Here is a 63510-nt window from a genome sequence, read left to right as displayed (position 1 = left end):
AAAATGCTGACGGCAGGCAATGAATAAAAAAAGTAACAACATGCTGCAAGTCGAGCATCAAAACAAAGTGCAACTTTAATTCATTCTTGTTAGCCAAAGAAAATGGTGGATGTAGTTTAACTTGACTATTCAGACAATCGATAGACTTACACATGATAATATAATAACAGTTAATTTTGTCTCTCTGATACCAAAAATATCAATTATAAAACAATTCAAGCATAAAATATATAAGCAATTATACGAAACAGATTGGAAAAACTCTCAGACTGACTTTGGAAAAAGGACACCTCCTTATGTTGTGACGTATTATTCATCGAAATAAACAATAAAATCAAGTATATATAGTTATATTTATATAGTTTTATAAATACTAGTAGTTTCTTCCAAAAGGTGTTATCTAACAGCGTAGGACAGTTGGTTGGAGAGTTCTCTACGGATCTGTAAGTCATGAGTTCGAATCCCGCTGGGGATTTTAACATTTTTTACCTTTCCAAGAATTTTTAAAACTTATTTTTTGGTTAAATATTGTAAAATTTGCAAATTCTAAATCTGTGAAAGCATTTATTTATCATGTACTTTAATCCACATTAATTTCGACGGGTGTCCAATACCGCCTTTGAAAACATCCATATATTTTAACTTTAAGATTTGAGGGTTTTCCTGTGTCTTTATTCAGAGCTTTATTTTTCTTAGGAGATTTATATAGTTTAAAATTAGCTAAGATATTTTAAGCTTCTTCGTTTATATTTTAGCTACCTTCTACTGTCGAGGACAATCTGGGCACCAACTGTTACTTTCACCGTCATATCAATATACGTATATATAGGAGTTATCCACCTTACGTTGTGGATCCTGCAGTTTTTAAACTATGACTAGTACAAAAGACATCCCCGGATCCAGAAATTTTTCCCGGAGGTGGGAGGGATATTTATTTTTGGCGGGGGAGGGTGGTCCGAAGATTACTTTTGATTTTACTATATAAAATTAAGAAATTTGAATCCCCCCCCCCCGACACCCCCCTGACCTGCGAATGTTGTACACATATGGTGCATTCACAAATATAATAAAGCAGCTAAATCAGAAACATCTTAATGATTTTGAGAAAGACCACGGTCCGTCAACCCGAATTTATCTGTAGCTAATTAGTTCAAAATTATTACGGCTTTTGTTCAAAATTTTTTTTGCTGTTTGAAAAAGAAAAACGTTAGGATTTGTGTTAGCAAACTATACGATTTTAGTTCTCTTTCCATTATCACAATGCATGAGGATGTTTAGTCATTTATGGGTACGTTTGCAATATTTGAAATTTGAACCTACTAATTGCTGTCATGTTAATTAATTAAAAACTTACATTTGGCGATTTTACAACTCAATAATTCATATAATTTATTTACGCTAACTTCAGGCACGTAGCATCGTTTTTGAAAGTGTGGGGGGTGGGGGGGGGGGGGGGGGCAGACTCATCCAAAAAAAATTGACAAGCAAAAAACAACTACAATATTTTCCCAAAATCTTCAAAAACCTACTCCGTGGGAGGGGGGGGGGGCGTGCTGGTGTAGTATATAATTTCAATTTCACTCCTAATTTCTTATTTTCATATCAATTTTTTACATACTCCCCAAAACAGTGGGGGGCCAACTCCATGATAATTCAATTTTTATATGTAAATTTTAAAAAATTAGTTGCTGCGGGAGAAAGTGGGGGGCCAGCCCCCCCCCCCCCCCCCCCCCCCCCCCCCCCCCCCACCCCCCCCCCCCCCGATGCTACGTGCCTGAACTTTCTGCACACAAATAGCTTCCATCAGTTAAAGTATGTTAGAAGGATCTTTAAAATGTTTAGATCCTGTGCACTTGTGATGTCATCCTCGCTTTCCAAATTAAGGCACGATTTTGGATAAGAATGAACTAATTTAGCCAAGCTAGCGAACATTAATAAAAATACCGAATGTTACAGACAATTTTCGGATTATCAGAATGATTTATGCTTTTTTTTCTGAACATGTATTTTCCCGACAAGCTTAAATCTTTTAATCGGAAAAAAATTAAGTGAACAGTCTTTTGTTTTGTTTTATGTATTTTTACATTTTTAAAGAAATATACGACGGTGTTTTGCTTTAATTCTGCAATGAAAACAATCCATTATCCATCCAAAATGTGAGGTACATATTGATTTATTTTTTTCTTTCTCTAATGCCAATTTAAGGTTAGGCTTTTGAATAATACTTCAGGTATTTTATATACATCGTTTTTACAGACAATGTTTCATAATGAACATTTTGAATAAAACAGTTGTAGGCTGTTGTTAAAAACAAAACGTGTAAGCCATCTTAATAACCATGAAGGAATGTTGATCACGGTTTGTTGCAATATGATGCTCTCTGTGTGATGCGGTCAGTGAGATTACATGTAGAGTTGGTTCCGAAACAACAAACAGTAAAGGGAGACAATCATCCATCGTTCGTGCCCGAATGTAGCAATCGCAACCACGCCGTTCGAACACGTCTCAAGTCGGAAAGGTCATAGAATTTGGCGATTAAAGAAAATAATGATGTGTTGTAGTCGGTCGAATGACACAAGACCTGTTTATATCTCTTGGTTACAGGAACCTGTAAACTATTTGTGTGGTTCATAATGCCGCCAGATGTCGCCTTTTTTTACAGATAACTCTTTTCTACTTCCGCTGTTATAGCAGATGTTGCAGCATGGTGCACGTGCAGCATAATGGCTTAAATAAGGATCGATACAGATTAGCTAATATCATAAAATCATCACTTATTGTTGTTCTTTGTGTAATGAGGGTATTTCATTGCAGAAGTAATGAATGAGTCAGTAACGAATTTAAAGGAGAGGGATGATAACGTTTTTTTGAAAACTTGATTACCATATTATTTTATTTGTGAAAAAAATTAAATTAGAAAAATTTACAAAAATACCAGAAGTACCTATTTTTTGGAAACAAATTCACACAGTCTTTTTTTAAAACAGGAAATTTCCTAAATTGAATGAATTACACCATTCTATCGGGAAAAGGGTGTAAAAGATAAAAAGATACGTTTCTCTAAACAGGTATACGTCCCTGTTTAAAGATTTAAATTAAATTTAACCGCATGCAGAAGAAATGAGTTTGGGGAAAGGTATTGGTTTGAACTTATTTTACTGTAATATGATTACAATGGGATCGGATACAAGTTCTAAAACTTACTTAGCCCTCTCCCTATACAATAACTTACATACAAAATTTTACATGCACATTAAATATCATCCTAAACAGAAAAATTAGCCCGCGAGATCATATCAATGACTTGTATGTAAATCATGGTTTTGAGATGATTTCGATGTAAGAAAATTTCACTTGCAATAAATGAGTTAATGGATCATGATTCTTGTATGATCCATTAACGCTAACAACAGGTATTAAAATCATGATTTTAGTATGAACTGTTAAAACTTATAACGGCTCATTCAATAATCATGGTTTTACAATAATTTGGTACAGGAAAATCTCACATACAAATAAGCTAATGGTTCATGATCCTCGGATGATCTGTTAAACTAAACAAATTGCAAGAAAACCATGGTCCTGGTATGATCTGTTGTAAATAACAACTTGTATCAAAATAATGATCCTGGTATGACCTGTTAAAGGACAATTATACAATCATTTCTTACAGAAAAAAAACTGAACACTTAATTTATAACTTGAAATACATTGTCAATTACCAAATATGAAAAAAATATACATGTATATGTCACATGAGCTATATCGTTGAGCCAATATAATCTAAATTAGAACAAAGGATCAAAGTCTTCCATAATTTAGATGATAATTATACTGTTGTTTAAAACTCTTCAAGCAATTATTACATGAATTATACAAGTTTAAATATTATAACATGCATTTCAAAACCTATAGCTGCATGCAGGTCTGTAGCTCCTGGTCCGAACTAATAATACATCAATGCATTAGTTGCTTGCTTCACTTTAAAATAAATCACTTGATAGTGTAAATGTCAATTTATAGTCTTTATAAAATATTATTTACCTCAAGTGAATAAGAATTTATTTCCCCAAAAATACGTCCATAAATTCACTTTATAAATATGCCAAGATAGAGCTAGATGCCCAACAATAACACATTTTCCTGACAATGTACATCACATTAAGGCTCCAAGATGAACATTCAAAATTTGCAACTCAGCTTCCCGTTATACAGTAATCTTAGTCGTTAGTTTATATGGCAGAGGCCAGTGACCCAGATTGGTAACTCAGCTGGAAATGACTTTTACTGAAAAAGTTAACAAATTGTGTGTAACTCAGGTTGAGTTTAAAGACAAAGTTACGAAACCTTACCAAAATCACAAACTTTTAGCAGTTTAAGTTTTAACGAATCATTTCAAACTCATGCTCTGATGCCTTCTAAGATAATAGCACATACCAGAAACACAAGAAAATCATAGCAGACTCAAAACCAAGAGACAAACCACATCAGGATCATACTTCCTTATTTGTCACCTATGATTTGGGTATGATTCATTTAATGGATCATATCTAGATCATAGAGCAAAACCATGAATTTGTAAGTTTGATTTTTAAGTGATTTTGATCTGATTTCTTATGAAAAGTTTTTGTTTGGGATATATGCATGTGTACAAAGTTATATGATAAATTTTCCAGATAGTACATTTTGATGCACATGTAAATACGTAATCAAAATCTTTTGGATTTTTTAGTAAAAGTGTGAACTAAGGAAAACAAGTGTTCATTGACAGTCTTACTAAGTTTGCCATTCTGGAGGAATTCTGTCTACTTCTGATTTAGAACAGCCGGTGATCGGCTGATGAATATTTCAGTGTAAGCTGAGAGGTGTCAGATAAAGATCGTCATCCATTAATTGATATATCATACCTGTATTATACCTGTTTCGGCGTGAGGGCGCCGTCAACTTATTGACGGATCATACCTGTATTCATATACCTGTAGTCCACGTGTCACTGTGCCGTGTTACGACAGGTGAGATCTGAACAGGCTGAATCTACCTGCCGCTTCTTCATCTTTATCCTTTCTACAGCCGGGAACCTTTTTATCAAATTAATAAGTTTTACTTCTATTATTATTCAAAAGGTATTATTAAAAGTATACAGACTTTAGTATTTAAAAGAACAGTTTACACATACATGTATCGATAAGGACGTTATGCAATACAAGACACCACGCCTGCCTATATGTGCAGCAGCTGGAGAGAACAAATATATGCACAGGTTATTTGCAAATATGTTTTTAAACATCATACTGTATGTGAATGGTATCAATATTTAATCTATAACTTGTTCCATTGTTGCAATTTTAATGTCATCACATCCATTTGTCTGAAAGTTTTGACCAGATATTTCCTGAATTTGACAGTTACTGATGTGTCTACGATGATTTCTTATTTTCACAATTTGTTTTTATTTGTATAGGAATGGTTTTGTGACCTGGCATTAGTTTTTTGCTTATGTTTTACTTAGTATAATTCTCATTAGGTTATCAGTAGGTTATTAATGTTTCTTATGTGATGTGAAATGAAAATTTGTATCTTAATTACAGCAAGTAAGTAATTGTTAATCATAGTGACATTGTACATAAATGACAAAATACATGAAAATTAAATGATAAAAAAGAATTTTGTGAAAATTTTACCGACATTAAATGAAATAAAATCTCTAACAACATATGAGTCTAAATTCTTTAAAAAGAAAAAAAAACACTTTAATACAAAACAGCATATTAAAAAATGCCAACCGATAACTGTACATTGTATTATGTGTTCAAAATGGAATATTGATTTTCCTTATATAATTTTGAAAAAGCAGACATTGCAACATGATCATGATAGCAAAACATTTAAACACTCTCACTATCCCACCCTAACCCTCCAAAAAGATAACCAGTTTACCAAATAACTACATATATCTCAAAATGATTCGAATAATTTTATAAGCCAATAGTGTTCCACCTTCCACCCCTGCCTCCCAAGCAGGCGTTGGATCCGCCTTTCCATTTCGTGCCAGTCAACACGCAATGGCCATATAGAATACTACAAGAGTTTGGTATAGGTGTAAACCACCCCTGTAAATTATACACTAGTATCCCGTTAAACAGGTATTGTTTACTTTTACAGGACATTACAAAACATGACACAATTGATTTCGGTGTAACAGATTGGCGGTAACCCCATACAATGATCCGCTATTAGTTCTGCAACATGTGCAAACATTTTCACTTCACTTTGGACGCGCTATAAAAATGACCGGTCTCTCGTCTTCCCCTGATTTGTGACGTTCGGGTGCTGTGGATTTTACCTCTTTGTTAAATTATTATTTTAACGGTATGTCTGGTTACATTTTTTTAAAATCTAAAATATCTTAACAGCTAAATTCGCCAGTCTTTGAAGAATTATTTCACAATGTTTACTATTTTATTTCATTCTGAGTATCTTGTATCTTCTCTATATGTCTCTTTTTGGTGTTCTATAGTCTCGGCATCACATGACATCAAGACGAGATTTTAACCCATTCTTAAGTACTTGTGCCGCGGGAAAGTCTTTGAATCTTCCCATGGATCAAGTATTTAATATCGGGATTATTCGATCTTCAGACAAATGGCTCACCCAACAGCAAGCCTTAGGGATGATGTACACATTGTACGGGCAATTAAGTATTCTTTGGATACTAGTATCTTGTTTCCTATGCAAGGTAGATGGACTGATATTAGTGAAATTAGTGAATAACCCACCGGGTTTACCTTATAGTTTTAGCGATCAAATTATTATGCCATAAAATACTTTTCAGCAAAAATATATTTCAATAGTTTAGCTTTGACGTTTGAACTTTTCCCTACATCTATATATACATTTTCTGTATACAGAACTCTTTTTTAGGAGATAAATAAAATCTAAATATGCCAATGATCACACAGTACTCTTAAATGTCACAAATTGTAGACTTTAAAGACAATTTATTTCACTGAATCCTATTATTTTTATGAAACACAGTTAATGTAAAAATCTTTTGGGCCTTCTTCTTTAACTATACATTGTAAGTTGTTTTTGTTTTGACAAAATTGAGTGTCAGTTGGTTAGGATTTTTGCCTTACAATACTTGAGTGATTTTGAGCTTTAATAGTGATTCTGATCTTGTACGCTTCAAAAGAAGGACCGATATATTATCCCCGCTATACTTGCTGGTAATTACTGCATAGCCTTCTGATGAATCTGATCGATATTTTTTTTTCAATGATTAATTCATCTTAACGCGACATGTGTCGATTTTGTAAACTGAACCTTGCAAAGAACATACCGACAGGTAACATGTTACCTGACACCTTAGTCTGTCAACCGAAACAATGTACTGTGTGGTGTCAGAGAGAGAGAGAGAGAGAGAGAGAGAGAGAGAGAGAGAGAGAGAGAGAGAGAGAGAGAGAGAGAGAGAGAGAGAGAGAGAGAGAGAGAGAGAGAGAGAGAGAGAGAGAGAGGACAGACAGACAGACAGACAGGCAGAGGCACAGAGAGAGACAGACAGACAGAGACAGGCAGAGAGAGAGAGAGAGACAGACAGACAGACTGACAGTATGTAATTATTGTCCCATTATCTAAATATTTACGGAATTAGAATAAAGGACACTTTGTGGTTTCATTTATCATAGCCAAAGTCAAGAGACATCATGGAAATGGAACATTAATATTAGGAAACAGAAAATCTTGTAGCCAATATTTTTGGCTATAATATGTAATATCAAACGCAAATTCAAAGTTCTAAACACCCCCTACTGTATTTGGTCACCTCATTAATACTTAAAGAATTTAATGATTCCTCATTCCTTATATAGCAAGACATCCAGATAAGATGCAATTTTAAAGTGATATATAAAAAGTGAACCTGTTTGTGAAATCGGTAAGTCTTATATAGACCAGTATATTGTTATTAAAGAGATGATAATGATGATTTTCTTTTTTGATATTTGATTTGATGGTTTCAATGAATTTCGCGTGTTTACCAAGGATATTTTTCCTTTTATCGGATACAGCTGATACAAGTGAAAACCTCGTAAAGCAATAGATGTAAGCCACGTTCAGTTCTTGGCGCTATTTTAAGAGAAAGAGACCTTTTTTTAGATTGTTTTATCAAGAGAACGCCGCCGTTAATCATGTGAATGCGCCAGCTTCTAAACACATTGTCATTTCTGTAAAGTAATATAATTGTGATATTGTTCAGTTCACCTGTTAAATGGACAAATTGATATATACTATGTATAACAACCAACGACATTACCTGACGATGAATAAAAGGGTGTATAATCAAAAAAACAATTGTGGCGGTGGAGTCTGGGTTTTTTTAATGATTGTTCATAGATGGTTGTGCCCCCGGCGTAGAGATCAGAAAATGTTATTGCGACATCATTTTGTGCCATTCTTAAAGAGCTTCGATTTAACGTGCGTAGATCTTAGAGATCTTTTAATCAATAAGTAGAATTAAAGTTGTCTTACACACCTAGAAATATTAATGTGAATAAAAGTTAATTATATTTAAATATAATGATTATCTTTCATTTTTTTGTTTCGTACAATGTTTGCCAAGAAATTGTGCGTCAAAACTTTTCAAGTAAAAAATGTTCCTTTAACCTTGACCTTGAGCCTTGACCTGAAGACTAACATATTTATAGTTGACGGTGTTTTATATCATATTACTGAAGGCCTGGGGGTTGATGTTAGTTTAGTGATGATACGAGTCATTCTCAAAAAAGGTGGTATTATGTTGTTACAGGACACTTTTGCCAAGTTTCACTTTTGTGCTATCTTTGGACATATATTAGCATACATATTAGTACATATATACAATTAATTTTAACAAAATTTTGTATACATGGTAGTGTAATATGGAGATGGGGTGTATTATTTCTATTACAGAGTACATTTAATAACATACCAAAAACAGCTCTAAAACTTAAAACTGACAAAGACACTTTAACTGTTATTATTTAACAGAAATTCGAAATCAGATTATTCGTATCGAAGTACATGCAGTGACATGCAGATTGAAGTTACACGGACAAGGTTACAAAAAACGACGAAACCAGGCCTGCTTTCACACTTTTTTCTCAAACAAAATCATTTGCAAATCTACGTATACGATGTGTGATACGCAGCCCTGCAGGATCAGGATCAGTATCAGCCCTGAAGCTACTAGGGTAAAATAAATTAAGATGCATGCAAACCCATGCATTTACATGTATTTCAAGTGTGTATATATGTAAAAATATAAACGGGGAAACATCAGCAGTTAAAAGCTGGTACAAACAGACACCCTGTCGTCAGAGTGTCAGATTCACAGCAATAATCTCGAGAAAGAACAGGAAGAGTGAAATCAGAAATGCTGGTTGATCAACTCCATTTTCGCCTCGAATGATTCAGCTGATCTCCATTTATAACCATGCGTGCCACCTGTTCATTACAAATGCGCACAATGTTAAAAAAGTTACGGAGACTCCAAAGCGTCGGAAAAGTCTCTACATCACCTCTCTGCCTTCACTGAAAAAGTCTTCTGGGTTTCTATACAATGTTTATAAATTTGTAGGGAGTGGTTCTATTTAGCATACTCGGTTGAAAACTTTGTGTTTTTCCTATTCAGGTTTTTTTTTTTTTTTTGTTGCAAAATTGCTGATTAATATCCCCGTCTGGAAGTTTAACAAGGTGCTCTTTTAATTTTTGATGTATACTTTCTTCTTTTGCTTGCCATATCTTCTGAAAGAGTAGATGTAGTGTATCTTTAGAGACGTTTAAAGCTGTTTTGAGTGCCTCTGATGGTATGCTATCTGACCTCAGCTGGTTTATGGCTAAAGTTTTTAGATCTCAATCTTGCTTGATAGAAAATAATCGATTAATCGTGAAGTCCGAAGGATCGAGTGGCATTTTACTTTCCCACAGCTCTTTAAAATGGCCCTTAATTCCATATACATGTACGACGTTGTTGTACCTTGTCTAATAACTGATTCCCCGACTTGTATTAGACTAATTTCTCTTGTTAACTACGTATTCCATGCAATCAGTTTAATTGTTTATATCATACTAGTCTTTTATGTTCTCTTGTCTAAAAATATTCTCCCAAATAACTATACTAAGCTAAATTCTTTGATATCAGATTGTGATGTCCAAAAAGTAAGCTTCTTTCATACATTGATTATATATATGTCAAATTTTGAAGCATATGAGAATATTTGTGAGTTTTTAGATTATTTTAGAAGAGCTTGTATAAAAAAAAGTTTCATCTAAAAGGATAAAATAACTGACATCGTACAGGTAAGCGATATGACCCATGGGTCTCTTTTCCAATGACCTCGAATTTCTCCTTCCAATAAGCTTTATTTTGATTATAATCCTTTTAAAATATTCTTTGCCACTATTGTATACTACTGATTATAAATTTTAAGTAAATTAATCAAGATATAGAGACTTAATTACTTTTTAACCGTTTTGGTTAGGGTCTTTTTGTGGGAGGGATTGGGAATAGAGGTTGGACTTACTATTTAGTTACAGTTTACCATGAATACAGTAACTGCAATAGGTCAAACATAGTCTGGTAGGTCAAACATTGTTTCCATTAACCAGAGCTAAAATGAAATCAAATCTGAAATCATTCTGGCCGAATCGGAATTCGAATAAGAATATACTTAGTACGACTTGTTCATATTTAACACCGGAAGTTATGACGTAGTGGGGGTGAATTTGTGGAAAATATCACGCCTATAAAAATTTCTTCAAAATGGTACGTGCAATACTTATTGTTTGTTAGATTAGATTGCGAAACATTCTACAAGTTTGGGTTTTGATTAAGGTTTGTGCGCTCTGATAGATGGCCATCATGTTCACTGTGTTGTGAATAGTAAAATCTGAAAATTGTGTAGCGGCTAGGTTTTGACATCTGTATCGTTTACTATTTGAACTGTTAAATTATGAAATTACTCCACAAAATGGAAAACTACAAGTTTTTCTCATGTTGACACATTCATTTGCTGTATCCTATGGTATGATATCTGATAACACATTTCAAGTTAAAGAGTATACAAACAATTCATTGTTACAGAGGATGGTCCTTGCGGCACATTATGTATATTGTAATGTTTCATTGTATTATTTTCAGATGCAGTTTATGTTACTGTTTAGTCGTCAGGGAAAACTGCGGCTACAAAAATGGTACATCGCACACCCAGATAAACTGAAGAAGAAAATCACTAGGGAATTGGTTGCTTTGGTGCTATCTCGCAAGCCTAAAATGTGTAGTTTCTTGGAGTGGAAAGATCTGAAAGTTGTGTATAAAAGGTATTCCATTTGTGTCTGTGAAATGAAAAATTAAGTTAAATTGTACATTATCTTTGATCATATTCGACAATAGTACTGTAGATATTATGTGTTTAAAGCCTAAATATATTTGTCATTGTGTTTTCACAGATATGCTAGTCTATATTTTTGCTGTGCAATAGAGGCTGAAGACAATGAACTTCTTACACTAGAAGTCATTCACAGATATGTAGAACTTCTGGATAAGTATTTTGGAAGTGTGAGTATGAGCGATTTATTACTGAATTCAGCAATATGTTTGGCTTTTCAAATGACATGTTCACTTTGTTTTGATGAAACATTGTAGGTATGCGAACTAGACATTATCTTCAACTTTGAGAAAGCCTATTTTATGCTGGATGAGCTTCTGCTGGGGGGAGAAGTTCAAGAGACCAGTAAAAAGAACGTCCTCAAAGCAATCGCTGCCCAGGATCTTCTACAGGAGGTGGGTCATGTGAGAGTGAGGCTCAAAGTCAGAACTCGCTCACAATTAAAAATCAGTGTATCTCCTCATCTTACTCATAACTCAGTCCCTGGAATCTTTAGTAAGAGGGAGTGGTCTGCATTCTTGCTATGTACAGATAATGACTAGTATTATAGAGCTTTAATTAATGGAATATTGTATACTCATTGCACAATATAAATTACGGTAGGCTAGTAGATCTTATAAAGAATGACAGAATAATGTTACACATTGTAACACATCGTACCTTAACCTAATACATGTAGTGCAATCTTTCAATACTTTGTGAGTTTGTATTCAGTCTATGAAATACAAAACTATAACCTTCAGTAACCTTCAGTATCCATCACCTACACATTCATTTTAAAATGACCGTCAAACAACTACAAATGGAGATTCAACAAGTAGATTAACCAAAACATTTTACTGGAAAAAATTATTGCATATCATAGTCTGATTAGATAGCATTACGAAAGCCTGTGTTAGCTTTTCCTAAATCAAAACTTAATGTATTTAATTCTATTAAGCATTTTGGTTGTGTTACACCGTTGTAAAGACATGAATCCTGCACTGCCTCACGAAAAGAACGCTGGAGTTTGTGGCTGTTTACTAGGTCACTGTGTCCTTGACAGTTTCCTGTTTTATCTATGACTGTGTTATTCTTGATTTTGCTAAAATTAGTAGGTTTTTTTTTTTGCTAATTCATGGACAATAATTGTCAATTTTAAGATGACTGGCAAGGCAGATTTCTTTGTTAATTAACACTGATGAAACCGATTGTGTTCAAGCAGGTGGTAGGCAACCAACTTATAAATACTAGTTCAGGTAGAACAGCAGTATATATACAGTGAACTGATCTTCACAGCAGTATACTTACTGGTAAAACAAAACTCTAAAGTAACCTTTACAGTCTCTTTTTTACACCTCCAAGCTTTTGATTATGTCAATATGAGACAGATGAAATTAAATATTTAAGTATACAAGTATTACCTCCTTTCTAAGAAATAAGATTGTTCTGTTTTTGTGTGGTGGTATTATAACCCAAGTTTTTGTTTAGCCCAATGTATGATTTAGATTATCCTGGTATTTGACTTACACAATGTATTATTTTTGCATGATATTTATCCTACGACTCAACAAAAGCATGACAGATTAGTCATTTCTTATACTTGTATACCTTGCACATAGATTTAGTTTGTATGATACTCAGAAAGGTTCATCATAATGAAGCTAGTAACTAACAGTTTCTTCTTAATTGTGTAGAAAAACAATTATTACAGAAGGTAAAATCCTAAAATGATGGTTCAGTTGAAACCTTGGTTCAAAAATGATATCGATCTTTGTTTTCATTTCAAAGGTTTATTTGGAAAATAATTTACTGGTGCCCATTTGAGCTATAAATGCTGAGATATGTATGTGAAATACTGTAAACGGATTATATTTAGCTTGTATGGTATTTTGCGGAATTTGATTTTTTAAGCAGTTTAGTGTAGATTTTATTTAGCGCATTCTTGATTTACCTATAAATTTACATATATGCATGACATTTAGCAATGTACCGACTTGATTTAGCTGAACTGGCCTTATGCTAAAACCGCTAAATAGAATACAGAGCTAAATGTAATATGTTTACAGTAATTGCCCATATATCCCTGGTTTTGGTAGATGCTAGACACTCACCCCCGTTCAATAGCACCAGCAATGCTTTACGTGTACTGATAGTTGTTCGTAGATCATTTTCAAATATTGTATTTATTGTTAAATTACTTCGTTCAGTTGTTTAAGTGCCGGTATATTCTAAGGAACTCTATAACAGGAGCTATATTTTAGATGTTAGTAGTTTTTACCACATGTTTAAGCAAAATTTTGGTGAATAAAATGATGCACAAAATAGGTTTACATAAACAAAACTTACTCAGAGGAATTCACGGAACATTGAGAATGGTAACAGAATGTGGATAAATCTTCAAATCCTAGTTTTATTTCTTTACATTTTTGAAATACAGCAAATGTTTTGGAAAAAAACCCTGTAAGGTCTGTGTGATATTTGGTAAAATTTCTAACTTTCTCAGGGGATTGGTTTCATTGAAAAATTATTAAATACGGTACTTAATTCACAAAAACTTAAAACAAGCAGCTTTTACGTTGTTGATGAACTTCTTTTATTGATACATTTACATTATATGATGGAAGTTTGGATTAAATTTAAATGGTGATTATTGAAACAGAATGTGATTTTGATTTTATAGAAATGGGGGTTTTCTACATGAGACTGCAGGAAAAAGAAATTTAAACCTATGATAAATCAAAAGATCCTTAGACTAATTGTCATAAGAGTAGAACAGTACCATTTTTTCCTTGTTAACATTACACTCTGCATTGATTTTAAATATCGAACCCATTTTTCTAAGGTTGATGAATTTATTGAGGAGGGTAAGTGGCCATGATATCATTTTATCTTTACATACATGAAACTGATAGTCAGGAATCAATGCAGTTTATAACAATCATTTTGACAGAGCACATGACAAAATACATTTTCAGACCTTCAAAAAATATTTCTCCTCAGCTGAAAATGGGTAGAGATTGATTTATTGTCATGTGACCTGTCTATTGTTAGATCATCAATATGTAGAACAATTGTAACTTGGAAACCTACCGGTATGCCATATTGTATGGTTAATGCCTCTACTATTGTAAAACCTATACCATATTGTATGGTTAATGCCACAAATATTGTAATACCAGTAACTGGAAGTATACACCTCACTGTATGGCTGGGATGTAATAATTATAGCCTTAACCAGTTTAAGTTGTAATCAGGTATTTTGATTATTTTATAATTTATAACAGGACGTCTTTAACAAGTTCAGTTTTAGGTACCTAGCTGTTTTTGTCAGTTTTGGGTGTAAAAGAAAGAAATTCTTTTACAAAATTGTCAAGTTCCAGAATGACTTGTCAAATGATGCTATGCAATGTGTTTGCAAAATCATGTGGTTTCTCAAATGCATTTACTAAACATTGGTTATAAGATTTGATTAGACTGTAGAATGATGGACAATTTTTCAACAGACAAAACACCTTGTACAGTTTAGATGTCATTAATGATAGAAGTTTCTTAAACTAATGAAGATGATAGAGTCTTTGTTAGTGAAGAGTTCATACACCTTAGAAGCTCAACATGCCAATGATTGACCTTTGTTTTATTATTTCTGAAGGATGAGGCTTTTGAAACGGCCCTCAAAGAGCACGGTCTTTACTAACGGCGGGACGTAACGGTAGAATTTTACTCTTCGTCTCTTTTTCCTGCAGTCTTTTGCATGATAGTGGCGTCCTTTTGCCCTGTCTAGTGCCAGTACTGTGTGTCACTCTAGGTGTATGCCATTGGCAGGTGGTGTACTGTTGTATAATTATTATATAAACGGCCTTAAGTAGGCCAGTGACCCTAGTAACAGGTGCTCCCTAAAGTATGCCAGATTTCTTGAAGAATTTACAGGGGCCGTGATTTGATCTGTGTTGTTTGCATATTGTCTCCATCTTTTCTCACTAACCATTCTCTGGTGCATGTCCGTGCTTGAGGTACTGCTCAATTATCTCTGTATAACGCTTGGCAATTTGTTTATTCATTTACCCGTATGTGAAGCATTCACTTTATTTCTGAAAGAGTGTTTAAGAACAGACAATTATGTAGAGATGAGGTATATATTAGTAGTTTCATAGTACATGTATCTACATGGATATCTTACAGGAATGAGTACCTATACGAGTGTATGCTACTTCTCTTTATGTTTTGTTAGATGTTTTGTTAGATGTTTTGTTAGATGTATTGAGTCTGTATGTTTCTGTTTGTTTTTTGTTGTTGTTTGCTTTGGTTTTTCCTTCTCTCTTTTTTGATAATCAAAGTCATCATTTTTGTAATAGAAAAAAGAAATATGTTTTGAATAATGTAAGGCCACATAAAATAAATATTTATAGATTCTCATCCTGATTTGCAAAAATATGAGATGGGTTGGTAGATTTTATTTTTAATTTTTTAAATATCCATTTCGCAGTTTATGTGCTTGAAACAACTGCTCAATTTTTTTTAAATAGTAAATGCTTACATGAGTACACAAACCAATTTGTAATCTTTTAATTTTGTTTTATTTCACCTGTTAATGCATGAAGACATTTGCATTCTTATGATAACGAACATGATTGGGATCAAACCACTATAATCAACATGTCAAGCAGCCATTAAAGGTTTGGAATTTTTGGTATATAGAGCCCAATTTTTTTTCACTGAAAAAAAATTTTCCATGCAATTTTTAAAAAAATAAAATAAAATACATATGGGTGGGCCACTTTCAGAGGCATGTGGGGGATGAGAATCTTAAAAATTATTTTATATTGAATAAAATGTACTTTATTTAGCTGTACTTATAAAACAAAATCAAATACATTTTGAAGTCTTCCTCCAAAGGCACCGACCAAATAGCAGTAGGGCTTAATTATGTATAATAATTTTATAGGATGTTAATACATGTATGATTAAAGCAGTAAGGGAGTCAAATTGACAATCAAGTATTTTAAATGTTAGATTACAAGAAATAATAAATAATTCATGGAAATAAACGTGAGTTGGAAATGGGGGATGGCATTAATTTATTATACAGTTTGAATGTTTTGGATGTTTTGAATACTATTTTCCCATAAATCATCAGATTTGAGGTCAAACTTATTTAAACAAATTGTTGACAAAACAAAACTTTACTTATTCCTCTTCCTAGCTGTTTGTTATGATGATCGATGATAACAAAAAATTCTAATGCCTGATACTAATTTTTTGCACGTGTGCATTATGTAAAACTAACATGGAACACATTCAAAGGAGAAAAACCGTCATATATGTCATGCACAGATAATGTGTTATATATTGCCTACCAATTGCTTGTTCATGTATCACATATGGTCAGTTTAATATTCCGTCTCAAGTTCTACAATTATGTTTCAAACTTAAGAATAGAAGTGCACCCATTGCTGGTTTGACAATTAAACATTTCATTAAAATATGCATTTGTAATATACATTGTTAACTATTATATTAAAGTTTTTTTAGTCATAAAAAGTCCTTTTCAATTCTTTCAGTAATCAACTACTCAGTGCTGTAATGAAGTTGATTACATTATTACACATGATGCCCGTTTATCCTATATATACAGTGGCTTTAATAATGCTTCAACAGCCACATTGCTACATTTTTCCATACCTATAATAGATATTATTAAAAAAAATGGGACTGCATGGTTTCACTCAGTGTAACAAAAGTATGTTACGTACCCCAAATTATCAGAAACCTATGGTCAATCTCACATTTGCTTCCTGACTGGGGGTCGACTTTACGAACATTTATCGTTGTCCATTAATGCCATTATCATTCTCAATCCACAATTGACTCTCTAGTTTCTAGTTGGTGTATCAATTAAGATCATGCCTTTTAAACGCTGTTGTCTAGAGACATATGCATGAACATTAACAAGGTTAGTAAAATTTCCTTCAGGAATATGTGAAGGAGCCAATCAGATCAGACTGTGAATAATTCATGAGCACAAGAAATATTCAGTGAGTTGACCAACAGTCAGCAAGCAGTCTATAAAGTGTAAATTAAATTGTTTTCTATGTAAGATTGACCGTGGATTTCTGACAATGGTTACCCCATAGAATAGATGTATTGAAATGATATCAATGACTCATTCTATGATACATGTAATGATATTAAGCAGTTATAGTTTGATGAATCTGATAATTGTTTATATAATGCTTAAATGTTTACTTACATTATACTACATATGTATCTAGGTTTTCTATAAAACAACATGCAGATGGTTACTTCGTTACAAACTTGATTAAAATTTTGATTATACTACATATGTACCGGTATAGGTATTCTTTAAAACAACATGCAGATGGTTACTTCGTTATTTGACCTTCCTTTCATCATATTGAATTCAACATACATCACACATCAACTCTTTTGCCCTCAGTGCAACATGTTACATGTATAATATATGATGTCCTCCTTTATTGCCCTCAGTGGTGTATATGTGCATGTATTAATACATCAACATGTTATAATATACAATGGCCTCCTTTTATACCCTCAATGCTGTATAAATAGATCCACATGTAATATTATGTCCTCATCTTATGCCCTCAATGTTTCTTTAATATATCAACATAATACAGTATTTGATATCCTCCTTTATTGCCCTCAATGCGGTATTAATATATCAACATATTATAAAATATGATGTCCTCTTTTATTGCCCTCAATGCTGTATTGGTATATCAACAAGTTATAATATACGATGTCCTCCTTTATTGCCCTCAATGCTGTATTGGTATATCAACATAATATTATATTAGTATATGATGTCCTCCTTTTATGCCCTCAATGCTGTATAACATATCAACATGTTCCATATGTTGTCCTCCTTTTGTCCTTTAAATACAGCATATAACTGACCATTATTTCACACATCCTCTCATTTGCTCTCACTGCAGTACAAGTACATTTATTAATGTATCAACATGTTATATATGATATGTCCTCCTTTTGTCCTCAGGAAGAGACTCCTCAGGGATTCTTTGAGGACCATGGTCTCGGTTGATTTGGCGGCTGCATGCGCATGGCACATGGTAGTCAGGAGGAGCGAGGAGAAAAAATTAACGGTTTTGGACACTGTACTAACATTGCCTGCTTTGGTTTGACCTTGTACTACATATTCAACCTTGACCCACTCCCTGACCTGTGAATTTGTGTAGCTGTGTTTTAATTAGTAATGAATTGTTATCAAAAATATCAATAAGGAGAATGCTTACTAGTGCCATGTAAAAAAATAATTCTGTGAAGCAAAACAATTGTAATGCCTTTTGCTATTAAGCATTTTACCAGGTATTTGACTGTAAATAAAATGCATAGTGCTTGGGAGGTCTCATTATTGTGCCAGGCTATTTGTGTGTTGTCTTATTTTCAAGGTATTCTCATTTAGTGCTGGCTCTTGTTGAAGGATATTTCTATACCATGACAATGATCTTTTTGGGAGTCAATTTTTATTTGTTAAATCATTATTGTCAGAGTTGGGAATTTTTTTTTCCTTATGGAATTTATGTTGTGTTTCTTTAGTATCATTTGATGTCAATGCCCTAGAAGTATATGATGAGTTAGATAATTTAAGACTAGAAGGTTTTTTTTTCACATTTCAAGTTTTCACTTGTTTAGACAATTGAATGAATTGATACATATTGACAATGTATGTATATCATATATTTTGAGGTCATGTCTTATCAAACATGTTAGATGCATGGTACATAGATATATATCACATATGTTAGAATTCTCTCACTTGGAGTACCAATGTAAATACTCGTTGGTCTGTCTGTGCATGGAGGCTGTAAAGTTATAAACATAAGTACTGTAAACCAACTTTAGTACTTCACGGAGCACCAGTCACAAATTGTCTCCTGACAACAGTTGTTTGATTGAGGCTTTTTTCAATTGAACAGCAAATAATTATATTCTGTAAACATGCATTGGTTCTGGGCAGCTTATAACAATCAAGAGACACAGGCACCTGAAATTAATAAAGAAAATTTATCATTATGAAAAATGTATGCTGTCTATGTTATATACTGTAGAAGCAGAAATATTCGTTGAGGATTTAATTTCGTTATTTTTGTTCAATGAATTTAAATCCATGACAAATTTCGAACCCAAATACTCATAAATACGGAGTTGATATGTGATATAATAATATTTTAGAGATTATGATATGACATAAAATCCCAACAAAATTTTATTTGGTTTAAAAATCAATGAAATTTTAACCCAATGAATATACATGTATGTTCTTCTATAGTATTAATGGCAAAAATATAAAACGCCAGGTGCCTCTGCCAAGTTCTATAAATGATTCAAGGTCAAAAATAAACAAGTTACTATAGCCTCCTTATACAGCTGGACTGTATGTTTGCATGTGTACTCCAATCTGCATGAAGTAGAGAAATAAATTGGAATGAAGCCTATATAAAGGTATTAATACTCTGTATTCATTTTACTGAAATCCATGTCATTTGAATCCAATATGTATTCTGCTACTTTACATGCTATTAAGAACAAAAAAGTATTGTGAAAATATCCATTAAAGGATGAAATTTGTTGTCAAATGGTGTTTTGAATTTTATGAAGTTGTCTAATTTTATTGAGGATTCAACAGCAAACTGACCAAATATTGGGTATCCATAAGTTATTTTCCAGAATATTTTGCACACACTGTTCTTAAATCATTATTAAAATAAATCTTCCATTTACCAATCCATTCATCTATACCGAAGATGTAAGTTCATGTTAAGTCGCACTCATTCATGCAATCATACCAAAGATATCAATAACAATTCAACAAAAAGTTGATTACTTTGATTCAATCTGTCTAACGTAATCCTCTGCACCTTGTGAAAAATGTATGAGGGATTGAGTTACTGTGGTTTTATTGATATTCAAGGGCATCAATTTTCGTGGATGAAGGGAAAATCACAGTTTCAAGGATAAGTAAATTCGTGGCCAATGACCCTATCAATACAAAATGCTAATTAAAATTGCACTTCAACGAACATTCAATTTTGTTGGGTCAACTAAACAACGAAATCCACGAAAATTGGTATTCAACGAATATTGATGAAACCACAGTATATGTTTCAACTTTACTCTAGTGCAGTTAAATGATGATCTGCCCATCCTGTGAAATATTATATACCTGGTAATTTAAAATCAATTTAAGTTTTTTTTTAAAACTACTGTTTTTGAACCAAGGTGAAGTAGTTCTAGTATGTGTAATTTCCCCTTAAAGTAAAAAATACTCCACAACTAAAATCAAGATGTATACTACCTATGCCATCTGAGATTGAATGACTTCAGACGCCAAAACATGTTCTGATGGGGACATCTCTATATGCAAGGGGAAAGTATGTCAATTTTAGATTTTTAGTAATGCATTATTCATGAGCCAGTTATCATTAAAAAAACTATGAAGGACAAGCTGGTTTTGTGAAACTATAGAAGTATTTTACTATGTTTAGTTGCATTTATGTTTCTTTATTATATTACATAAGAAATATGTGATGTGTTTGCATCTAATATAAATTCAGAATGGAATTGCAAAAACAGGACTAAGTAATGAAATCATTCTAATAAGCCCAATTATTGATCCAAGGAAATTAAAAAACATCTGTGTTGCATCAATTAATTTTAATGTGGATGCATATTTTGTTTTACAATGAACTTTGTTTATGTTTCAGGAATCTGAGGAACCAAAGAGCCTGTTAGAGGAGATGGGATTTGTGTCAGGTCCATGAGCACACACTCTGTCCAGTAGCAGGCATGGTTAACAGGGAAGGCAGAGGCCTTCCTCAAGATGAAAGAATGACTGTGATTGGATCATATCAATTAATAATTATACATAAATTTTTACATACATTACAATTTGTTAAGACTCTAACTTTGTACACATTTGTCATTAATTCTGCTGATTAACATTTGTAAGATGAGTCATGGGTAATATTTATGAATTGTTTAACAAGTCTCAATCTCACTTATATTTAAAAGACTGACCAATTTTTGTATTTCGTTGTTAATGAATGCATTAATTCTTTTATATCTGCCATTTTGTTATTCAATAAATATTACTTTATTCAGAAAAGATTGCATGGTTATAAATTTCTACATCTTTTATCAAAACAAACACACACAGATGTGCATTGGACTGGACTGGGAATTGAACCCGTGACCCTGCAACTCTAGTCAGGAGATCTACACCAAGCTATCAAGGCCGATATCTACGGTCCGTATAGCCCCAACTACCACATTACTCTCTCTTTAAAAAGTCTTCGACCCTGAAGACACAAGTTCACCTTGTCAGGACTTGCATTATATTACATAATATTTATATTGCCTGAACAAGGAAGGCCACGGCACCATCTGTTGTAGGAAAGGAGAAATGAGCATATAAATGTACATACATTGAAAACATATGACTGGACGGGGAATCAAACCTGGGACCACTGCAACTCTAGTCGGGAGCTCTACCACTGAGCAACTCAGGCTGATATCCACAGTCCATATAGCCCCAACTACAACAGTATATTCAATATCTTGTAATCCAGTCACTGAATGTAGGTAGATTGGATAAAAGTCTGTTTGGGGTACACTACTGTAGATTCCTAATTAAATGAGAAGTTTTAAAATATTTGCATAAAATCATGAGAGGTGTAGACAGTTGTTTAACAAACATTTCCAGATAAGCAACCACATTAGAACTCTCTCTCTCAAGTACAGCTGGTTCCAAGCATAAGTTCCTCACCAGGTGGATAGTAAACTTACAGTTTACAATGCTATAATTCCTTATTTTGGTCAGGTATCCTGATGATTGGAAAGACAGAGGCATGTTCCATTAGAGCAGGTGCTCACGAACACTCGCCAAAATTCCCTGTACCTGCCCACAAGCACTCGCTTTGCTGAACATGCCTTGGGTGTACGACATCAGTCAATCCTGCAGATTTGAACCAGCTGTCCTCTTCTGGTATCAAAATAATTATTAATTTCTATATACATGTGTATTATTCTTTATTTTTCAACATGCAATGTATGAGCCACACAGGTAAATTTTAGCAGCTCAAGTATTGTCTGTGTATAGAATCATTTCCTGTGCATAGGAATTAGCAGCATTCACGACCGCGTGTAGACTTCAAGCCCTGGAGGCATTCAAGCCTGTAAAAATTAAGCCCCGCCCTCACTGAGATTTACCAACTGGTAAAAATGTCCGGCCTTTAACTGGCCAGCCAACAGTTGTTGCAGTAAAAAGATAAACAACAGAGGAATATACATTTTAACTTTTATTATTATGCATACAAAAATACAAGGGCGTTTTGAAAAAATAATCTCAAAAATATTTTATTGAGGTACAATTAATGAACCTGTTTTCACTGGGATGATAGACTCTTGTTCCTTTATAACAGGGTGATTTTTGGCATTGCTACACAGTGATTTATCGAAATTGTGTGGATTTCAATCCCAATTTAATTTCCTTTTGAAAATCATAAAACCTAAGCTCTGCAAATCCAGAAAATTTGTCCAGGGGGTGAAGTCTGACGGTTATTTGAGTTTTCCAGGGGGGTCTGAGGCATATTTTTGGTAATTTTATTAGTAAGTAATTAAAAAAAATTTGAATTTTGAAGGGGGGGGGGGGTTAGCTTCCCCTATCTACGGATGAACCCTAGTCTCATGTAAGAAATGGCACTATGTAATAAAAGAGTTTATAAAGAACGACACAGATGAAGAGGAGAAATAATACTGTAGGAAACAGCATTACAGTAACTGCTGGACAACAAGATGGTTATACATAGTACACTCAAGGACGAAACCAGCAGCCTGGAAAATGGGTACAGTAAAACACGGTTATAGTGAACACGCTTATAATGAATTGACGCTTACAGCGAAGTGAATTTCATTCCCCAAGTCTCTATTTCATGTTGTAAACTTGACGGATATAAGGAACTACGCTTATAATGAAGTTAAATTGGCCGTCCCTGGGACTTCGTTATAAGCGTGTTTTACTGTACCTAGAGAACTGTGACGCGTCAAATACACCATGTTTGATAAATGAAGGATACTTGTAACTACTAATTTCTAAAGAACTATAGTTCTGCAGTTAAGAAAATAATGTCTGCACTTAAGAATTATGGATAGGGAACACTTATTTGTGCTTCTCACTAAGATCTGGCAGTGCTTAAACAGTTAAAATACCATACTTAACAATTAAATATGAACAAAAAAATGCCAAACTTACTTTCTAACATAAATCACAATTGTCAGATCAGCATTGTGGAATATACCAGAACTATCTTGAACATTTATTGATGCCTTAAATTATAATACAATGGTTATAAGGAAGCAAGCTGGACACACACACTTCTTGGCCCCTTTGAGTTCAAGATTAATAAGGCATGACTGTACTTTGCTGTGCAGATAAACTATATGAGTGTTCTCTGGGAATACAATTCAGAAGACTAGTTATATATTGATAAAAAGGGTTCCAAAACTATTTTCTAGCATAACTGCTAACTTATGGAAAAGAATTAAAATAGTTCAGAAGAGATGTAAAAATCAAAAATCGAAAAAAAAGATTCAGTCAGTCAACATACAAGGTCTGAGGAGGTCTTAAAACTTGGTGAAACATTTGTGACTCTTTCCTATTATTTGAATAAACTTCACAATTATACATGTCTGTGCCAAATATAAGTGTCAGTATGACAAAACTGTCCTTTAAGTAGTACATTGTACATACTTGTATGACATCATAATGATAATGAAATGAGGTCCCAATACTGTATTGCTCACCTGAGCATCACTATCAATCACAAACTCCAACCCAAATATACCAACTCGCCCTACAATATTAAATAATGGAATAATAAAAAATTTAGTGTCTTCAATCTTTAAAAAAAAAGAACATATAAAAAAAATGTCCCAATAAATGCAGTAGCGTAAATTAAAATTTAAAAAAATCGCTCCATCAACAGCACAAAGTTAAATACATTTATACAGTGATAAAAGTCTTACTAGTGACTATTTCTTAAAACAAGGGGAAAAATATCATTAATACTGAAGCACAAAGTAAAATCAAATCGATTCCATATTCTTCATCATCAGTCCAGTGTAAAATATGACAAAAGTCACATTAACTAATATCAACAACAGGCAAAAAACCGTCCATATGCACTAACTCAAAGTAAAATTTTTAAAAAAATCCTTTATCATTTGAACAATGTACAATACAACAATATGTTTAAACAGTACAATGTTATAAAAGACAAAAATCCATCCTTACAACAGTAGCACAGAGTATGTGCAGCTAGATTTAAATTTCCATCTGGTCTACATTTGTCCATTTGTAGGGCACCTGCAGCTCACAATAAATAAATAGAAGGGTAATCCCGACTACAGAGACTGCATTATGACAAAGTATATAACAAGAATATGACAATTTCTTATAAAGAAGTTCAGAAGGACCTGAATTTTAATACATGATAACTGATATTCTTTGTGTCCATGTTAAAATTTTTTTAGATACGAGAGATTATGCTTCCTATGGCTTACAGCTGAGATTTCTTTACATCTGACCTCCATACTAGTAAGTTTTGCTGACCAATTTTTACACATACACCCTGTAACAATTTTATTTCATCCACTGAAAACATGTTAGTGTTACACAAAGACAGTTTTACAGGATTGAAGTTTCATTACAAATATTCCCGACTAAGAGGTACACAAATGTTCCTTATAACTCTCTTACAAAAAAAAAATAATTGATTTCATACAGTTTGAATAGTTCATGGCACTAGCTCTTAAAACTCCAAAAACTGTAAGGATATACATGGTGAAAACCTGAATTTGATTGTCTTCAAATAAACATTGGCTCAAAATACAGTAGGTTTAAAAAAATCATTTAATTATTTTCAAAAACATGTAAATGATCAATAAACAATATGTTACAGTAAGTTACCCTGATTTTTATAGACTTTCAGAAACTCATTATTACTCCCTCCCAAACACAAACACACAATCGTCCTTTATAATCCAAACAACACTCAAAAAGCCATATTAGGCTAACAAAGCTACGTAAAAAGCACTCAAAGAAAAGAACAGCTCTCAATGAAAAAAAAAAGCATAACAATTCCAGTTCTGTGCCAGAAAACCTTTCAGAAAACTGATGTCTATTATCAGTATTAATCTTCATGCTTCCTCTGGAACTTGAACCTGCAGGCTTTCTTCTTTCCTTGGGGGCTTGTCCTGGAACCGCTTGACCAGAGGGTACAGGAAAAGAAACATGCCCGCGCCGACCATTAGGACGGTGTTGATGATGTTCAGGGAGGTATAGGTTTGGGTTACATCCCGAATCTTACCTGTTACAGATATAAAAACAAAAGGGCTGAAGGCTTATCTATAGTAGAAGAAATTTATAATATGATCATTACATTTATATGAGATTTTATAATGAAGTTAAAATGTACATGTATTTACTTCTTTTTTATCATTAGCTCATAACTGTTTCAGAAGGGATGAAAACACAAAGACTGCTTTCTTACCTCTATTAATAAAAAGAACTAAGATAACGTTTGATGACACAGAAATAATATCAATTTACCTTCTAAAGGTTGTCCAATGGCAGCCCCTAGCCCTTGAATCAGTAGAACCACCCCCAAGGCTTTAGGCATCAGTTTCAGTCCCACCATGTCAATCAGCACAATACTGTTGATAGCCACAAAGCAGCCTCCAAAGAACCCATACAGAGTAGCATGGATTGCCATCCACCAGTACACCTGGCCCGCTATCTCAAACAGAATGATGTTGGCCCCGCACAGAATACAGCTGATGGCCAGGATCTTGTAGCGCTGGATGAGCTTCAGATCTCCAAGGAAACCAACCAGTATCCTTCCCACTAGGTCCCCCATGCCCGTGTACGACACCAGCACAGCCTTCTCGTACTTGGTGATCCCTCGGGAGAGAGCGTCTACCGGCAAGAACAGGATGAAGTTAAAGTAACCAACGAACACAAAGAAGCTGAACACAGTGAAGAACAGAACTACTGGCATTTTTAGGACATTGAACTGGATAATCACTGGGAGAGTCAAGGTTCGTCCACAAAGTTCAAACCTCCAGACTGGCCGCCCACTGGGTGCTGGGGCAGGTTGTTTGCTCGTTGTGTCTTCTGTCTGGTTTAATTCCAGAAGACTTTTCTTGACCTCCTCTTCACTTTCTACATGAGAGTACTCAGTGTTTTTCTCAGACTCAGTCTGAATTTTCTCTGTTTCAGACTGTTCAGTTGGTTCCTTGACTTTTGGCTCTCCTTGAGGTAAAAGTTCATTTTTAGAGTCTGGTGAACTTTTTTTCTCAGCACACTTGGTATAGAATGAAAAAGGTCTATAGAGAGCAGCACTGACACAGCCATTGAAGTATAAGGCCGATATAACCAGGATGGCACCATAGAGAGAAAATGTTTCTAGGAGAGCTTCCAGAAGGATAGGTATAACAAAGGTCCCAACACTGGCTCCACTCAAGGCCAGCCCAGTTGCAAGGGATCTCCATTTCTTGAAATACATTCCAACCATAACCAATCCATTGCCAAAGAAACAAGCATTAGCTAGACCTAGAAATTAAAATATGAAAAATTCAAGTATTTGTAAAATGATTATTGGTATTACATTGATTCTATTTACATACTGGTACAAATGTCTCAGATTAATAATATTTTCTTGAAATTCAATCTTCAAAATAAAAATGATATTTATGTGTTCTGGATTTTTGTTCATTATTTTTTTTATTTTTTGATATTGCTACTCTGTGTACAAGTATATACTGTAATACATGTATAAATAATCATGTGCTCTGTTTTTTTGGTTATTAATAAATTCATATTTTTATCATATTTTCCCTCAATATTCTCATTACCTGTGCCAACACCATAGAAGAAGATAAAGTACTCCATGCTAACGAGCAGAGAGGATAGCCCCACCATCACGAATCCAATTAGGCTGCCAACAATCACCACCTTCCTCTGGGAGAACACCTCACCGCACGCCACGCAGATCGGAGCTACCACAGAACAAAATTTGTACATGTATTGGCATGACTATAACACAAAGACTGGGTTTCAGAGGCAATGACAGAACAAAGTCATTATAATAATACTTTTAAAACAATACAGGGCTTTTTTTTCCAAATATGTTTGCAAAAAAACTATTCAAAACAAGTCTTAAAGGAATTTGTGGAATCAACACTCAAAATATTCCTTAATTAATTGACTTCTGAAGGTTACCTGTACTAAGTGACCTCTGAAGGTTACATGTACCAAGTGACCTCTGAAGGTTACCTGTACCAAGTTACCTCTGTTGTTTATCTGTATTCAGTGACCTTGTAATGTTAATCTTTTCTAAATGACCTCTTAAGATTACTTGTAATGATTGACCAATGGTGACCACCTGTACAGTGTGAACTGTGGTGGCTATTTATGGCAGCTACCTGTAATGGTGTACACTGCCCCTGAAACACCCATGACCAGCGCTCCAGTGGCTGCAGAAATCTTAAAATGTTTCATCAGCTCCCCCATTAGGATCCCATAGGATTTTGCTGTTCCCACCATGATGAACGAAGTGATGAAAAATCCTGTAATGCATAAACTTTGAACTAAAACCTTCAGCAAGAAATACACTGTTTCTTAAGCCAAATTTCTTTAGGTTGTCTCAGAATTTTTTTTAATAAAAAAATACATAAATTTTCTTTCCAGATAAACTAGATATAAACATATACATTTCAACCATGATTCACTCTTAACCACATTTTGTAATGACCTGCCAAACAGCTTTAGATAGCATAGATTTTATAGAATCTTCCATGACGCACCTACAAGCACCAATATTGCCCAGCCTCTGTCGATAGGGGGCCCAGACATGATGAGAGATTCTGTAGGACTCCTAAGAAGACTTAACAAACTTGGCTGGCCATTAATGCACACAGCTGACTACCAGCTACAGGTCACAGGAAGGTTTGATCATCACAGTGTAAGCAGCATCCTGTCTGAAACACACAATGTTTAAGTTTTTTTAAACTATCTATTCATAATAAGAGGCTGAAGTGCATTCACAGTCACCTGTTTATATAATATATTATATTATATTATATATTAATCAGGGCTCAAAGTTGCAACTAAATTAGGTTGCATTTGCAACTTTGATTCAGGTTTTGCAATTTAAATGAAAAGCCAGTCACCATTTGGCAACAAAAATATCCATTTGGTTCAATTTTTAACATTTTACACCAGGTTCAAAAATCTTGCAAAATAAACAAAATGGCGGACTATTTAAACAACGTGATTTGTCTCTAGCATACATTAGTATATACGAAAAAATGATTTCGTCCATTGGAAGTTTCATATGCAAAACTGTGTGAGACAAACATTTTTAGTAACGTTCGCGAGACATAACAAGGAGGAAAAATTATTTTGTTACACCGATGTAAAAGAACTTCATGTGAGATTATCGTTGTTATGAATCCACTCAAAACAACATATTACAATTTTGGAGATTTAGTTGCAGTGTCTCCCAAGATTCAGAGTAAAAGAAAACTTCTAGTGCCAGAAAATACTAAAATAATGAGTATGATGTGTGATTTCTGACCAATATGATTGGACAAATGGAAAATATTTTCTATATTTTTTTGTCAGATGTATATACTGGTAGTCTAATAAATAAAATCTTTTTCAACAATACACTTCTTTAGCATATTTAATAAGCGAAAATGTGCAAAGATATCAATGCTACATTGGGTTCCTACTGGTGACCAAAATTTGAAAATGGCGAGTTAAATTCAAAGTATGTCACCATTTGGTGACTTTGTTCAAAAGGTCCTGTAAATGATCCACAGAATGGCATTTTTATTTATCGGTGATAGTGAGTGTATATAATGGGTTTAGTATTGCCCCACTCCTACTGTAGCACTAGCTCATGGGTTAACCCTTTTACCTCATTCAGCAAATCAGTAGAGTATTTGTTTCTTATAAACTGAAGGTCCTGCATGGTTCGAACTTAGTTGATGAAAAATCCCTATTGTATTACATAAGCTGATGAAAACTCCCTATTGTATTACATAAACTGATGAAAACTCCCTATTGTATTACATAAACTGATGAAAACTCCCTATTGTATTACATAAACTGATATGATAAAAAGCAAATTAGAGAAAGTTTCACAATGAAATGTTAATGGCCAGTAGAGTTTTCATTCCTCCTTTCCTACTACAAGTATACAACCCCATACTCCTTCTTTTGTAGGTGAACGTTCACTCCAGGTGGGAGACACAAACTCATGAATAAGTACATTAGGTTTTGATTCAATTTGATTTAGTGATCATACTCGATAAAATATCGTTCTAATCCCAAAAGATGTTATTTTTAAACATTTTTATTGTAACTTAATTTTCAACACATCTGTATCTATCATAAAAAAAATTGACGTTCTTACAAATAGATCATACTCGATAAAATTTCTTATTCCAAAATATTTTATTTTTAAACATTTATATTGTAACTTTCCAACACATCTGTATAACGTTAACCGTTATATCATAAAAAAATGTAGTATTTTGTTTTCTAAACCTCCAAGAACTTGTTAAGCTGTTAGGGTGAAATTGATTAATTAAACCTGACGTTTTTAGTTACTTTAACCTTAACAACATTTTCTGCATTGAGTTTTCGACTAATGAACTTCGGACTAGTGGGCCTTCAGACTATTAAACCTTCAGGCTACTGGGCAGACCCCCAAATGTTATGGTGTCATTCGATAGCCTACATGCCGTCGCGTCTGCTGTGTTCTGGCTGACATTTCTCTAAGAAGTTCAATGGTCTTGTGTATAAAAATATTTTTTGCATTATATTTATTTAATAGCTCTTAAAGTACTCGATTTTTAACACCTATATTTCAGCACACACTTACATGTCAATCGGAAATGTTTAAACATCGCTCGCAAACCACGCGGACTTGTGTTTACATCAGAGGAAATACGAACTGCAAATGATATATAAAAGTCGAAGTACAAAGGAACTGATATCCGGTTTCCTTTACATGTAACCATGCAGTTAACCCTCTCTTTCTCTCTAGATCTCTCTCTCTCTCTCATATTAAGTCACGAGCTTCTAATGTTACGATCTAATTGGACAAAGGTCAGTCAAAACATTACGTAACAACTCTTCTGGAGTAAATGCCTATTAAACGCTTCAATGTACTTCGCTGTACATATCTTTAATAATCTATGAAGACTGAGAGGCATATGATGTAAAAAAAAAATATTTTATTTTTTAAATTAGTTTCGTTGATATCATGTGTCAAATTGCGATAAAGACAATCTGGTTCCAATTGCCTGCTTATAGTAATATGTCGAATGAGCGTTTACATATGCGATACACAATTTAATGCTTGAAACACGCCCAATTGTAGAATCTTTAGTATATAGCAATTAATTGTGATAAAATATGTACTGTATACCTCTTTCTTATAAAAAATGTATTTGTAATCGAATTGAAACTGGAACTATACTATATGAATAAACCCCATAAAGCGGTAGCAATTAAAATTAATAAGACAGACTCCAAGCACGTAGCATCGTTTTCGTTTTTGAAAGTGGGATGGGGGGGGGGGGGGCAGACTTATCCAAAAAAATCTTGACAAGCAAAACAAAACAAAAGAGGAGGGACCTTTCAAAATCCAGAAAATACTAATCTGTGGGAGGAGGAGGAGGGGGGGGGGGGGGGGCATTTAACGTATACCTTTAACTTTAATTTCACTGTTTATTTCCTTTTTTTCAATGCAATTTTTTACATGGTCCCATAAAAGTGGGGGGTTAATTCAATTTTTTGTATGTAAATTAAAGATAAATCTTTGCTATAAAACAGTGACAAAGAAGTCATTGATTATTATTAATATTCCTCGAAGAATTAGGTGAAACACCGCCTTCTTTAATTCTTTTTCTCACAATTTTTTTAGAACTCTGTTTTCATACAAGCTTTCGAGAATGACAAACTTTACCCTACTTTTCCATATACATGTATTCTTTATATGACATGGTAAAATTGGTATGTTGGAAAGGGGGGTTAAGAAATAATATTGCCATCAATCAAGTGTCTCCTCAACAAATTCTAATTCTTACCCAAGGCTTCAGTGAATGACATTATGTAGTATAAACCTCTCGTGTTTGGCAACTTTTTGCGTTCATTATTTTTGAATTTTACGCGAATTTCTCGCGTCAAGTTCCGTCTTATTTGTGTGTTACGTGTCAGGGGAGCTGAGAAACTTCGGTATATATTAATACACGTTGTCTATATTTCAACCGGGTCTTGCCAAGAGCTTTAAGGGGGCGTTCTAGAATTCCTACAAGTTAATGATCCCCTTCACTCTTTTATCCTTCAATACTTTCCCATTTGACACTACAACATCCGTCCGTTTAAATGTGAACAAATGTCATGATCTTTTTTTGCGTGACCAATTTAGTATAATCAGTAACGCTAACTGCGTAACCCGGCGTTTTTACGAATATAATACAAATTTAATCTACACACAACCAAAACCTCGGTCTAATGTCACAGAAACCTTAGGTATTCTCAACCCCCCCACCCCCCCATCACCATATCACCCCCGTTCTATCAATGCTCCCTACAACTCCACACATTCCACTTACCAGAGAGAGAGAGAGAGAGAGAGAGAGAGAGAGAGAGAGAGAGAGAGAGAGAGAGAGAGAGCGCACGAGATTAAGCTTACTCATTTTTCGAATGGGGGAATGCTTCAATTAATTCCTGACTGTTAATTCTCTTTTTTGAGTTTTTTTTATTATTAGTGAGAATATTGCACTGAATGTAATAACAGTATATATGTTACGTCATAAACACCCTGTTGAGCTTATTTTTCCTTACACATAAAGTAGAGTTAGTCCCCCAAACTTACCTGAAATGTTGTTAATCAAGAATTTCTGAGCACAAATTCTGCAGCTGGATAATCTAATTAAACAACAATAAAAAGTTCCAACACAAAACATAAAACAATGCTGCGCTCGCTCGGATTCTTTAACAGTGACTGCATTTGATGTATTGCTGGTAAAAAATCAGCATTTTTATCCTATTTATACATACCTCAATGGAATTGAATCTCATATGCACTGAAGAGTGTAGAAATTCAATTTTCCATTCAATTCACTGAAATGAATATCACAAAGATAATCTTTTAAATCATGAATTCATTTTCCAGAAATGTAAATAAATCACCGTCTCAAGCTGTCGTCAAATAGCTTGTCAGTTTATATAATTACAGACTTGAATGGTTGGAAGGTATCGGAATTATTCAAACCAGGTAGTGAAATACACACATAGAACGTTACCTAGTTTCCGTTAAGTAGTTCATCGGTCCATGCATAGACATATATTTCATTCAATACACGAACCCACCGTCTGAGTACAGGTGGTTTCTCTCTCTGTTACTTTCAACCTCGAGACTTTTCCCCACAATGTTTAGAAGTTCTTTCCTAAACTGCGAGAAATAAAAACGTTGCCCGTGATAAGGTTGTACAAGATTGCGTGGTCGGGATTTATCACAATGTACAGACAATTCCCTAGCTCTATCGTCCTCGATTTCACCGAGTTAAATCTATAAATTACATGTGGCAAAAAAACAAAACCCAGTGAAAGGCCATGGGGACCTTAGAATTTATCAATTTCTTTTTAAAAAGAGAGACGTTTCAACAACAGAACAGAGAACGCCCAATATAAGGCTTGTTTTCGATCCCTTTATCGCTCGTTATTGTGCATTTACATGTTTTTGCAAATCATTATATATTTCAATAATAAAAATAAATTTTTACCTTGCCTGCCCGGTAGCAATTTTCTAAAGAATCACAAAACATATACTTTACAATTGCATTTCGAAATCTCGATCCCTGTATTGCTACTCCAGCATCCCTAGTAAATATTTCCATTGACCTCACGTGACCTTAAAATGGTGTCAGTCGGCAGGGCTTGTTATCAGCCGTAAAACAGAGGCGCAAACACGGAACACGTCCACGGGGGATTTTTATTTTTTATTTCTAAACAGATGAACATGTTATAATCACCGGCAGTTTAAATAAATAGTTATTCAATACGTAAGAGAAATCAACGCCTGATCATGATATGCATGATGACATTCGAATGACGTCAGCGGAGGTACTTGACCCCAGGTAGGACACAAAGCATCTCAAACAAAAGGTTGGCTCCCGTCAAGGCGGTCGTTCCATTCAAATCATAAGAAGGGGACACCTGTTAAAAAAAAATTACTGATTTATCAATTGTTTTTCATACTAGCTGATGACGTCATTAACCAAAAATTCGGCATCCAATGACATACAACGAGACAACCACCTGTTATATGTAGCTCTTTACAGAGCCATCGACATGATTGTTTTCATTTTTTCAGAAAACTCTTTTGCTCTTTCCATCTATTTGTGCCTGGACAGCCTAATATGCTTTTTTTCTACTGTGGATACAAAATCGTTTAGTGGTTGAATTGTATTGTTGTGTTTTGTTTGTTTGTTTTTTTTTTTTTTTGGGGGGGGGTTTGGGGGGGGGATGTCTTTTTTCCCCTTTTTTTTCGGAAGGGGGAGGGGTCTTGTAGACTAACCTCCACGAGATCACCCCCGACGACGTTCAGTCCCCTGCAACCCCGGACGATCTCCAGTCCCTGTATCGAGGTCAGCCCACCTATCTCGGGGGTACCTGTTCCCGGTGCAAAGGCGGGGTCGAGTCCATCGATGTCAAATGATATATACACCGGTCTGTCGCCCATCATATCACGAACCTCACTCATCAGGGGGGCCAGGGACTTGTGCCAACACTCCTCCGCCATTACCACTCGAAATCCCTGAAATATAAGTAAACATTCTAGACAAAGACTTTCATAACCACATTATTCAGCATACGCGGTATACATATGACGATATGTATGACGTAGTAGTATAAAGAAATTAGTTTTAATATTTATACATGTATTAACTATCGATTCTAAAATTATAAAGAGAAAAAACTAGTTTTGCTTTTCGAAAATTCTTGTTTTTCTGATTTAAAAAAAAAATTCTTGCGAAGTTACACGTAAAATGTGCTTCGACCTTCATATCCCTTCCTTGAATATTATTTTTATGGCATCTTTTCCCCATAATTCCCTTTACCTGGTTCCTCGCCCAATCGTAGTCCTCCACGGAATATGTGGACCCACGGAGTCCGATCTGAATGACCCTGTGGGGGTCCAGGCACCCCTCCTCCACCGCCCGACGGAAGGGCGTCCCGTGGGCAATCTTCTCCCCCAGCATCGTGTCGCTTGTGTCAGAGTGGGCGTCGATATGGACCATTCCCAGGGGACCGTACCTCTCCTGGGGACCAAGAAAACACTTCAAACATTACCAGGTGTCATTAGCGTCTCATTATCAATGAATACATCATTATGAGCCGTTCAAATAACGAATTAAAGAGAGTTTGTACCACGTATGCCAATCAGTTGATAGCAATAACAATCAAAGTAATGATAGTACTAAAGAGCGCTAACCTAACTTGGTTCTAAAGGAAATTCACTTTTTGCAAGTTTAGTTAAGAAGAATCAATTTGATTTTCTATATTTCAGCTTCGGTATGCGCAACATATTTCCTTATCACTTCGTGGCAGCCCCTGCAGTGATGTACGTAAGCCCCGCACTTAGATTCACAGTAGCCCGAGCAACAATAGCCCGTGCAATTATGTGCGTTAACCCCTGAAGCTGGTTCTCTAACCAGTTTAAATGATGTATATTTCTGCTCATAGGGCGCGGTTATTCGATGCACCGGAAGCAGAAGTCCAACGACAATAAAGCGCTAAGCTATGCTTAGCGCTTTTAAAAAGGGGAAGGAAAGATCAGAGAAATTAGTTCCGCTGATGCAGCTCATTTAGGGCAGTAAAAATGGATGTTTATATTAGGTCATTTTAACTTACAATTAACGTCATCTGTCAGAAATGGAAGCACGACAAAGTATTTGACATTTTACCACATCACCAATCAGAATCGGCATCAGAATACAATACGTCATTTTTGACTACATGTACCTTAATATCAAGCTTCTGGATCGACCAAGTCTAGAAATCGAGATCATATTTTGAGCGCTGCATTTAGTGCAATAGTGTATATATATTCAAATCTCTAGTCTGTCTTCACTATTAATCAGTCTAACAGTTAGATTTTGACTATCCAATAGTTATTTATTAATTGAGTGCACATGTCTGACCTTCATGGCCTGCAGGATGGGGTAGCTAATTGTGTGGTCCCCTCCCATTGTTAGAGGTATGCAGCCATTACTAATCAACTTCCGGTAATAGTCCCGGATGTCCTCACACGCCTTAGGAAGATTGTAAAGGTTAAAGTTCACGTCACCGACGTCAGCTACTTGGAAAGAGTCAAACGGCGAGGCCCCTAGAACAAAATAAACAGTCGATCATTACTCAGACTTTGTTAAATCTAATGTGCATCGCGATGTACAGTTGATGAACGCAAGATGTATGCACGAGGAGCTTAAATGTATTCAATTCAATGGTTTATTGACATCACCATGTTGGCATACATAAAGGCTATAGCATGCAAGAGTAGACAGTTTTATACAATACTTCATAGTCCCCGGAACTGTTTTGTCTGCATAAAGCATTTATCTAAGTAGATACATAGACGTTTTGGTATATTATAATCACATGGATACACAATTTCTTTTATAGGATCAATACCACAGTATAATTTATCATAAAATATATAACAATGATGAAATCGAAGATTGTCATACCTAGGACAGTAAAGTACAAAATGTTTTTCATTTTCGACCAATAATTTACTAGCATAGCTTAAACGTTTTTCCTTAGGGATAATTGGTTTACAATATCTACCTGTTTCAATGAATGGTGAATTTGCACTTAATCTTGTTAGCTGGGATCATTCATGCCTTTTCAAGGAAAACTTGCAACTTGTACTCGTTAGAATTTGATATTTTATTGTAAAAATGAAGCTTTTCTGAGTGAGAAGATGAGATTTTGTATACTAGTGCTAAACGTACACACCATGATACTTACTCCTTGCACCGCTAACACACGATACAGCACGATGTTTACCATATTCATACTTTTTTGTGAGGGTTTCTATTTAATTTTCAACAATTATTTTACATGTGTTATTTTATTCTTAATTTCTTCTACGCATTTTATCACTTAATACCAGTGAGTTTTTTGTTCCAATATTTCCAGATTCGATTATAATCTTTACAAGAAATTCTTTGATAAACTATCTCGTTCCGCGGTATGTGAATTATTTTCCCCTCACAACAGTTTGGCAAGTAAACAAGATTTAGGACCAAAATCACAGCAAAAATAAAACAGCTCGACGACATCTGAGACATTTGCCCTTGCCCTTAGAAGTTTATTGCTATACTAAGGTTGATATCATACATATACCTTTCATTACAGGCACGTAGCATGAGCCATCGTTTTTGAAAGGGGGGGGGGGGCAGACTCATCGAAAAAATCTTGACAAGCAAAAAAATAAAAGGAACTTCTCAGAATCATTTTGAATTAATCCTAATGAATCCTAAACCGTTCGGGGGGGGGGGGGGGGGGGTAGTCTTTAGTTGATATCCATAACTTCAATTTCTGTCATTTCAAAAAGTGGGGAAGGGGGCAACTCAATCATAATTCACACCTTCATATGTAAATTTAACAAAAAATCTTTGCTGCGACAAAAAGGAGGGGGGGGTGGCAGCCCCCCTCCCCCCCCCCCCCCCCGATGCTACGTCCCTGCCTTACATAATTGTATTGTTTATTGGCTAAATTCAAATGAATTATAAGCTGTTGAAACATATGTACATAATTATAAATATATAATGCTACACTCTATCCAATCAAAATCAAACAGTTCGCTATTGACATTAAACAATATTCTAAAAAAATATTATTCATACATGTACATTCATAGGAGGAGAGACCCTATAAATCAATAAATCAAATGATTATAATAATGATAATAATGATAATAATAGTAATATTAATAATAATAGTGATAGTAATAATACATCAGTTGGATGTACTAGTTATCCGACATCCCGTTTTTTACCTGCCTCACGCAGAAACATTGCGAGATGGCACAATTGTTTGCGATTATGAATGGCAAGGAGTTGAACTAACTTAAACATTGAAGGACGAGACCAGTAATATTTTTTTAAATACAATACCCGTAGACTTTTATAAAATGGACAGATAAGTATGAAATGGAATTCATCCTCGACTTCACCTAAATTACAATATTTACAGATACGCATCGATCTGACAGTTCCATTATAACGGCCTTGCTCTACCAAAAGCATATGCGATGACAGTCTATATTTTGTTAAAAGGACAACAAGGTTTTCCGGAATATTTTTACTCAAATAAAATTGTAACGAAAAAGTGTCAGGCAGATACTTGTACAATAAACATTTAGAGGATGACTCGAAAAATGCGTCTCTTTCCTGAATAAAAAAATCAGACAACCTCTGCTTTACAATTTTTAAGAAAACATTAGTGTTAGCCACATTTTGTGAAAGCCAGACTTCATGCATACCCAGAGATACTAATAATTCTCTGACATTAAAACACCATGTATTTGGTATCAACTGTGAGACCATTTCCTCATATACATTGCGTAATATACAATTTTCTGTTTTAATCAATTTCAACCAATACTTAATGATACGCAATTTACGTATAATACTCATAGGTAGACGACCTAACTCTGAATAAACCATAAAGTTTGACGTACATTTTTTAACTTTCAAAATTCTTTTACAAAAATTTGTGTGAACTCGTTCTATTTCATCACCAGAATGAAAACCCCATATCTCGGAGCCATAGTTAAGAACGCTAGATACATAGGTGTCAAAAATGCTTAATTTAGTCTCAATATTTAAATAAGTTTCATTACATAGTTTTAAAATACCAAACATACATTTCCTACCCTGCATTGCAATTGTTTTCTGTGTAACATTAAAATTCCCATTAAAATTCAAATTGATTCCTAAATAATTGAAACAATTAACAACCTCAACATGCTTTTGGTCATATGTCCAAAAATCATTTTTACACATTCTACCCGCATGTCGAAAAACAACTATTTTTGTTTTATCTGTGTTCACACCAATATTCCAATCATTACTAAATTGATACAATTGATTCAACATACCCTGTAGACTCTCCCTTGAATTAGCTATTAACACAGTATCATCAGCATACATTAAAAGAAAAAGCGAAAGGTCTCTGAAGTCAACAGGTTCACAACAACTTCGAATAAGATCCATTTCAAAATCATTAATATATAATGAAAAAAGAAAAGGCGACAAAGCCTCTCCTTGCATAAGTCCAGTTGTTGACGAAAAATAATTTGACAGTTCAGACTTATATCTGACACATGATTTTAACTCACAATAAATATGCTTAATAATACTTAACAACTTTCCCGTGACTCCATTTGTAGCAAGTTTGTATAATAACTTGTTTCTATTCACACTATCAAACGCTTTTCTGTAATCAACAATATAATTTCTTTTTCTTTTTCAAATATAAAGATACTAAACTAGTAAGTGCAAAAATGGCATCTGTGGTACTATGACCTGGCTTAAACCCAAACTGCGCATCGCTTATGATACCATTGTCGTCAGACCAGCTGGAGCGTGGTCTGACCATTCATTAAAATCTTTAACAGTAAAACTCTCGATGGCATCAAAATCATCCTTACCAACTAAAACGTAATCTATGACACTCGAACCTAAATGATTAAAAAATGTATATTTGCCCCGCGTGTCCCCGGAAACCCTGCCATTACATATTCTAAGACCAGAGGCTCGACATAATTCGAGTAATTTACGACCAAAATTATTGACATGTTTGTCTTCCGATCTACGTGAACAAGTATAATCCTTATCATATGACAAGAATGCAGGCATGTTATTTAACAAATTGTTAGCCAAAATATCATATTCAACATAATCTTTTGATTCACCCACACGACTATTAAAATCTCCAGCTAATATGATAACACCCATATCACTGTACTTCGCAATATCGCATAATAGAGTGTCAAAAAGGTCAATATCATAAGTAGTATAGAATACACTGTTTTCATGTGCAATGTAAACAAAACAAATATAAACGTCATTTTTATATATACCTGACAATTTTACCCATACCATACTGTCACCAACATATTTACAAACTGAAAAGTGAGCTAGTAGTTCGTCTCTTACCAGAATTACCATTCCACCCCCTTTGCCTCTGGTACGTGGGTACATAAAGGACGCATAAACTTGAGTAAGATGAGACAGGTCTAAAGTAGACTCACTGTTTACCCAACACTCTGATAAAAATACAATGTCATACGAGGAAAGAAGTTTACAAAACTCATGTTCACCTAACTTCTTTTCCAGACCTCTGTTCACGTTCCATGACACGATTCGGAGCGGTGGTCTATCCTCAGCGTCCCCCTAGCTCTGGGTGGGTGTCGGCGCGTCAGTACTACCTTGCGCGATTAACTGGTCCTCGCCTTCCATGGGTTGATCTTCAGGTGTACCCTTGTCCATATTGCCGATCGGTGGCGCAGGCACAACGTGACTTCCAAAATACGTTGGATCCTCTGTAGGCTCTGTCTCGGGGTCGTAACGCTGACCGTTGACGTAAAGCGTATCTCGAACCATCTTCACATTGTCGCCACGGCTCCTATGATACCGCATCGCGGGGTATAGCTCCCTCCGACGCCTCTCAATAGAGGTGGGATATTGTTCTCGGATTCCGTAGCCCGTATTGCGCAACCTGTGCGACCTACTCCTGACAGCGATTAAGTCTTTTTGGTAGAGAAATCGGGCAACAATCGGTCTATCTTGACCGCGGACGTATCTGCCAAACCGGTGGACGTTTCCGAATTGAATATGCTCGTCGATGCCTAGCTCATAATACAGAAAGGCGCGAAGCTTATCTTCCGTATCCTCATCCTTGGTCTCCCCTCCGATGCCAGTAAAAATGAGGTTCATCTTCATTGAACGACACTGTAAATCGGTAATCGATGCTTCGAGAGCTCTATAATAATTACATGTATTATAACATGGGAAAGTATCCCTACTCTGGAAGAGAGAAAACTCTTGTTTGAACTCTTTGTTTGGATGGTGATCCATACATCCGTGTACATATTCTGTCCAAATTCTACCAATGTTTTAAACCCTTGCCAAAGTTTTTATGTACGTGTACGGTATGGTTTGTTAACAAAAGCCATGCATTATGGAAGGTGTAATTGAAGTCATGTACATACATATAAATGCACATATGTATCGTAAATACACATAAGTGCGTAAAAAAACAAAATAAAACTCGATTTAAAACAGATAACCATTAGCAATTATTTTTAACAGCTTTTCAGTAGCATCTGATCTATGCTGCTAACTAGTAACGTTCATTTTTTATTTTTAAAAAGCTTATTAGTAGCGGCTATTTCTACAGCTAATAATTAGCGGCTATTTTTACAGTAGCGGATTTTTACAGCTTTTCAATACAGAGGCGGATCCAGCAATTTGGAAAAGGGGGGGTTCCATTTGATGAAAACCAATATGCGCAAAATTCATCATTTGTCAATAAATAAGGAATAATTGCACGTTTTCCGTGCGTATACAACTGTATTTAAAAAACATTTATCTCATCACTATCTATTTCACATCTATTTCAACAGCAGAGTGCACTGCATTATTGAGCGTTTAGCCGTTTTGGTTTAGGTAAGGAAGATTTGCATAATATCTAGCCTCGAGAAACCCAAGTCTCCAGCAATGAGAAAATGCGTCTATGCTTGATAGAAAAGAAACACTAAGAAACAAAACATAACTCAGACTAATTACGACAAACTATCATAAAAATGGATATTTTGGTAATTTTTTTGTCTTTGATGTTTTTAAATTCTGAACTATTTATCGATTTTGATTTCTATCGATTGCCCTCTTAAATAAAGGTCTAAATGATACGATATGACAAAAGAATGGAAATATTTTTTCTGCTGAATAGATGGTACGTGTGCAATGGTAAAAGCAATTAAAATTGTCGTCTCAGGGAACTTGACGTGACCCCCGTAATAGGTGCGCTACATCATCCGGCACTAGTACAGATGCGATCATTCTTAGAAAAGTTTTCAAAAGTTGGGCATGTTCATAATGGTTTTCATATAATTCCTTTACACGGTATTTTTGTAACAGAATTTCCGATTCTTGGAAACAAAACAAAAAATTATTTCTTTTGTGTTTCATTTGGGTATGAAAGTAGCTAGCATTCCAGAAAAATAGCATTACCCGCATAAGCGAGTCATGTACATGTAATTTTCTTTGTATTTTTCGTGTGAAACAAAGTAAAACTCATCTATTATAATTACTTTAGTTAATGAACTAAACAATTAATACATTTGAAAGCGGCTTTTAAAAGTAAAACAAATGCGTGTACTCGTACTTGAACATCGTTTTACTCGATGGCTTGTCAGTTCAAAACTGTATGAACTATAATCAATTTTTTTTAAAGAAATAGGGGAGAAAATGCATTGTATATGCTATTATAAATCTGTGTTTTTAGCGATAATGCTTATTTTATATAATTTTTCTTAATTTTCCACATGTTTACTCAGTGTAGTAAACACCAGATGCTGAAGGGGAAAACAATGTACTTTATTTCGATAAAAAATCGATAGGTTTTTTTCCTATAAGAACAAAATTATGGGACGCAGTACGAAATTCTTTAAATAAGCAATTTTAAAAGCATTTATTTGAGATAATTACGGTATTTCTATTATAAATGGGAAAAATTGCCTTTAAATGGGCATTTAACGTTTTCCAAAAAATTCATATGTCCCAGAGAAAGGGGGGGTTCCGACCCCCGGAACCCCCCCTCTGGATCCGCCAATGCAATAGCAGCCATTTCTATACAGCTAATTATGATATATAGCGACATATCATCGAAGATCTGATTTTAATCAGATTGATATATATTTCTACATCTTTTCAGTAGCAGCGATCAAATTCTCAACAGCTAACTAGAAGCGGCTTTATTTTCAGTTACACCTATTGATATACAGATCACCACTAAGCTAATGGCTTTTTCTACAGCTATTCAGTAACGTAACTTTATTTCTACACCTTACTACAGCGGCTTCATTTTACAACCTACCTGTCGCGATGTTGGTCCTCCGAACCAGCGCCGACTCGGTCCGGATTTGTCGTGGTCCTAGCCTGGTTCCGGACCGGTTGGACGTTCCGATATCCATGGGAATTCCCACAAAGCAAGCCTTCAAACCTTGTCAAAGGAAACAATTCTCTTTGCATGCATTTATTCTGATAAAACATTTCGTTGGGAGCTAATGTTCGAGTACTTTTCACCAGCAATTGATTTGTTGATTTCTATGGTCTCTCCCGCTATGAATGTACACGCACGAATGATATTTGTTTAGAATATTGTATGACTATAATATATATAGTGACATGTGTGCTCCTGCTTAGAGGGTAGCGTAATATGTTTATATTCATGTACATATGTTACAACTGCTTATAATTATGTTAATTCATATGGATTTTAGCAGAAATAGAAGTCCTTATGAAAAATAATCTTTAAAGTGAAAATGAAATATGGACGATCCATACATGTGTGTCTTTTTGCATTTTAATGGACAATCAGTATGACGGAGCTGTTAATTACTTAATTGTAAATGTAAATATATAAAAAAAAAAAAACCATATGTATACATGTCGTTGTTGGAATGTCTATAACATAAGCTGAAATAGGCCGCCGTAGCTGTCCAGCTCATGTTATCTATTTGTTCAGAATGTAGATATCTTATGCAATAAAGATACGTGTTTATAAAACTCGATATATTATATAATTTGTAACAAAAATAAATATATTCCAGGGTTTTATTATCTATATCGTAACTGATATCGATTTAATTAATGGTTTAAAGATTATAGCTCATAACCTGATGATTATTTACAAACAAACTTAGATTATATGTTGGGTCATGGTCAGCGCAAGCTGTCTTATCTGACCCATTGTAACGAGGGGAAGGTGCCCGGTAAGTTACACAAATCGGAACGTGACCGGTGCACGAGATAAATAGAAACAGGTGCGCGTTCTTACCCTGGGAATCTGTCTGTACGGGGAGACGCATCATGGAGGCTATCCCCCCGGACCGGGGCATATCGTTCCCTGACAGCGGTTCGTTGTATTTCCCCCTATGACGGGAGCTGGTACTCAGAGAGCGACGGAGAGCGGTCCTTACAATTCTTTTCATTGCTGTTCGTTGGGGATTATAATTGCGACACGTATGGTGTGCCGTTGGGATCATTTGCTGTTAAAGGTGGAATTACACACCTGGAAAAAGTCACTCAAATTAACTGTTAATTATTTGATAATGAAAGATTAAGGATGAATAAACGGTACACATGTCAAATAGTAAGTAAGTAAGTAAATGATTTATTATAGTGACATGTGTACATTTGTATATAGCATTATTACAAAATTCATCTTACAAATTTAACATCAATACACCCGGCCCAACGGACCTATAAGTCACTTTCAATACAATGTGAATAAATTGTACATGTTTTGGGAGCAAGATGGCTTTGTCAAGTGTTTCTGTCTTAAATTGTATAATTCATTGATAAAATAAGCGATTTGGCGGGGGTAGTTACATATTAGGTCAACAAACAGAATACTGTCACTTGTATTATTTTGACTTACAGTTAAATTATTTCCTATTTTATAAAATAAATGACTTCTCTGGTTATTAAAGAATGGACAACGTAATAAAAAGTGCTTTTCAGTTTCGATTTCGTTAAGATCACATAAGTTACATATTCTATCCTCCACCGGTTCTCCTCTGTAGCGACCTGTTTCGATCCTCAGGGGGAGTACACCGTATAGATTGGTCATTTTAAGTGCAATAAAAAATGTACTTCAAAAAGATACAGTTTGGACTTCCTATGCATTTTGAGATAAATAAATATACCGGTATATAGATCCGAAGATCGTTAGCCTACTGAAGGGCGTTCCAGACAATGATGACAGTAGAGGCTCCCAAACTAAAGGAAGGGCGCTTGTCTGAAATAGACAGGGAACCAGTCTAGAGGAAGGATGCCTGCGTTGTATTGAGTGTTATCAGCGTTATCTAACACGGGTCACGCGAATTGCAGACATCAGCTATATAAGCTTTGAATTATCAGTTGATTTTTTTTTAAACTTCACAACTAATAGCGATGTTTTATTGCAGGATTTGATTTTGTCTACTTATATGATCAAAATGGATCTTGTGGGTAATCAACTGATGACCTAGTATCAAACGGACCTTAGACTTGACATTGCAAAATAAAAATTTACAAGGCACTAGTTCTAACAGGAATTTAAAAAAAAACAGACAATGAAAGGGCATATTCAATACATTCTTAATGTGTGCAGTTGTCCCAGGGGCACGATTTGCAGTTCCGGGCCAATTTGGGTTGCACATACTCGGTTTTTAAAGTAAAATTCACACGTCATAACTTCCTTTCTAATGTGCAGAAGACCAAATCTGGTAGGACAAATTATTAACAAACCAACAAAAAACCCGCCCACCATCCTTTCTCACGGTAACTTTAATTGTTTTTGCTATTGAACTGTAAATACCATGATACTGGTTTTCTTTGCATCATATCTTCAGGATTGGTGGAAATGCTGGTCTCAAACATTCAATGTCGCGGTGTTAAGAAGGCGTTGATCACAGATGTCTTAGGACTGCATTATCATCAAACGGTTTGACCCCACTTTAAATTGCGCGTTTCCATATTTTCAACTTGGATCTTTTATTGTTCTGGTATGATTTACCACTTGTGCATCAAACTTAATGAATAGAATTTTGTCCCATTGAACGGTTATGAAATGGTTTATAGTTTATTTTATTTGGAGGAAAGTAAAGCATTTAACTTGTGGCATTGGTATCAAAGAAAGGTTTAAATGTGTATTTTCAGGTGTTCTGGTACGTGAAGGGGACACAATTAATTTCCGTTTTAATCCTTTTAAATTTGATGAAGAAGAAATCAGTATGGAGATGCTTGGAAAAAAAAATTGAATGGATTTTGAATAATTGTAATTTTTGCGTGAACGTGCAGTTGTAATTAGAATAGTACTGGCTAATAGACAGCAATTTACTTTTGTAAAACGACATTGTCACTCAGGTGAACAATGTAACCCTTAGGCCTCATATTTACATAAAATTGGGTATCATTGGATCCCTTTGGATGTTTTCAATTAATTTCAACATAAAAAATATATAAACTCTCATTAAAGTATTATAAACATGAAACTCAAAAAATCATCCATTACCGGTTTTATTTATTAAATCACAAAAATATACTCAATCATCCACTCTTTGTTACAAATCAGTAAAACAAACTAGACACGATCTCGTTGCGAGCAACGAGGAGGTCTTCCGTCTGATTTTAGAATTTGTTCTATCTTGATTTTCCTATTTAACAGTTAAACATGATTTAGAATAAAAAAAACAGGGTCTACATTCTAGGGGGCCAGATACTATTTTGTTACAGGTGTAAGAGCTTTGTTCAACAAGTGTTTAGAATTCGTCACTGTTCTTGAGATATCTTAGAAGAAAAAGTTTTAGGGGCCGGTCCCTTATCTCCTTATTGGAGCCGCTGAACCAAATTTTGAAGATTGCATGTTGTTAAGTACATCATTTTTAGCATCTTTTCTTCTAAACTGCATTTCAAAATATTTTTTCTTTTTGAGATATAGATGGTCATAGTTTTGGACTCTTGACCTCTAAAAAACCCTCATTACATAACACATGACATTACATTGCTTGGATACATAATTGTAAGATAAACATATTTGCTTCTATAGCCTTTCACAAAATATCCCTCAGTAAATAGCTACAGATGAAAGACTTTAGAGCCCTTTGGTCCCCTAATTTGAGGGGACAGCCCCTTTTTCTTGATATCAAATAAAAGGTCATTTAAATTTCAACACATTTTGTTTAACAATTGTTAAGAGATTTGTTACCGTTCTTGTGATATATAGGAAAGAACGTTTCAGGGGGCGATCCCTTAACTGCATTTAACGAAATTTTGAAAATTGCATATTATTTAGTACATCATTTTGACTATCTTTACTTCTATACTTTATTTCAAAATATATTTCCTTTTTGAGATATGGGTGATCAAAATTCTGGACTTTTGGCCCCTTAAAACCCCTAATCACGTAACACACGATAAAATCATTACATTGCTTGGATAGATAGCTGTAAGATAAACATATTTGCTTCTATAACTGTTCACAAAATATCCCTCAGTAAAGGGCTACAGATAAAAGACTTTGGAGCCCTTTGGTCCCCTAATTTGAGGGGCCAGCCCCTTTTTCTTGATATCAAATAAAAGGTCATTTAAATCTCAACACATTTTGTTCAACAAGTGTTTAGAAATTTGTTACCGTTCTTGAGATATATAGGAAAGAACGTTTTAGGGGCCGATCCCATAACTCCTTATAGGGGCCATTTAAAGGCCGAACATTTTACAAACGCCCCCTTTTTTACCTGTACAAACTTCAAAATGATGCCGCTTGTCAATCAAGTTTGAAACAATAGCACCCAGTTTGATTGACGTGATCGTCCGAGCGTGATCTTGCCAGGTCCGCTGATTTCTGTTTACTAGCAATTAACAACGTTATCTTTGATATCTTCCGTCATGAATTAAAGGGGGGAAATGAAAATTGATTTTTAAACATTACCGGTATTAAAATTGATTATGAAAAATAGTTATTCAGTGATTGAAAATACGCACAATTTATATTTGAATTATGTTGAATGTGTGTGACCTAATAAATTCAACGAAAATGCATGGACAGCTCCAAAATATATAAAATTTTCTTTTTACAACAAACGTACAATATGCTACAAAAGCTATATTTACTGGTAAGAAGTTGGTGTATGTAAACGTCACTCCATGGAAACGAACTCCATTAATTGTCGACGTATAATGGCTGTCTTTACATTCCACATTCTTACTGATCGTATGGTTTTCTTATACTATTATAATTGTTAAAATTAACTTTTTAAACAATGTCAAGTGCTAAACACAGTGTACTGAGTTATACTATTATAGCAGAATTATTTTACTGCATTTTTTCAATTGTGCTTTACACACGTGTGCTTAGAGAAAATTCGGACGACAAATGACCATTTCCGTATAAAATCCCTTCGTATGGTCATTAGAACAATAAGATAATTTAAACAAAGACCAATTCTGACTAATTCTTTATTTCCTGTGTATTAATTTGCTTCCTGTGTATAGCGCTTAGCAACGTTCACGACCACAGGTAGACTGCAAGCCCCGGAGGCTTTCACACCTCTAATAATTAAGCCCCGCCCTCACCTGAGATTTACCACCCGGTAAAAATGTTCGGCCTTTAACGAAATTTTGAAAAATCCTTTACTTCTATACTTTATTTCAAAATATTTTTCCTTTCTGAGATATGGGTGATCAAAATTCTGGACTTTTGGCCCTTAAAAACCCCCAATTACGTAACACGTGATAAAATCATTACATTCATTGGATACATAACTGTAAGATAAACATATTTGCTTCTATAACTGTTCACAAAATATCACTCAGTAAAGGGCTACAGATGAAAGACTTTAGAGCCCTTTGGTCCCTTAATTGGAGGGGCCAGCCCCTTTTTCTTGATATCAAATGAAAGGTCTTGTAAAAATTAATCTTTTTTGCATTACAAGTGTTAACAAAATATTTTTCAGAAAAGAGACAAACTAAGAAAACCAGTAAAAATTACGACGTTTTTTTAGTCTCAATTTTCGGGACCAGGCGAGCTTAAACGCCTTTTAAGCATGACAAATATGAACGCCAAATAGCACATCTACAATCTCTTGTCTACAATCCCTGAAAGTTTGAACTCAATATCTTTTACCGTTTAGGAGGAGATCCCTGGACAAGCCGACCCTCTGAAAATCGTTAAAACGTCATTTTCTCAAGAACGGAAATGACGTCATCAAAATAAAAAAATGTATATTAAGTTCGGATTAATATCTATTAGATCTGAAAGTTTCACGAAAATCGGCTGAGCCATTTTCGAGAAATCGCCTGCACAAATTTTGTAAGAAAAAAAATAATAATAATAGGGAAAAAGAAACCGAACGAAAACAATAAGGTCTTCCGTTGGAAAACGAAAGACCTTAATAAAGCGTATTGTTAGGTAGCTAGATATTCCTCTGTCCTATTTGTATTACAAAGTCTAGAATAATGTCCACACAATGTAAACAAAGCAAAATAAAAACCCACAAATCGTGATTATTAAATTGTTTATACCTATTGGCATTTTATTTGATTCCGTGAAGGTTTCATGAGTCTATTCTCTACATGTACTCTGTAATATATCTTAAAATCAAAATCAGTTAAAATTACATTATTTTATTTAATCTTATTTCTATTTTATTGAGTTGATATGAGACACCTTAAAATACTTATGTTGATGGAAGAGCATTGTACATGTACATCATAATCAAATTATAACAATCGTTTTAAGGTTGTAGAAAAGCCATTTTGAAGCTTTAATTGAAGTAAAATTGAATTATTGTCATCCTGTTCAAAAATTGACCTGCTATATATTTCTAAGAAGAGAAATATTTCTTTTGACAAAAATCAGTGATATTTTCAAATCTTTTTTGATTATAAAAGTCGTAGCAATATATAAAAATTGAGATACATCACCTAGTCTACCTGCCATTTTAAAAAAACTGCAAATCAATTTGTCTAATCTTTACACTTTTTGATTACAGTTCGATGGAATGTTTAAATTTCAATAAGAACATAATATGTACAGTATTCTCCTATGCTATCTGTAGGAAAATTTAGCCGCATGAGAATTTCCATGTTGATACACTTATCTAATGTTGCATTGTTTATCACATGCCCTACGTTCGTAAACGAGGAACTAATCTCAAATATTTGTTACATAAAACTGGTTTTACTATTGATCTAAGTGTCTGACTTTGAAGCAAGCATAATACACCTGTTTCGAAGTATCCGTTTATCTTTTCTGAAAGGGACTTGATTGACGTACGCCTTCGACGGTCGCTAATTTACTGGCAAACATGTTGTTCTGTGGAACAAAAAAGTTTGACAGCACACATCGATATACACTTTCTAACAGAAATTTTAAACATTTCCAGAAATAATTTAATAAGCCGTTTGGATACCATGTGATATGTCCTATTTGTATGAGCCAAAACAATGTAGTCTTCACAAAATATGAACACAGAAACGGTTCTTCTATGTCTCGATTGACGACTTCCTGTAGGAATATTTTCAGAAGTCCATAACATAAAAACTGAGTATGGTTCATGGAATAAACAAGTTTTTGTTCCGCCAAAGAAAATGACATTCTCCATTCTAATTCATCTTCATTTTCATTTGGTAAAATTTTACTTCCAACTGGCACTAAATGACAGCCATGTTTTAGAATGGCTTCAAGCACGTGCTTAGGGGGCCAGTTATGTAGAGCGCATCTTTTTCTCCAATCCTCGGTTAACTTTGGCCAATAGGAACAATGCAAACAAAGAACGTGGTCAGATTCTACACATCCCATGAAACTGTTTGCACAAGGACCATGATATTTTATACTGCTATATGATTTTTTACCTTTAATCCATGTCAACATAATTTTTCTCCACTTTGAATTTGATAGATACATCCTGTCATTAAACCGAACAAGAGATGATGCAAATGTTATGATTCGTGGTGACGCAAGAAGATGTAGTCTGGCAAACCCCGGTGGTGTATCAGTGTCCTCCATGAGAATAATGGAATGTTTTGACAGATCATAAAAACTGGACTGTGATAAGTCAGTTATGACTTTATGATTGGTACACCAGTACATCAAGTCTACGTCGGAAGATGTAAACCTAAAACCTTCTCTTAAACTACCACTGTACATCACTCGTTGGCCTTCATGTATTTGTAAAGGTTTTATTATCATCTCCCTCATGTCCATCACCTCCCTCCTAATGGCCACTTCTGTCGGTGTCCCTATATAATCACATAGACCTACGTACAGGGCCTCAGACACACGGCAGTTATCAGACATTCTGTAAATTACACTTATTGTTTAAATCCGTCATCCGATATAAATAACCAACTTCAAAAAGTTTCAATCAATTTACACGTAACACTTTCTTAAACACACACACGCACACACTGCACATTAAATGCTCGTGGTCACATGGAAAGGTTTATCCTTTATTTTAACCTTCTCATGGCTGTAATAAATACCTGTTATTCAGAACACTTTGTGAAAAGAAAAACAGAGCAAATACAACGCAAGATAAAGAATGTTTATTTTATAAGTCCCCTACAAACGGCGTAGCTGTAAAACGGAAAATTTGGGTTGACAGATCTATACGGGGGACTATAATCTTCATTTCAGTTTATCAGTTATGCTGTTCTCATTTAGTTTTCCATACTTTATTTCGTTATGGTATGGCGAATTGATTTTAAAACGCCCAGTGTTGCCCAATATTAATGTTGTAATTAGCTAAGGTCCTGTGGTATTCGAGCACTTGACTTACAGATTTGAGGTGAACGTTCTAATCTATCGCGCTACGCTGTTAGATAACAATTATAAGGGGTATTGTTTATTTCGATAAGAAGTTCGTCACAATATGGAGGTGTCCCATAGTCTGGTTCCCGCACCCGCCACTCCCTTTTCATTTCGTATGATAGTCATCAAAGGTATTTTACCCCCGGAAGCACACATAGAACTTCAAACAATAAGTATGCTCCCGTTAGAGCAGTCATTCCGTTTATTTCATTGGGTGGGGACACCAACAAACCAATACTGATACGCAGACTGCATGCCTAGATCTCCTGTCGGAGGCAGCCATGTTAGTCATACACATAAAAGACAAAACCAAAGACGGATAACTTCCGGATTTCAAATAGAAAACAATTGAGTATGTGACATCCCTCTCTTTCCATTAAAAGCAAAATATTATGCATTTGTAATGAAAAATTGACTAGAGATTACGCAAGACTAGATTTCCATGCAAAAACAAACTACATAATTTCTAAACTCTAAATTACAGTTTTTAATTGTTTTTGTTAATTTTTTAAATGTAATAGCTATTTAACGCAACACAATAAGTCATTCAATATAGTCATTGAATTTTGCTGGTGGTCTGACGGTCCTGCCTGAGCGCGTGGTTTGGGGTTGAAACGGAACAGGTACGTTTTTCGGTTCAGCAGTGATGTTTGCATCTTTTTCATTAATGTGGTCCGAACGGTCCTGTAACTGAATGCTATCGCGCAAAACTTCAGGATTCACACAATTTCGCATGCCATCATTTCGCGGTGCATTCTCAGCACGGTAGTTGGTTGCGCGAAGGTGTCTTCGGTTCCTACGCAATTTCCTTCCATCTGACGACTGAACAACGTAGGATCTAGGTGATGCATGCTGTTCAATGACTTGACCAGGTTTCCATTTTCAGAGGGAAAATGGAAACCTGGTCAAGTCATTGAACAGCATGCATCACCTAGATCCTACGTTGTATTTGTAGCCATATCCTTGAGTTTAAGGAAGCTTGTTTCCTTCTCTTCATCCCAGTGCCATGCTGTGTTCTTCTCCAGCAGTGTTCTTAGGGGTGCACTGACTGTAGACAAGTGAGGCATGAATTTGCTGAGATATTGGATGAATCCCATAAATGTTTGTAGATCTTTCAAGCATGTCGGTTTTACCATGTTGCATACAGCTCTGATTTTTTCTGGATCAGGTTTGACTCCTTTGCTTGTGAGTCTATGGCCAACATATGTGACTTCCGATTTTCTAAATTCACATTTTTCTGCGCTGAGTTTGAGATTGTACTCCATTGCTCTCTCTAACACTCTCTTCAATCTTGCGTCATGCTCTTTCTGATTGGATCCCCACACCAGGATGTCATCAATAATGGCTTCTGCTCCCTCGATATCCAAGACCATTTGCGAGATCACTTTCTGGAACACTTCTGGAGCCGATTTGATGCCGAAAGGTAAGCGTGTAAATCTAAAGCGTCCAAATGGAGTGTTAAACGTGCATAATTTTGAGCTTTTCTCATCCAGTCTAAGTTGCCAGAATCCACTAGTGGCATCGAGTTTGGTGAATATTTTGGCATTTGGCATCTGTGAAATAACTTCCTCCACTGTTTTAAGAGGATAGTGTTCACGACAAATTGCTTTATTTAAGTCTCTTGGGTCAATACAAATTCTAATTTTGCCATTCGGTTTAATGACTGTGACCATCGAGTTAACCCATTCTGTAGGTTCTTCCTGTTTCACAATAACTCCCATCTCGGTCATTCGATCCAACTCTGTCTTGACTTTGTCCTTGATTGCAATAGGTATCTTTCTTGGTGGATGTACTACTGGAGTGACTGTTTTGTCTACACCTATAGTGTGCATGCCAGCAAGCATCCAAGGCCTTTGAACAAATTTTCATACATGTTGCTATTTACTATGTCTTCCGGTAATGCACTAGGAGTCAAGCTGTAAATGCGTTGCACCATCTTCATTTCTTGACAAGTTTTTGCTCCAAGAATAGCTTGTACGTCCTCTCTGACTATATAAAAGTCAACCTGAAAGTCTTGATCTCTGTGGCGGCATGTAAGGGAGGTGATGCCCATAGGTTTAATGAGATGTCCAGAATATGACTTGAGTGGGACATCTTTTCTCCGGATTTTAGGTTCACTGCATGTGGCTTTCAATGTTGCCAAAGACATAACATTGCACTTAGCACCTGTGTCCAACTGAAATTTTACAGGTACATTGTTCACAAGGATTGTCTCTTGCCATTCATCCATAGTCAGAGAGTTTACTTCTTCTATGGTATCGATAAATAGTTCTGATTCACTTTCAGAGTTGGTGTTGTCATCCACGTGGAGTGTGTGGAGTTTATGTGGCTTCAGTTTCATAGGATGTAGTTGATGACTGAAAATACTTGGTACATAGGAATAACTCAGACAAGCTCATGGGCTCGATGGAAATGTATGGTAGATCGGACTGAAAGCGAGACGCAACGATAAGCGATTTTAAATTGTCATGACTGAAGTTTATTTCCGATATTTATTTATAAATTTAGATAGTTAAAACGGGGAATGAAACTTACTTTGCTGTAACCATGTATACTTTATGAGCATATTCGATGTTATTCGAGTTTTACTGTATGAGGAAAAATAAAACTTAATGTATTAAAAAAGATCATGTAAGTTTTATGGTAATTAAGGTTGTATGGGACACCTGTCGATAGTAATGTGGCTAAACGTACATTATATTTAAAAAAAATTATCGATTCAGTTAAATTTTTCACAGTTTACAATATTTGTCCAAAAAGTATGTTTGATTTTTTTAAGGTCAGACGCGACCTATCTTCCATTTTTTTCTATTTTTTATCTCCATAATATGATGATTTCCACTTTGTAATTTCATGATTATATTTTTATGTAATATGATTCTTTTTTTATTTAGATATAAAGTATTCAATTAAAAATGTAAAGTATGACTTTACTTACAAGCATTCAAATGCATTTTGCATGCTGTACATGTATTTTAAGAAAAACTCTAAATATTCTAGCTCCGAAACGAGTCTGGAAATGTACCCTGAATTTTTGGGAATTAACAGGGACTAGTAAACAAGCTAAACAAAGACAGAATGTCAATTTAATGTCATGATATTTGTCATTGTCTCATATAAGAAATTACAAAATGTTTTTTTTATATGTATTTATTTTTTCTAGAAACCTAGACTCATATTGGCCACTTCCTTAGTCTACGATAGTTAAAAATAGAGACAGGTTTGTATTATTTGCATGATTGGTAGTAATATAAGTGGACATTCTGACCGCTTACCTTCATGACCTGTAAAATGGGGCAGCTAATTGTGTGGTCCCCTCCCATCGTCAGAGGGATGCAGCCATCACTGATGAACTTCCGGTATGGTTACGGATGTCCTTGCAAGCCTTTTTAAGGTTGCAGAAGTTGAAGTTGTCAGCCACCTGGAGGGAGTCAAAAGGTCAAGCACCTATGAGTAAATATGCTATCTTGATTCGCGGTTATAGTAATAACTTCGGTTACAGACCAAAACCGGCAAAATTAAAGGTCATAAGCTTGATATCGTCAAATCGATTCTATATTTTGTTAGGAAAAAAAATATGTGTTTTCAACCAGAGACTAATTCAAGTTCATTATTCGATATTTTCGCCAACGTTTTGCGGAATTGTTCTAGTAACGTACCGTGACATGATTACGCAGAATAGTGTATACAGGGCTATTTTCGCCCCGTGTATTTTTTTCCCTTCTACACTTACAAAAGGTTTCGCCCAGTCATAGTTAGTTTAAAGAACAATCATTTGAATTCGCCCAGTCTTAAATTATCCAACTACACGGACAACGGTGGCGAAAATAAAACTGGGCGAATATTTCACTGTTTACAGTAACCCGTAAACTCGTAGATGTTGTTTTGAAATTTAAAAGTCGGAATGTGAAAGCATAGGCCTTTTTATTTAAACAACTTTTATTTATTCATTTATTCATTTATTCACTTTGGTTGAGAACGAGAAAAAAATGATAATTATACAAGATAGTTTTGACTAAAGTTTGTTCGGTGGTACGTTATTAGGCTTAAGAATCATATTTTTAAGAATTTTAATGCTTACTTGTGTTCATGTTTGCTCTCCGGATTGCAGTTGACTCCGACAGGATATGACGTGGTCCTTGTCTGGATCCGGACCGTTTGGAGGTTCCAATATCGATTTGGACTCCAACGAAACATGTGTCCAATCCTAAAAAAATTCTCTTATTTGAAGTTACTACAAATTCATCCTCACTATGTCAGGGATCCCCATATAGTCACGTGACACCCGAGGCCATGAGCACGTAAATTTTTTGGTCCTGGTGATTTTGGTTTTATTGGAGTGTTTTTGATACAAAGTGGGATTCTATTTTAGTTTATTGTGTGTCAAATAGTGTTCTGTATTGATATATACTGGAAAAAAAGAGGAATTTCAACTTGGGTTTGTTTAAAACATGGAAACACGAAACAAAGGAATATCCAAAAAAAATGCTGACAACAGTTCACCCAAAGCCAAGCAAACCGAACATTCAGCAGAGCGTGACCAGGGTCCGTTATGTGACAAACTGAAAACCATATCGGACCAGGCCGAGTGTAATTATAACGAAATTACAACCTTGCGCTCCGAAAATGCTCAACTTAAGCGTGAACTTGATCTCCTGCGGTCGGTTGTGATTAGAATGGACAGAAAACTGTCACACATCGATGATGACATAACTGATCTTCGCTCGAGATCGATGAAAGACAATATATTGATTCACAACTATCCTTATACCCAACAAGAGGACTTGGCCACAGCGATACCCAATGATATAAAGCAATCACTGGGTGTCGATGTTGAGTTTGTCCGCATCCACAGGAACGGGGTCCGCCCACAGTTCAATGACAAACCGGTCACAATAACCGCTAAGTTGAAGGATCGCAATAAAAAGGATGAGATTCTCAACGCGCAGAGGCTAAAAAAAATTGCAAAACAGCGTTTACCCTTCTTCATCACTCCCCAACAGCCCGCACCCCTTACCTCCGCTAGAAATAAACTTTTTGATAAAGCGGATTCATTTCGCAAGCAGAACATTAACGCTAAAGTTCAAAGAAACGAGATAACAATGCCAAACGGTACGAAATACGAGGAAGAGGTACCCCTTATTTCCAGTGCGGATGCCTTGCAAATTTCCTCTGAGGAATATCAGTCCTTGGACGACGTTGTGGTTGTCTCCACGGAACCGGTGCAGAAAGACGGGTCTGAATTTATGGCGGTTGGCGCTAATATTCAGTCCTCGGACGAGGCCCTGAATATCTACAAAAAAACATCAATAGACCCTTACGCTGCAAGTTGCGACAGCAGAATCCTCGTCTACAGGTTTCGCGACCAAAGTGGAAAAACTATCGAAAATTACCACGACGATCGGGAGCATGGGGCAGGACGGAGAATGCTAAGGTACCTCCAAGACAATCGGATCAACGACGTTGCAATTGTTTTGACGCGATGGATGGGGCGCTCGCACATTGGCCCAGCCCGTTTTTCCATCATGGAAAACTTGGTTTGTGACCTTGTTAACAAACTAGATGATCCAAGTGACGCCGGAAAATAACTGAATTTTCCTCATTCACACTAAAAACTATTAAGGACAATGTCCGAATTACTTGTCTTTATAATTACGTATTTTGAAAAAAAAACTGTATATGTATTTTCAAACACATGAAAAGATCCCATTAATTAATTCAAATGCCGACTTTTCATTCTAACTATGCCTATAATTTAATTCCGGAAATATTTATGTCTACCATTGTTTACTCTAATTTTAGTAACGTGTCGGCATATCCAATGTAAACATTCTACCCCTCAACCAAATTCACCGTACATCAGCACGTGCCTTTAACTTTAAACCCAGCAATCGAGCACTCCTTTTCTTTCCCCCTTCTGTATGTTTCCTTTCTCAATCATGTATCAACCTCAGACTAGTATAATTATTGGACAAGAGCATTTTTTGACCGTGTTGTTGTATTTCCAGCGAATCGTACAAGGTAAGCAAACTTATTCTGTAACATGTCTTCGGTAAAAATTATATCTGCTAACTGTCAGGGTCTGCACGAATTTAAGAAAAGAAAAGATGTCTTTCAATATTATCGACAAACCCAATGCAATATTTTATGTTTACAAGACACTCATTTCACTTGTGATATGGAAGATAGTATTCAAAACGAATGGGGCAATGAAGTTTATTTTAATTCTTTTACCTCAAAGTCCAGAGGAGTAGCAATTTTTTTCAATAACAATTTTGAATATAAAGTACATAAGAATTTTACAAATGATTCTGGAAATTTTGTGGTACTAGACCTCAGCATTCAAAGCCATCGTTTAAGTTTGATCACAGTGTATGGTCCAAATGAGGACACGCCCCTTTTTTATGAAGAACTCTTTGAAATTGTAAGTGAAATAGGAAATAAAGACATAATAGTTGTTGGCGATTTTAATCTTATTATGGATCCCGATATGGATTATTACAATTATCTTCATCTTAACAATCCTAAAGCAAGAGATAAAGTAATAGAAAAAATAAATCAATTCAATCTTATTGATATTTTTAGAGAAACTCACCCTGATAAGAAAAGGTATACATGGCGTAAACCAACCCCTCTTAAACAAGCAAGACTAGATTTCTTTTTAATATCAAACACCCTACTGTGTATGTCACAAGAAAGTGAAATCATTGCAAGTTATAAGTCAGATCATTCACCAGTACTCCTTAGTCTAAAATTCAATGAATTTACACATGGAAAAGGTTTATGGAAGTTCAATAATGCACTTTTATATGATAAGGAATTCCTAGATGTTGTTAATAAAAAAATACAAGAAATAAAACAAAATTATGCAGTACCCGTATATAACAATGCATCTATTGACAAAATTCCAAATGATGAAATTCAATTCACTGTCAATGACCAGCTCTTTCTTGAAACACTATTAATGGAAATCAGGGGCAAATGTATATCATATTCTAGCTATGCCAAAAAGAAAAATAACGAAAAGGAGAAATTTTTAATAAACCAAATAAAACAGTTGGAGGAAAAGTATGAAGAAAACATTCAAACAATTAATTTTAAAAAGAAAGAATTAGAAAATATCAGAAATCACAAACTTATGGGAAGTCTAGTAAGATCAAGAGCTAAATGGACCTGTGAAGGAGAGAAACCAACAAGTTACTTTCTTAATCTTGAGAATAGAAATTTTGTAAATAAAATTGTCCCAAAATTAATAAAAGAAGATTGTTCCGAAGAAATCAATGGACAAAAGGAAATCCTGTTAGAGATAGAAAATTATTATAGAAATCTATATCAAAACAAGGGTGAATTTCAAGACTATGATTTAAATGAGATTCTAGAATCAGACTCTGAAATTTTTAAATTAAGCGATACTCAAAGAAATACCCTTGAAGGTGAAATAACTTATAATGAAGCCTCTCATGTATTGAAAAAAATGTCGAATAATAAGAGTCCTGGAAGTGACGGTTTCACTACAGAGTTCTTTAAAGTCTTTTGGAAATACTTAGGAGACTTTGTTATTAGATCAATAAATCACGGATACAATCTAGGGGAGTTATCTGTTACACAAAAGCAGGGTATAATCACCTGCATACCAAAAGATGGAAAAAGTAAATTTTACATGAAAAATTGGAGGCCAATCTCTTTATTAAATGTAGTTTATAAAATAGGGTCAGGCTGCATTGCTCAAAGAATGAAAACAATAATCAGTTCAATTATCAGTACCGATCAAAATGGCTTTGTTCCAGGAAGATACATAGGTGAAAATACTCGTCTTGTTTATGATTTAATGCAATATACTGAGAATAATAACATTCCTGGATTACTGTTAATGATTGATTTTGAAAAAGCATTTGACTCTGTCTCATGGAAATTTATTGATAAAACGCTTCAATTCTTTAACTTTGGTCCATCGCTCAGAAAATGGATATCAGTTTTTCAACAAAACACCTCCTCCTCTGTATCACAAGCAGGTTACTTATCCAACTTTTTTAAATTAGAGCGTGGTTGTCGTCAGGGTGATCCAATTTCATCATATATCTTTTTACTATGTGCTGAAGTACTAGCTATTAAATTAAAAAATAATAAAGGTATAAATGGTATTAACATAGATAATTCAGAATTTTTGTTATCACAATATGCAGACGATACCCTTATTATATTAGATGGCAGTGAGAGGTCTCTCAGAGAAGCAATTAGAGAGTTGAATAACTTTTATCAAATTTCTGGTCTCAAAATAAATATATCAAAAACTCAACTTGTCTGGATTGGTAGTAAAAAATACTCTTCTAATATAATATGTGAGGAAATGAACTTTCAATGGACAAGCACCTTTAAACTTTTAGGTATCTATTTTGATGTGGACTTAACAAATATACCAAAACTTAATTATGACAAGAAATTAGTAAAAATCAAGCATATCATCAATCAATGGAGTAAACGACGACTTACTCCACTTGGCAGAATAACTCTTATAAAATCATTGCTTATTGCACAATTAAATCACCTCTTCATTTCTCTACCCTCCCCATCAAATACTTTCATGAAAAATCTGAATGGAACTCTTTTTAATTTTTTATGGCATTCCAAAGTAGATAAACTTAAAAGAAAGCAAGTAGTGCAAGACTATATTAATGGAGGTTTAAAAATGCTTGATATTAACAATTACAATCTGGGATTAAAATCATCATGGATAAAAAGAATTCTTTATTCCCAAGAAACAAAATGGAAAGTGCTGCTTGGCAAAACTGTATCTATAGAAAAAATATTAAAAACTGGATCAGACTATATTAATGTTGTTAAAAAGGAAATAAAAAACCCTTTCTGGAAAGATACATTTACTGTCTTTCAAATAATTCAAGAAAAATTAGAAGTTCAATCATGGGATGAATTTATTACTCAGCCTATTTGGAACAACCCGAAAATCAAAATTGAAAATAAAACAGTTTTCTATACAAACTGGTTTGATAAGAACATAGTATACATAGCAGATTTGCTTGATGAAAATGGAAATTTTTATTCTTTACAAGATTTACAAAAAAAAATTAAGATAAAAACAAATTTTCTGAATTATGCATCACTTAGAAATTCAATTAAAGCAAGTCTCTCAAGCTCAAAAATTCAAATTGGAACAAATAGCCCTAGACCGTTTCTTCCTCATAATATTAAAACATTTTGTAACAACAAAAAAGGAACAAAACATATCTACAATATTCTTACTACAGAAAAAATTACTCCTCTTGGAAAAGTAAAATGGGGAAAGTTTTTTGAAATTTTAGACCTTCAGTGGGAAAATATCTTCACATTTCCTTTTTTATACACCAAGGATTCTAAATTGCAATGGTTGCAATTTAGAATAAATCAGTATATTTTGACAACAAACTCATTTTTATTTAAAATAGGTAAAACTGACACAAAGTTGTGTTCTTTATGTCAAAGTAATGAAGAAACTATCGTGCATCTGTTTTGGGACTGTTTACATGTCCAAAATCTTTTAAGCCACTTTATATCAATATGTGACGGAAAAGGTTTACATATTACATTAGAAGAAAAATCATTTATATTAGGAACCCCTAATTCAATTTATTTGGGTATAATTTTTCTTATAATCAAATCTTACATATACAGGAAAAGATGTCTACAGGAAAACTTATCAATCCAAGAACTTCTGATTGATCTCAAAACCCATATAACTACACTTAAATACACTGCAACAAAACAAGGCAAATATAATAATTTCTTAAACCAATGGACTGACTGGCTTTTTCTCATGTACATGTAGATCCTGACCATTGACATATTTACATAAGGCACGATTTATATATACCTTGTCTGAATACAACAACTCGGTAGTAAATATTTTGATTACGCCTAATTATTAATAAAATATTTCTGACATGATACATGTATCCTCATAATTCCCCCACTCTCTCCCCCCCCCTCCTCTCCACTTCCTACTGTCCCTCATTTTCTCTCCCTTAAATTGTTGAAATTGATCTTGTCAACAGACTTTTCAATTGTGCTAAATATACTTACATGTATATATATATTGTATGATATATTGTATGTGCAAATGAAATTAATATCAATAAAAAAAAAAAAAAAAAAAAAAAAAAAAAAAAAAAAAATGTCAGGGATCCTGGGCCACGAGTGGACTCAGGACCCCTGACATTGAGGATGTTACAAATTATGAGAAGAAGTTGGTCATCATTTAGTATCTAACTATTGATAATAAGAATCTGATGTACTTTTATTCCCACTCCGTGATATCAATGTAATCTTGGTGCTATTTTCAGGACAGTTTGGACGAAAAAGTCTAAATAGTTTACCTTTTAAATTTGGATATTTTCTTCTATTAAAATATTATTGTATATAGACCAAACTCAATTTTCCTTCGTCCTACAAACCCCATCACCCTCATGCACAAACATTTGTATGTCGTTGTTTTAGTATAATTTTAAATTCACGGAGTCCGTTTAATTATTGATATTGACTACAAAGTCAATTTGAGAGTGACTTAATATATCATAACTAAGGATATATTTTCTTTGAATGGCCTTTTTATACCGAGCGCAGCGAGAGGCGGGCGAAGCCCGCCTCGCGAAGCGAGGATTAATGGTAACACGTATATATAAGAAAATCAGTGAAAAATGAAAGTTGAATCAGGGGTACTGAGGCCAAAAAAAATTTCTTCCAGCCCTGGGCGCCGCCATATTGGCTGCCATTTTGTTTTTAAAAAGTTAGTTCGATCATTGATTGACTGGTACTTATCGATGTTTATTGCCCCTAAACTCGATTTAATAAGTTCCAGTGTTTCAATAGAAGGTAATTTGAATTAAAAGAAATTAAAAAGGAAACCAGATAAGTTTCAATAGTGCTTCAGTCAAGAAACACGACTTGTTCTATGTATGTCTTATCAAATTATCAGATGGAAAATAAAAACATTAACGTCAAGGAACTGATCTTTAAGATTCTGAATAAAGTATTCAATTTTATTACATTGGCATTCATATTAATTAAATTGATGAACAATGAAAGAAGAAATAAAAAAAATTTCGGAATAACGTAAGTCTCTTCGGCTATTTCCGAAGACGTTTTACGTCTGAAATATGACGTCATAATGTAGACTGAGCACGCGACGTTTAGTTTAACTTTGACGAATGATTTGAGTAGGCAACCTTATTGGCGGATCCTACTGTGTGCGTTTTAAATAGATTTATTATACAAAAATCAAACTACACTGTGTTAAATCTGCGCTCGGTCCTACGGTCACACCGTTTACATATTATCCAGCTCACAGAAGCTTGTTTTTGTGATAAATATTCACCCTATACTATGATAACAACACAATGAAATTTCGTGTATGTACTCCTATTTTAAGCTCCTAAGGGGTTTTCAAATGATAGCGAGCGCAGCGAGGCGGCGCGAAGCGCCGCTCGCGTAGCGAGCTCCATAGACAACGTGTACGAACGGAGGAAATTCGGGTTGAAATCTGCACATTGTTCAAAGAAAATTTTATGAGGCCACGTGAAAACGTTCTACTATCCCAGTGATCCTTTGCGGTGCATAGCAACATGGTGGAACAGAAAGTGTTTCTACGGAAAATTCTTACCTCTACATCGCATACATCATTTTCATTTAACAATAATAAAAAAATCCTTCTAAAAACATTACAGTAAACAACAAATAAGCTTACGTAAAAAAACTGAACTTTTGCTGACACATGACGTCATTTCCTTCTCCGAATTTGTCCGACAATTTACGAAAACTGTCGAGCGCAAAAGAATGTTAACTATGACGTCACAAAGATCTCGCGTTTTAATTTCCCGCGACACATTTAGAGGTGGATCAAGCATATGTACTGGATCATGTAGGAAGTACTCAGTATCAGTGTTAACGGTGACTCTTTGGCTGATTAGTTTTGTTTTGATGATTTTTTTTTTTGCTTAGTAAATACACATGCAAGTTCCATGCTAAATTTATTGTCATATTGATCCAATCATATATGCATACGTTAGGTAGGTGACAAAAAATTATTAAGAAAGAAAAGTCTAATCATTATTAGATCTACGTGCAGCCACGTCATTTTGTAATGAATAGATAAATGAAAAGAATTAAACTGTTAAAATACATGTATCAACCGGTACATGTATTTGTTATATAGTTGCATATGTGGTCAAATAATATTGGATATCACACACTAAGAAAGGGGTGAGGGCACATGTCTACAACGCTTATATAGCGTACAAAAATTAAAAAGATTTAAAACAAAATTAA

At 34.7% G+C, this 63510-nt stretch overlaps 5 protein-coding genes across 13 annotated transcripts; 2 read left to right on the top strand and 3 right to left on the bottom strand.

Moving 5' to 3' along the window:
• The first annotated feature begins 10713 nt into the window (after positions 1 to 10713).
• On the top strand, positions 10714 to 21572 carry LOC128180786 (AP-1 complex subunit sigma-2-like). 3 transcript variants are annotated; one of them, XM_052848931.1, is made up of 6 exons: positions 10714 to 10801; positions 11177 to 11355; positions 11485 to 11593; positions 11681 to 11818; positions 15055 to 15114; positions 18442 to 20041. In XM_052848931.1, exons 1-5 carry the CDS (start codon positions 10799 to 10801, stop codon positions 15097 to 15099), a joined length of 474 nt encoding a protein of 157 aa, XP_052704891.1. In that variant the 5' UTR covers positions 10714 to 10798; the 3' UTR covers positions 15100 to 15114; positions 18442 to 20041. The 3 variants fall into 3 exon arrangements, with proteins under 3 accessions (XP_052704891.1, XP_052704889.1, XP_052704890.1); XM_052848929.1 differs by lacking the exons at positions 15055 to 15114; positions 18442 to 20041 and adding an exon at positions 21170 to 21572; XM_052848930.1 differs by lacking the exon at positions 15055 to 15114.
• Positions 21573 to 22749: 1177 nt separating this feature from the next.
• On the bottom strand, positions 22750 to 33432 carry LOC128180790 (monocarboxylate transporter 12-like). 7 transcript variants are annotated; one of them, XM_052848942.1, is made up of 8 exons: positions 33327 to 33432; positions 32602 to 32995; positions 32417 to 32469; positions 28329 to 28502; positions 27948 to 28091; positions 27378 to 27521; positions 26074 to 27075; positions 22750 to 25831 (listed from the first exon to the last, which is right to left on the bottom strand). In XM_052848942.1, the coding sequence occupies exons 4-8, from the start codon at positions 28375 to 28377 to the stop codon at positions 25662 to 25664; spliced, it is 1509 nt and encodes a 502-aa protein (XP_052704902.1). In that variant the 5' UTR covers positions 28378 to 28502; positions 32417 to 32469; positions 32602 to 32995; positions 33327 to 33432; the 3' UTR covers positions 22750 to 25661. The 7 variants fall into 7 exon arrangements, with proteins under 7 accessions (XP_052704902.1, XP_052704903.1, XP_052704899.1 ...); XM_052848943.1 differs by lacking the exon at positions 33327 to 33432 and having other exon boundaries at positions 32602 to 32664; positions 32847 to 33135; XM_052848939.1 differs by lacking the exon at positions 33327 to 33432 and having other exon boundaries at positions 32602 to 33135.
• A 78-nt stretch (positions 33433 to 33510) lies between these two features.
• On the bottom strand, positions 33511 to 44665 carry LOC128180792 (agmatinase, mitochondrial-like). The gene is made up of 7 exons (XM_052848948.1): positions 44549 to 44665; positions 43678 to 43911; positions 42715 to 42840; positions 35748 to 35932; positions 34665 to 34865; positions 34121 to 34360; positions 33511 to 33759 (listed from the first exon to the last, which is right to left on the bottom strand). Exons 2-7 carry the CDS (start codon positions 43883 to 43885, stop codon positions 33658 to 33660), a joined length of 1062 nt encoding a protein of 353 aa, XP_052704908.1. The 5' UTR covers positions 43886 to 43911; positions 44549 to 44665; the 3' UTR covers positions 33511 to 33657.
• A 4961-nt stretch (positions 44666 to 49626) lies between these two features.
• LOC128182320 (uncharacterized) lies at positions 49627 to 51463 on the bottom strand. Its single transcript, XM_052850903.1, has one exon. It carries the CDS (start codon positions 50680 to 50682, stop codon positions 49627 to 49629), a length of 1056 nt encoding a protein of 351 aa, XP_052706863.1. The 5' UTR covers positions 50683 to 51463.
• A 4135-nt stretch (positions 51464 to 55598) lies between these two features.
• LOC128179428 (uncharacterized) lies at positions 55599 to 56783 on the top strand. Its single transcript, XM_052846838.1, has one exon. It carries the CDS (start codon positions 55647 to 55649, stop codon positions 56781 to 56783), a length of 1137 nt encoding a protein of 378 aa, XP_052702798.1. The 5' UTR covers positions 55599 to 55646.
• The last annotated feature ends 6727 nt before the right edge of the window (positions 56784 to 63510 follow it).

The sequence above is a fragment of the Crassostrea angulata genome, chromosome 4, assembly GCF_025612915.1.
Source record: "Crassostrea angulata isolate pt1a10 chromosome 4, ASM2561291v2, whole genome shotgun sequence".
NCBI lineage: Eukaryota > Metazoa > Mollusca > Bivalvia > Ostreida > Ostreidae > Magallana > Magallana angulata.
This window is presented reverse-complemented; position numbering and strand designations above follow the sequence as displayed.

Excerpts from the sequence above, each read along its gene's own strand:
- LOC128180790 (XM_052848942.1), bottom strand. The coding sequence starts at position 28,377 with ATGTCTGGGCCCCCTATCGACAGAGGCTGGGCAATATTGGTGCTTGTA. Across the intron at positions 28,092-28,328 it reads GGCAATATTGGTGCTTGTAG|GATTTTTCATCACTTCGTTC; the intron begins GTGCGTCATGGA and ends TATGCATTACAG. Across the intron at positions 25,832-26,073 it reads CATTGGACAACCTTTAGAAG|GTAAGATTCGGGATGTAACC; the intron begins GTAAATTGATAT and ends TATCTGTAACAG.
- LOC128182320 (XM_052850903.1), bottom strand. The coding sequence starts at position 50,682 with ATGTCTGATAACTGCCGTGTGTCTGAGGCCCTGTACGTAGGTCTATGT.
- LOC128180786 (XM_052848929.1), top strand. Across the intron at positions 11,594-11,680 it reads TGGATAAGTATTTTGGAAGT|GTATGCGAACTAGACATTAT; the intron begins GTGAGTATGAGC and ends GAAACATTGTAG. Across the intron at positions 11,819-21,169 it reads CCCAGGATCTTCTACAGGAG|GAATCTGAGGAACCAAAGAG; the intron begins GTGGGTCATGTG and ends TTTATGTTTCAG.
- LOC128180792 (XM_052848948.1), bottom strand. The coding sequence starts at position 43,885 with ATGATCCCAACGGCACACCATACGTGTCGCAATTATAATCCCCAACGA. Across the intron at positions 42,841-43,677 it reads CGTACAGACAGATTCCCAGG|GTTTGAAGGCTTGCTTTGTG; the intron begins GTAAGAACGCGC and ends TCCTTTGACAAG. Across the intron at positions 35,933-42,714 it reads GAGGACCAACATCGCGACAG|GGGCCTCGCCGTTTGACTCT; the intron begins GTAGGTTGTAAA and ends ATTTTGTTCTAG.
- LOC128179428 (XM_052846838.1), top strand. The coding sequence starts at position 55,647 with ATGGAAACACGAAACAAAGGAATATCCAAAAAAAATGCTGACAACAGT.